The sequence below is a fragment of the Megascapheus bottae genome, chromosome 10 (genome assembly GCF_031878675.1).
Source record: "Megascapheus bottae isolate mThoBot1 chromosome 10, mThoBot2.hap1, whole genome shotgun sequence".
Taxonomy (NCBI): Eukaryota; Metazoa; Chordata; class Mammalia; order Rodentia; family Geomyidae; genus Megascapheus; species Megascapheus bottae.
The window spans coordinates 9,913,657-9,985,745 of record NC_143518.1 but is presented as its reverse complement, the minus strand read 5'-3'; the positions used below and the strand labels follow the sequence as shown (position 1 = coordinate 9,985,745).

At 36.4% G+C, this 72,089-nt stretch overlaps 5 protein-coding genes, 1 non-coding gene and 3 pseudogenes across 6 annotated transcripts in view; 6 read left to right on the top strand and 3 right to left on the bottom strand.

Annotated features, from left to right (window-relative positions):
• Positions 1 to 4,122, top strand: part of Trim58 (tripartite motif containing 58) — a 9,486-nt gene extending 5,364 nt beyond the window's left edge. The window contains exons 3-6 of the mRNA XM_090339739.1: positions 315 to 545; positions 1,151 to 1,173; positions 1,266 to 1,366; positions 3,533 to 4,122. Coding sequence (XP_090195865.1) covers positions 315 to 545; positions 1,151 to 1,173; positions 1,266 to 1,366; positions 3,533 to 4,122 — 945 coding nt within the window. The remainder of the gene's footprint in view (positions 1 to 314; positions 546 to 1,150; positions 1,174 to 1,265; positions 1,367 to 3,532) is intronic.
• Positions 4,123 to 13,636: 9,514 nt separating this feature from the next.
• LOC150057544 (olfactory receptor 2AK2-like) lies at positions 13,637 to 14,563 on the bottom strand. The gene has a single exon (XM_090340201.1). It carries the CDS (start codon positions 14,561 to 14,563, stop codon positions 13,637 to 13,639), a length of 927 nt encoding a protein of 308 aa, XP_090196327.1.
• A 13,568-nt stretch (positions 14,564 to 28,131) lies between these two features.
• On the top strand, positions 28,132 to 29,066 carry LOC150057543 (olfactory receptor 2AK2-like). The gene is given in 2 exon segments (XM_090340181.1): positions 28,132 to 28,269; positions 28,272 to 29,066. Coding segments are annotated over 2 exon segments (933 nt in total).
• A 269-nt stretch (positions 29,067 to 29,335) lies between these two features.
• Positions 29,336 to 29,874, top strand: LOC150057542 (olfactory receptor 2AK2-like; annotated as a pseudogene).
• A 2,918-nt stretch (positions 29,875 to 32,792) lies between these two features.
• LOC150057541 (olfactory receptor 2T8-like) lies at positions 32,793 to 38,883 on the top strand. The gene is made up of 2 exons (XM_090340177.1): positions 32,793 to 33,195; positions 38,612 to 38,883. The coding sequence occupies exons 1-2, from the start codon at positions 32,793 to 32,795 to the stop codon at positions 38,881 to 38,883; spliced, it is 675 nt and encodes a 224-aa protein (XP_090196303.1).
• A 6,793-nt stretch (positions 38,884 to 45,676) lies between these two features.
• LOC150057540 (olfactory receptor 2AJ1-like) lies at positions 45,677 to 46,627 on the top strand. The gene has a single exon (XM_090339738.1). It carries the CDS (start codon positions 45,677 to 45,679, stop codon positions 46,625 to 46,627), a length of 951 nt encoding a protein of 316 aa, XP_090195864.1.
• Positions 46,628 to 46,891: 264 nt separating this feature from the next.
• Positions 46,892 to 46,996, bottom strand: LOC150057539 (U6 spliceosomal RNA). Its single transcript, XR_016536962.1, has one exon. It is a non-coding gene; the product is annotated as a U6 spliceosomal RNA (small nuclear RNA).
• Positions 46,997 to 54,046: 7,050 nt separating this feature from the next.
• On the bottom strand, positions 54,047 to 55,029 carry LOC150057538 (olfactory receptor 2L13-like; annotated as a pseudogene).
• A 13,199-nt stretch (positions 55,030 to 68,228) lies between these two features.
• Positions 68,229 to 70,050, top strand: LOC150057537 (olfactory receptor 2AK2-like; annotated as a pseudogene).
• Positions 70,051 to 72,089: the final 2,039 nt, after the last annotated feature.

Here is a 72,089-nt window from a genome sequence, read left to right as displayed (position 1 = left end):
TGGAACTTCTGTTGGTGTCTATACTATGCTAATCATTGTGTTCTGAACTGTAGGCATTATCAACTCCATTTCCTATATTCTTCTTGAATCTTGTATATAAATGCCTCCAAATCTACAGCATTATTGGGAACAGAATCTCACTTTGTCAGACTCTGAGTTTGGCAACTCTGCATGACACATCCCTTGTCAAAAGCCTATAACTTCTGTGTGTTGTTAGAATGCTGATTAGTCCACAGAGCTGCAGGCCTGAGGGGTCTGGGGCCTGGGTCCTCTTTAGCCCACTCTGTGCTGACATGGCCTACCATGTCATGCAGGAGAAAGTGGAATTGCAGAGACAGCGCTTCAGGTTGGAATTTGAGAAGCACCGTGGCTTTCTGGCCCAGGAGGAGCAGCTGCAGCTGAGGCGGCTGGAGGAGGAGGAGCGGGCAACCCTTCAGAGACTGCGGGACTGTAAGAGCCGGCTGGTCCAGCAGAACAAGGCCCTGAAGGAGCTGGCAGAGGAGCTGGAGCAACAGTGCCAGCAGCCAGCCCTTGGTCTGCTGGAGGTGAGCTGGGATCAGGGGTTCAGGCAGAGGTGCAGTGCCCATATTATGAGTGTATGTGTGCACATTGGTGCCCCTTGCTCTCAGACCTGCTAACTTTTAAAGTCCCAGATACTTTTAGCCTATCTATACAAAGAGTTACCATGTTATAGCTCCCAAGGACATTATATGATGGTCTTGTCTTTCTAGGCCAAACTGAGCAGGTACAATCCTGTGGGATTGTAGAGAAGTTTTTTTTTGTTGTTGTTGTTGTTGTTTTTATTTATTTATTTATTTGTTTGTTTCTTTGTTTGCCAGTCCTGGGGCTTGAACTCAGGACCTGGACACTGTCTTTGGGCTCTCGGGGTTAGCACTCTACCACTTGAGCCACAGCACCACTTTTGCCTTTTTATGAGTATGTGGTACCGAGAAATCAAACTCAGACCTTCATTCATGCTAGGCAAGCACTCTATTGTTAGACCACATTCCTGGCCCTTCTCCTATACAATTTTATCTTAAATATTAACAATTTGTATTAATCTTTATAGAAATTTTTATGGTGCACCTCCCATCTGACTGCTAGTAGTAGTTAAAGATCTCACTCAGTTCTGTCCATGGTTCTCTTTTAGGGCGTGAGAGATGCATTGAGCAGGTATGTTTTTCTTTTATACCGACCTGGGTTTGGTAGGGGTAGAATAAATTGTTGTTAACTGTATGGCATCTGCTGGTTCTGTGCTCTTCTAGAAGTACAGCAGTTATTCGTCTAGAACCAGAAACCATACCTATGGAGCTGAAGACATTATGTCGCATTCCTGGAATGAGGGAAATGCTGAGAAAATTCCAAGGTACGTTGCATCTTGGAACCTAGGGTGCTCAATTACCTAAGGCTTGTCTATTACTACAGTTTATTATATACCAATCAGAGGCAGAAGAACAATATAGCAAAAGTGCACCCAAAGTCTGAGAGGCAAAACTCACTAAGGTAGACTTTAGGAGCATTATTATCCTTCTCAGATTGTATGGGCTCCTGTGTGGTATTTTCTCACTCTGACAGAGCTCCACCTTCTGACCTGGTGCTTGTATTTATGGAAAATGGCAAGTTTGTTAAAAACAAGCATGTAAGCACAAAACACGAAACAAGAAGTAATACACCTTTGTGTGTGTGTAAGAGAGAGAGAGAGAGAGAGAGAGAGAGAGAGAGAGAGAGAGAGAGAGAGAGAGAGAGAGAGAGAGAGTGTGTGTGTGTGTTGTTATCAGGACTTGAACATAAGGCCTTGTAATATCTGGCTCAGCTTGCTTTCTATCATTTAGGTCAGCAATTTAGAGGTAAAATTTGGTGAATTTATCTGACTAGGCTGGGAAATCTCATTTTTCCAGGTCTTCACTTCTTGGGTACCTAAGATTATATATGTGAGCCCTTGTTGCCTAGCTAAACAAACCAGTCCCTTCCCCTCCCCCCAATCCCAACACACACACACACACACACACACACACACACACACACACACACACACCAGCACCATAGTCACTAAAATGTATATGTGTTTCTCTCATTAGGCACAGATGAGATCTCCACTGATGTTTCTGGGTGTCTAGTGCAGGTCAGTTCTAACACCATCCACATAAAGGTGGTAGCATATCTCACAGATCAAGTGCCTACCTCATAAGGATATTGCTTCAAATTCAGATGTCAATGACAGGTTGTGGCCTGTATTTCTGACCAGCTAATTATAAATCAGGTGTTTCCTGATTCCATCCTGAGGTCCAATGTTCTAGACAGGCTTACCAAACTCAAAGAAACATTTACTTGAGCTCATTTATTGGAAAGGCTGTAATAGAGACAATAAATGAACAGCCAAGTTAAATAAATGAATATGGTTAACTGTAAAGATCTGATGATAGGAGATTCCACTCTCTCTGGCTGCCATTCTTCCCAAGAAACTTTATGTTTTAATCTATCTAGAAGTCTTCAATTCATTTGGATTTTTAAGGGAGTTTCACTGGGTAGTAATAATTAAGTCATTGGCCTATCAGCTTAATATTTATCAGCTCCTCCTCAGAGGGATAGAGGACTAAAATTTTCAGGTCTAGAATCTCAGAGTATGTTTTCCAGATAAATAATTCTATCGTGAGGTTGTCTGGGGAGATCAGCCACTAGTCATCTGATTTTATAAAGAACACTTACCTCTAGCGTGACCAGGCTACCCCAAGAGTCATATAAAGGATGAAGCACCAAATATTCATTTAAAAATATCATAGTGATGGCTCAGTGTTTTTAAACAAATTCATACTGAAGTAGGCCATGTGACTTTCCTAACATTTACACAGGCTAAAGAGTCACATGACTATCAAACTATAATATATACCTTTCATGTAACATGGGTATCAGAATATTTGCAAATAATTCTAATGAGTATAAGAAACTCTAATGAGTATCCAGAAACTCTGCATGTAAGTTGAACAGTGTTCCTGATGCTGTAGTACATGTCATTCACTGTACCAGAGTAACCACCACTTACAGTCATATATTATCACACTCTTAAGAGGATGAATAATACAGAATATAAAAATGGGATGAATTTAGAATTCTGCCTATCATAGTGTTATAATGTTGAATAATAGATTTCAGATGAATGGGAGTTTATTACATGTTGTCAACAAAGAATTCACATATGGGGATATTCTACCAAAGGAATCTATATGCTCGTGTATTTGATTTCAGATATTGTCAACAGTTGTGCCTGGATTTGGGGGATAAGCAGAGATGATGGTAGACTACACCAGAAAATAAGGAAAGTGTCAGCCAACTGCCAGGTGAAACGCTTGTATGTCTTTGCCTAGTAGTTATCAGAGAGAGAGACAGAGATAGAGAAACCGGGCAATTAGACTGTTTTTTCACCTGGAATTGTAACTCTGTAATAGTACTGAAGCAGTCCTCAGAACTACAAGAAAACGAAGAGCCCTAGGATTTTTCGTAATGCCTTCTGATTTGAGTTACAATTCTTTCACAGTTGATGTAAAGCTGGACCCCTCCACGGCGCATCCCAGCCTCCTCTTGACCGCAGATCTGCGCAGTGTGCAGGATGCAGAGCTATGGAGAGATGTCCCCAGCAATCCCGAGCGATTTGACACCTGGCCCTGTGTTCTGGGCCTGCAGAGTTTCTCCTCCGGGAGACACTATTGGGAAGTGGTGGTAGGAGAAAGAGCGGAGTGGGGATTAGGAGTCTGCCAAGACACAGTGACCAGAAAGGGGGAAAGCACACCTTCCCCAGAGCATGGCGTCTGGGCCGTATGGCTGCTGAAAGGGAGCGAGTACATGGTGCTGGCCTCCCCATCCGTGCCTCTTATCCAACCAGAGCGGCCTCGCTGCGTGGGCATCTTCCTGGACTACGAAGCCGGGGAAATCTCATTTTACAACGTCTCAGATGGATCTCACATCTACACCTTCAACCAAGTGTTCTCTGGAGTTCTCCGGCCTTATTTTTTCATCTGTGACATGGCTCCTCTCTTCTTGCGGCCTATGACAGCAGGAGAGGCTGGAGATTTGGCAGCCAGGGATCTTCTTGACCTTGATGCTTCTGTCAGAGATGAGAGGCCCTGAAGGTGCATTCTTAAGACACATTGCTTCTCTGACAAAGACCTTGGAGTGGAGCACAGGTTATGAAGACTGAACAAATGGCACATTGGGACAGTACTTTGTGCATTACTGTGGTGGAGGTTATCCAGTGAGGATAAAAGAGAAGATAAACACTTGCATAAGCAGGAATTGAGTATAATAATTTTGGAAATGGAGCAGGCTCATCAAACTGTTTCTAGACGCCTACATATCTGTTTATATGGGTTACATTTTACATTACTCCCTGTATATTGAATGCTTTCTCTTTATCTACTCTTTTCCATGTCGTTTCACCCTTCACGTTCTATATATTAAGATTTAGAAATGACAAATCTCTTTTCTGAAATCGGATATCCCTATGTAATCCAGGGGTACTTAAACTTAATATTCTCCTGCCTTAATCTTAATGCTGGAATTATGGAAATTCTTCAATTGGTTTAAAACAGTCTGATATTGTTCCAGATATGATCTAGGATTCTGAAACTTTTCCTTCTCCTATTTCTTACTTGATATTGTTTCTTCTTTCTCTCTTGTTCTCTCTTTGCTCTTTACCTCTTATTATTAAGCCTTATATTTCTTCCTAAATTAACATACATTATTTTATATTACTTTTTGTCACTTATGTCTCCTATCATCATATTGATTTTTGTCCTATCCTCATTCTGTAACTACTTTTATTTTGTATTCATTTATATTTTTGTCATTCCTGGGGCTTGAACTCAAGGTGTGGGCACTGTCCTTGACCTTTGTCAAGACTTGGGCTCTACCACTTGAGCCACAGCACCACTTCTTGCTTTTTCATTTTTTTTGCCAGTCCTGGGCTTGGGCTCAGGGCCTGAGCACTGTCTTTGGACTTTCTCAAGGCTAGAACTCTACCACTTGAGCCTCAGCACCACTTCCGGCTTTTCCTATATATGTGGTATCAAGGAATCAACCTGGGTCTTCATGCCTGCTAGGCAAGCACTTTAACCACTAGGCCAAACTCCAGGCCCTTGCTTTTTCATTTTTGTGGTACTATAACAAGGAATTGAACCCAGGGCTTCTTGCATACTAGGAAAACACTCTACCATTCGGCTATAATCTTGGACCCTGGAACTATTTTTTGAGAGTTATGAAATGCACTACTGTGAATCCAATATCCCTAATTCCTCAAATTTTCCTCTTCCTGTTATGTAACCCATAGTCTGTTTTCCATGGTCCTCATCCTTTCCCCTTAATTTTATCATCACATTGTATATTTTAGCATTGTTTAGTCCATCATCAAACCATGCCAAGTCTTTCTTCATCCTTTGCATTCTAGTCTTACAAATCTTCATGCATGGCATCTTCTGCTAGGACCTATTGTCTTCTACGTTGTAATTCCCAAAAGGTTTTCACAATTTCCTCTGGATGTCTAGAAAATTTGAAATCCTTACCTATTTCCAGACCTTCCTTATCCTTTTTTCTAAATATGAGCTTTTTATACAAAACACTGGCTTCAACATGGATATAGAAAACTCAGTATGTCTAAACCCAAACCCTCCCAGTCACTTTAGTGCAAAAATAGAAAGGCTTCCTCATTTGTGTAAATGGCAACACTTTTCAATTTGCTGCTTTAGTGCATGATTTCAAGTTCCTCTTTCTAGACTTTGTCATTCTGCATCCACCTCTCACTAACAGTAGGCCTGAGGCTCTGCCATCTGAAGGTGCTCAGAGTGAGGTCAACTCAAACCACTGTGCTACTGTGGTGGCAATCTGATTTCCAAACTCCAGATTGCTGCATTTGAGGGTTTCCTCCCAGTTCCTGGCCCAGTCTGCCCTTCTCACATTCATTCCCAATACCACAGCTGGATTTGGGCATCTGTGCACCAAACAATGCTATCACTGCAGTGGTTTGCAATGAATTCTTCATAGGGCCCTGGAGGAAGGGAACTCCAGTCCTCTCCCTAATTCTGTCCTCATCTCCAGCTTCTCTTTTCAGTAAGCCCAAATGCCCTAGCCTGAAATATGAGTTTATACCAAATAATTTACCTCTCATTACCAGTTTATTCCTGTAGCTGGGATTTGTTCTTGAAATTTATTCTTTACTGATGCCCATGATTCCTTTTTTTTCCTCCTCTAAATTTCCAAACAGCCTGCTTCTTGATGAGAATATTCAGTGCTACTCTCCCAAGGCTCACTCAGGGCTCCCCTTGCTGGTCTCTCTTCAGCCTTATAGAAGCTTGCTTTCCCTTACAGGGTGTGTACAGTGTTCTCTTATTTATTAAGTGTTTATTTAATTATTTGTTAATTTATTTGCCTTTAAGTGATAGGATATCACTATCATGAGGGGAGAGATATGTATCTATTGACAAGTACTCTGAGTATTTCAAATATTGATTTGTATGTGGTGAATGCATATTGTAGAATGAACAAATAATTAAATATCAAAAAAGCAGAATTAATGATGGAATCCAAATGTTTTACCAAATATAGTATATTATAGTTACATTATTGTTTGTAATTAGACAATAAATGTCTAAGAATATGTAATGCCAAGTGCTAAAGGAAAAGAACAACAGCAAAAATGCACAGGAAGCAAATATATAAAGATCACGGATAAAAGTGAAATTATCACTTGTACAGTCAGAGTTTCACTGAGCCTTCTGGAGAAATGATTCCCTGTGTCAACACAAGGACACTTTATAATTCTACATTGTCTCATACAAGTCAACATTAAATTAAGATGGAAAGGAATGCAGAGAGTTTTCTCTGAGCACATATGGAATATACCTTTCTTACAAAGCAGACCCATTCTTGGTTTATGTGTCTATCTTCATCTGAACTTATGGAACATTCAATAATTAAGGTGTCTGAGATCTGATGTCCTTCCCATCACTTCCCTACCACTTTACACTATTTTCTTTTTTTTTTGCCAGTCCTGGCCTTGAGCTCAGGGCCTGAGCACTGTCCTTGGACTTTCTCAAGGCTAGAGCTCTGCCACTTGAGCCTCAGCACCACTTACGGCTTTTTTTTTTATCTATGTGGTACCGAGGAATCGAACCCAGGTTTTTGTGCATGCTAGGCAAGCACTCAACCACTAGGCTTTACACTATTTTCTTATGTATTGGAGTTTTTCTAGCCCAGATAATTGTTACTTCTTTTTTATTTTCTTTCACATATCATTAGTACTGTTCTAGCAACTTCCAACTATTTTTTTCTATTTTTGAGAGGGTGGGGGAGTGTAAGGCGTCTTGAATTTGGGGCCTGGGCACTATCTCTAAGTTCTTTTTTGTCCAGGATAGTGATCTATTACTTTGAGACATAGCACCAAATACAGTTTTCCAGGAGTTAGAAATAAGAATCTTATGGACTTTGCTGCACAGGGAAATTGTGAATTGAGATCCTCAGCTTCCAGTTTCATCAGTAGCTATGATTACAAGCATGAACCATCTACACCCAAATCCAAGTTTTTTTTAACCACTGATAAGAATTAAAATGTTGGGCCAGGAGCATGGCCTAATGGTAGAGTGCTCGACAAGCATGCACAAAGCCACGGGCTCTACTACCTTGAACCACATACACGGAAAAAATGTGGGAATTGGTGCTGCTGCTCAAGTGGCAGAGTGCCAGCCTTGAGCAAAATGTCTCCAAGGTCAGTGCCCAGGACCTGAGTTCAAGCCCCAGGACTGGCAAAAAAAATGTCAAGCCTACAATTTAAATTCTAGTTTTCCTAAGCTGTAGATCTATGGAAATATGACTATATTTCAAAAAACTGGATGAGTTTCTTTCCCCAATCTATTCTATTTTGACAACTTCTTCTCCACCTCATACTTTTTGAAAACTACAGTTTGCTCCTGAGATTGACTTAAAAGTGATCAGAAGAAATAAGTTACATCTTCTTATAATAGTTTTTTTAAAATATGTGTACCAAGAAATTGCGATCCATTTTGTTATAAGATAGGGTCCAGATCTCCTCCAACAAATGTCCTTACTTACTCTAATTTGTCTCTTTTGTGGTGCCAGTAATTTACAAAAGAGCCTTTGGGATGTGGTATTAGCATGCAAATGAATATGTAGCTCATGTGATGCTGTGATCCTCCACTTTCAAAAAGTGGAGACTAAGGATGTCCCAAAATGCTGGCAGTTTAAATTATTTGGTTTCAAAATATATTTAGAGATATGTTAATATTCTTTGCACATGTAGACTTTCATTTTTCTCTTTTTACTCCTTTGACTTCTTCCTTTTATTCCATATTTGCATGATCAGCTTTAGTTAACATACATGCAAACTCATGTAATTGTTAGCTTTTAGTATCTGTGTGTGCACATTAAAAACATCTTGGAAGACTTTTGTAAGATAAACAAGGTAGGTTTAGTTACTATCATGTTAGATGAGGAACTATGGAACTGGGAATATGGCAGGATTTCTCTCTTCATTGGAATGAAGAGAAGTGGCACATTTACATAATCTTCTTTCTTCCTTTCTGTATATGACATTTTATCTCACATGATTCTCAGTTTCCTTTCTACCAGATCTGCTACCAGGACAAGGGAAATCACATGAGGAATGGGTGGTGCAGAGTTGAGTCATCTTTTCTCACATATCATTCTCTCAGCTCTCTAGTCTGTTCTCTTGTGCTTGGGGAAGTTTCCCCACAAAAATCTGTCTTGTTTCCTCCCTTGAATTGAAAGTATGCCATCCTCAGGAGGGTTTTAATATGTGTAAAACAAGCAGAGCTTATTGGAAGGAGAACTTGGGTACTTCATGGGATTCTGATCTTGCAAACTAGTGTTTGAGAGGAATAAGATGGCCTAATGCTGAATGACTGAGGAAGGGGATCATTCACACCAAATATGCCAACTAACATAAGTTACAGCTATGTGCTGTTTTGCATGATATGCATAAGAGAGTCAGTCCTTAATATGTGACCTCGGAACCAAGAGTTCATGGGAGAATGAAGAATAGTAAAGAAAATTATTAAGACTTGAGTCTTAACAAGGGTCACTATAGGCTAATATTGCTAATCGTATACTATAATTTGTAAAGTCCCATCCTATGGAGCAACGCACTCTATTTCTGGCAGGTGTCAGTATTGCTTAGCCTTTTGCCCAGAGTAGTCATTTGGTCCAACATCCTTATGAGCACTAACTTCATTAGTTTCTGTGTTTCCTTTCTTTTTAGCAATTTTCCACCACCCATACTCTTCACTTTGTACCTTGACTATACATTCTCACTGGCTCATTCCAGCAAGTACAATAATATGAGATATAGAACTCAGAAAAGCCCTATCTATTTAAATGTGAAAATGGAACACATAAGGATGAAATACAGGCTATGGCATGCAAAATTAGAAGTCATATCAGGTCACAACCAAAAGCAGGCAGTATACGATAGCAATGTATTAAGGAAAACCTAAACAGAGTGGGAATTGAGTAAACCCAGTCTGAGGCACAGGACTGAGGCTGTTTGAAATTACAGAATCATAGAACACAAAGAAGTCTCACAGCTGGTGTGTAAGCACCAGTATCCGAGATAAGTTTGCTCAGTTGTCTATGTTGGCAAAGGAAAAGTGTTTTTCTTCCCTGTCTAGGTTCTTAGTTGGGATTTGAATGAAATTGATGTAAAAGCAAATCAAATGAGGGAAAAAGTCACTTTAACTTCTTTCATATGCAGGGGAATCTTACAATTGTATGTGAATAAAATCACCAGCTACAGAAAAAGGGACGTGTGGATGGGATATAGGGGAGAAGGGCAACGAGATGGAGAGGTAAGGAATGCCAAATGTATGAAGTCATCTTGTTAGGCAAAGTCACACCCAGCTGTCATAAACAACCTAAAAGCAGAAAAAAAAAAAGCTAGGCATCTTCGCTTCCATTTTGTGTTTGTCATTGTTCTAAGCAGTTTCCTGGCAGTCAGTCATCTTGCAATCACTTTGGATTTCAAGAAAGACAGGACTAATCACTAATACAAAGTAACCTTAAAAATTCAGGACAGATCACCACCCAATAAGTATAATGCTTAATAATGGCCAGGCTACATGATGGAGCCTAAGAAATCATCTCATAGGAATCAGACATAACCTCGCTCAAACTTTGAAACTGAGAACTGACTTAGGAGTCAGCTAGGTCACAGCTGTAACCTACACTCAAACTCTGCAAACCACTGTCTTCTGTATTTAAAAAAAAACATGCACAGGTCTGTACTCCAAAGATGGCTGGAGGTGAATTGTAATGCTGTTTTCCCATGGCATCATGCCATGTAATCATGTTCCTTACCATATTTTTTCCTAATAAACTTGGTTACATTGGTGTTTTTCTAAAATTCTTCTCATACTGGGCACAAGGACTGACGTTGATCAGCTGGACTAAATTTCCATACTTAGCATAATTTACCCTGTAAGGAAGTAGAAGTGGAAAACTTAAAAAAAAATTAAAATTCTGTCCTTAAGAAAGACCCTCTTAAAAGACCTCTGCTGATATTTCCTTCACAGAAAGCAGCTTCCCCAGGGCTGTATGAAAATGGCTTTGGCTTCTCAAGGTGTGATAGCCTGAAGTTAATCAATATGGACAACGAATATACTCAAGAGCATATGTTAGTCTCTTATGATCATATTTTAAGGTGGTATATGATGAACCTCAATATCTAGTTGCCTTTTAAAATATCTCTGTGGCAAGGAGTTTTGACATGTGGTAAAGTGCTTGCCTACCATGCACAAAGGCCCAGGTTCAACTCCTTGGTACCATATATATAGAAAAGGCTGGAAGTGGTGCTGTGGCTCAAGTGGTAGAGTGCTAGACTTGAGAAGGCCCAAGGACAGTGCTCAGGACCTGAGTTCAAACCTCAGGACAGGCAAAAAAAAATCTCTGACACACTATAATGGGAAGGGTTATACATATGTACCTATTTACACAGCTCCTCCTGTATAGTACTTTTAAATGGGCCCCCAATGTACCCCACTCCCTCACTAACCCTTCTCCTCACATCAACATGCAGACAGAATTCATTTATATTGTCAGAAATCTCTGACCCACCTATGCACTGATGGTCTTGGCAGTTCTGAAACTTAACCTGCTTACATCAAATACATTTTATAAAGTGACTTGTTAGCTTATCACTTAATTCTAAAAAGAGGATAAAGGATGCTTTGATGACCAGTCACCTTGTTTTCATCCTGATTTTCAGAATACAGACTACCATGGGAGCTGGGGTGACAACTACCAAAGAGGTATATCTGTCTGATGTGATCCAAGGTTCTCTGCTTACTTCTCTCTTGCATGTTCAATTTCCTCTATGAACATGGTGGCCAAAGGCAGCTCTTGGCTACCAATTCAATAACATTTAGTTATTGAGTCAAATGTGAATGAGCAGGGTGAGTAGCTAGCTAGCTCTACTGTAGAAAGGTTTTTTGAGCTTTTATAGTCACGGAACAGGTATCACGCATAAACAAATACATCAATAGATATATTCTTAGGACCACTGATACAGCTATAACAGAGATAACAGAACAAGGAAAGTTCCTCTACAGTTTTCAGGAGTTTGCCTGTTAGAAACACACACACACACACACACACACACACACACACACACACACACACACACAATACTGCATTTGATTAAAGTTGTATTCATATGAAAATGCAAAATTATACTACCTATTGCAAATAACGAGGGTAAGTTTTCATTTAAAAAGAAAGTTCAGCATTAAAATTTAATGTGGGCATTTTTAGAAAAGGTGAAAGCCTTATTCATGCCATTATTTTACATTTCTTGATGTTAATTGTTGTTTCAAGCATGTGCTGTTTTTTCTTCTTTTCAGTAAAATAATTATAATATTTACTGCCTATATAATCACCATATACTTATAGCTTTACAATAGGTTTGACACATGAGAATGTATTATCAACTATAAAAATATATCCTTTCTATGAAAATGAAAGAAGTTGTAAATGAGGAATTTGAAATTATAATTATTTAATTGCTGTTATAAGTCAATTTATTTGAGAATTTTGCATGTAGCTAAAATAATCTTTTAAGCTAGGTATAATCCTAGTTCCTCAGAAGGCTGAGATCATAGGATCCATCTATGAAGCCAGTGGGGCAGGAAAGTCCGTGAGACTCCAATTAATTAATCTCCAATTAATGCTCAAAAGCCATAATTAGAGATATAGTGTAAGTGGTAGAATGCTAGCCTTGAAAAAAACAGATGAGTTTAAGCCCTGGATTGGAACATACCTACACACACACACACACACACACACACACACACACACACACACACACACACAAATAAACATACACAAACCACATGAACATTTTAAAGTGAGTTGTTCATTATTTATAAGTGCTGGAAGATAATAGAGTTCATTAATCACATAGGAAAATAACCAAAAGAGTGAAAAGACTTTCTGGGAACTGAATCTGCCAAGTGAAATCTCAATAAATTCAGATAGAGGATGCATAGTGAGAGTAGTACTTTAAAAGCCTTATATGGATAGATTATAAATGAAAAAAAGTGATAAATACAACTAATGTGTAAGAGGTACTGTATTATGAATAAAACCTATAAGAAAGAATGCTAAAGCCTAGAGCTGGTGGATAGCTCATACCTGTCATCCTAGTTACTCATGAGGCTGAAATTAAGAGAACCTAGGGCAACTAGAGCAGAAAAATCTGTGAGGCTTCTTATTCAATTAGCCAGAAAAAAAGCTGGTATGGAAGTATAGCTCAGATGGTAGAAATTGGTACTATATAAATACTCATTAAAAATGAGTGCAATTTATTTTTAGCTTAGTTATCTAAATGTAAATGCCAATATTTAAAGAAGCTTATGGGAGGGATACCAATAATTCCTTGAACCTAGTGTGTTATCTTTGAATATTTATCAAGTAAAAATTACTTTATATAAAAGTACTATGAAAAAAGGATAAAGTAGATGGCTCAATAAGATAACTTTTAAGTAGAAAACTAGTCAATTAGGTCAAAATTCTACAGTTATCATGGTATATCATATCAAAATCTAAATTTGTGCTTCACTCTTTACTAAATGATTAAAAGCATAATATCTTTACTAAATGTTAAAACATGATATCTTTACTAAATATTTAAAATCATAATATCATCTCCAAATAAAGGAATAAAAAATAGAGCAGCAGAAGTATTTGTGTCAATCTACTCATTGAAACATGTTACCATAAAAATGAAAAATAATTTTGTGGCAAATTATTACAAATAAATTCCATTTTAAAATAAGTAGCATAATATTCAGCGTACAGTCAATATTGAATAAGATTCAAAATTTTGCTTTCTAATAAAACAAGTTTGGTTTCCATCGATGACTAGGGTATATTTATAATGTAGAGCATTGTGTTTAGTGGATTGGTGACTCTCACACGAAAGAGAATTCTGGTCATTAGCAATTGGTCAAGTGTAGGATGAAGGGCTTTGACCCAAAGCATTTGCTGACTGTGCCTTGTCTGTCTCTACTCAACTTGTTCTTTCTTGTCTTGTTTTCAATTCATGCCAATTTGCTTAGCAAATCTACCTTCCCAGAACTTTCCTGAATGCTCCAGCCACTTCTTTGTTCCGAAGACTGTAGATGAGGGGGTTGAGCATGGGTGTGAGGATGGTGTAGAAGATGGAGTTCACTTCATCCTGCTCAGCACTGTGATAAGCTTTGGGAAGAAAATACTTGCTAATGGCTGTGCCGTAGAAGAGAGACACCACAATCACGTGGGAAGAACAGGTTGTCAAGGCCTTTCTCTTCCCCAGGTTCGATCTTAACCCCACAACAGTGGAGAGGATTTTCCCATAGGAAGCCAGAATGGCTAATATTGGAAAGAGCAGAAAAACGATCCCACTGATGAAAAGACTGTTTTCATAAAGAGAAGTATCCATGCAAACCAGTCTGAGGAGTGCTGAGATCTCACAAAAGAAGTGATGGATTTGCCTGGAAGAGCAGTAAGGTAGATTCATAGTGTATGTGACATGAGCCAGGGCATTGAGCAGAGCACACAGCCACGTTCCCGTCACCATGGAAGCAGAGACAGTCGGGCGCATGAGAATTGAGTAATGGAGTGGATGGCACACAGCCACATAGCGGTCATACGCCATGACTGCCAGGAGAAGGCATTCTACTCCCATGAGTAGCATGAAGAGGAAGAACTGAACCCCACAGCTAATAAAAGAAATGTGATTCCTCCCAGACAAGAAGTCAATGGCTATCTTGGGGACAAAAGCTGAGCTATACAAGATATCGATGAAGGAAAGCTGGCTAAGAAGAAAGTACATAGGCGTGTGGAGGCGACAGTCCAACCCAATGAGGATTATCATCATAACATTTCCTACTATGGCAACAAGGAATCCAAGGAAGATGAATGTGAAGAGGAGGTTGGGCACTTGTGTATGGTGAAACAGCCCCAGGAGAATAAAATCAATGCCAGCAGTCTGATTGCTCCGTGTCTCCATTCCTCAGCTCCATTTGCTGCCTTGGACAGAGAGGTTCAATAGATTTCTCACGTTATCTACTCAATGCCATAACTGAAAAAGATATCCCTCTCCTTCTGCACTGCATCAAATTGTCCTTAGTACAGAGGGATGTGTACCACATAGCCTGAAATACTATTGTCACTGAAATACTATTCATACTTAAGATGATTCACAAATCCAAATATTAGGAACTTTCAGGCATTAGGTTGGATATTTACTCTTGCTGAAAATTGCAATGATTCCAGTTAATAGAATTTGATTGAGGACATAAATTCCCACATATATCTATCCACATATATCAGCATAAAAACAGCAAAGAATTTACCTGTAGTTTTTGGTTTTGATTTATAAATGTAAGAAAGAGAAAACATAAGATAATGACCATCCAATAACAGGCAAGTACCTATTTTAAGTATACTAATCTGAAAGTAATCAATATTTTATAGCATCAGTTTGAGTATATAGCAGGCTGTCATGCTTCTTTACAAAAATGAGTCTGCATCTGTACAGCAGTTATTTATGCAGATTTTCTGAGCAACAAAAAAAAATGGGATCTGGTTGCATCTACATTCAGCTGAATCTCCTGCTTTTTTACCTCCTCATCTTAAAGTACCTGGTCTCTAAAAGCTAACTCTTTTCAACTGTTGTTTATTAGGAAACCAAGAATTTCTGGGATTGGATTTCCCATTTTTAAAATATATAAAGCTTAGATCCTACCAAAAGTCCAACAACAGAATCATAAAGCTCCTAGTATCACACAGACAGCTTGCAAGTCAGATTCAGATTGTGATTGTACTTACTGAGATGCATGATGAAACTGTAAGGCATATGAAGGCTACAGGAAGGAGATCAGGGCTTGGTGACGTCCATTCTGCCTCCCAGCAGTCTGTGTTCTGGGAAATATTAGCACTTCACTTGAAGGTGAAGTGATCTAATCTGAAATGGGAAATGAAGCCATTCTACACAGTGGCTCTCATGACACAGAGAGGTGCAAGATTGAGCTGAGGGGATGGTTTCCTTTAGTTAGTACAACTGTGTAACTGTTTAAGATAGTTCTCAACTATTTTAGAAACACACACGTACCTACATACTCAAGAAACTAAATTTCACAGAACATCTATGATATCAGGTTTGCACCTAGAAAAATGTAGAGAAAATGTCAGAAGCAATCTATACTGTTTCTTCTTGTGTCTAGAAATCATGCATTCTATATAATATTGCCCTATGTGGAAAGATTATCCTTCACAAGCTCAACATTTGAGAATTCATTATTAGATAAATTGTATTTATTTCATAGACATTACCAACTTGATTTCTTCAACAGAAAATTTTAAGCTACCAGATTAGTTAACAAAAGCCATTACACCTTTAAGCACCAGGAGGCATGGTGTTCACAGGCTGTAATATGCTCTGTGATGTGTACATTCAGAGAGACAGTAGACAGGCATTTAAGTATTGTGTGTGTTTGAGTTATGTCTAATTACTTCTCCATGTTTTTGCAAAGGAAGCCAAGATCCCAGAAATTGTCAGTTTGTCATATTCATCTTCTTTGGAGTGTAGCTTCATGGTAAGGATGTGGGCCTGATCACATCTGTTGTTTTTACATTTATAGCTCATATTCAAATACATTTTATACGTGTATTTGCCTATTTACATAGGCAAGTATTTACAGATGTGTATTTGCCTATTTATAGAGGCAAGTATTTACAGATGCATGATTAGTTTGTTTCTTCTTTACTTCAATTTGAAATAAATTTTAGAATTATATCAAATGATCTTCTTGTACATTTTAAGCACTAAGAATAAAAAGTCAAATGTTCATTCATTAATGTTTAGATACACCTTTGATCAATGGTATATTTTCCCACAACATACCCATTTAAACCTATGTACTTAAAATTTTATACAATGTGTGTAAGTAATATTTTCGCCTGTAAAATTTTCAAAAATATTTTTACATTGAATACATAGAATGGGAAAAAGTATTTTGCATGTAACTATTTAATAAGTTTGCATTCACAATATTCTTTTAACTAAAACCTTCCCAGATTCATTTTCACCACTCATTACTGAATAGTCCATAAAGAATACTTGACATCAGACATGTAAATACCTGAAATTTGTATGAAGAGGCAGTTATTGACACAGGGCTACTTAAAATTACAGTGACTTGAGAGTGGAATGAATTACTATGCAACATGACATCGATCTGTGTTGAAGGAGAGCTGCTAATATGGAACTATTGAATCTCGTAAATACTCACCTAGTTAGAAAAATAACTTCAGATCATCACCGTGGGTAGCATCCTTTCAAACATTTGTAAGTGGCTTTAAAATTAATTCTATATCACACTACACTTTAAGTATAAACAATTACCTATTATTTTTCGTTTTAAAATATTATCAGAAATCTGTTTATGTAAAAGAAAAGATCAAGTTAGAGGTATTTTTCCTTTGTTCTAGGACCTTCCCTTCCCAGTTAACTAAGGTTTAAATAGGCCAGTTACCTTCCCATTACAGAGATTTCGGCCAAGACACCTCCTGCCTGAAATGTCCTCAGAGGAAAGTCTCTTGTTTGCTATTCTGTTCCCTTAGGCAGGCTGTAGCATAATGACACTGTTGTCCTTATGATACCCTAATTAAATATACTTCTGTCTTGGAAAAAGACCTAAAATATCAACCATTCATGTAAATAATTTTATTATTAGATGCCCCAATTTGAACACTCAATTGTGTGGTAAAATCTCCATTCAGAATTTAATACCTGCATGCAAGAATGGATTTAGCCAAAACGGTTTATTTTCTGGTTTCCTGGTTTGTATTCTATATGCTGGGAATGGAGTCCAGGGAACCTTTCTACTGATTATTCCCCTATGTAGCTTCATATGCTTGAACAAAACACACTGTGTGTGTGTGTGTGTGTGTGTGTGTGTGTGTGTGTGTGTGTGTGTGTATGTGTGCATGTGTGTGTTAAGAGAGATGGTATTCAGGGCCTCATGATTAATGAGCAGGCTCTACCATTTAAGCCACACCTGCAGATTTCTTTTATATTGCCTATTTCCAAAGGAGGATCTTATTTAATGCCTCTGCACATCTAGACTATGTTCTTCCTTTTTGCACCTCTCTGTGTTACTAGGAATGACAGATGACAGATGTACCAAACCACTTTGCTGCCTCCATAGATGGAAGCATGGGTTCATGATCCTGGCCACTGTTTGCTAAATCTTGCAAAATATTTGCCTGGACTGTCCTTGAGTCACACTGCCCTTAACTATCCCTCCCAAGTAGCTACAATCATAGCTTGAGCCACAGAGCTCATACCTTTGGTTCTTCATGTATAAAATGGATATTGTATTACAATGCCTACTATAAGGTTTAGTTAGTATAAAGTAAACTGAACATTTCCTGGGACAGTGGCCCATGCTTGGGTGATGTTAAACATCTACAGTTAATGTTTTGAATCAAATGAGATGTATAACTTTATTTTACCTGCTGGTGTCATCAAACTCACATGTTAAAGATTTACATGTGGATGAACTTTTTTTATTTTTATTTATTTTAATATTAATATCTTTATTGTAAAGGTGATGAACTGGAGACTTACAGATACATTATTAAAACAACAAGTACATTTTTATTATATTTTATTGTCGAGGTAACTTTTAGAGGGGTTACATTTACATTCAAGTACATTATTTTTTCTGTTCAAATTGATTTATTTATGCTATTTATTTATTTATGCTATTACAATACTGCTTTGACTACTGTTGTTTTACAGTAAATTTAGAATGGGGGCCAGTTGTTTATCTATTGCCTGAGGCTTGAAGTCAAGACCTGGAGCTGTCCCTGAGCTTTTTACTCAAGAATAGATCTCTATCACTTTGAGTCACAACTTCACTTCCAGTTTTCTGGTCCTTAATCAAACATAAGATTCTCAGTTTTGATTTGGTAGAACAGATATATATATATATGCATATATATATATATATTTGAATTCAGAGACAAACTCTTACTCAGTTGGCTTTCCGTAAGTATATTTCTCAGTTCCCTGTATTTTCATATGAATTTGAAGATAAAATCTGTTAATTCCAACTAAAAGAAATTAGATGTATAATAATTTGATTTGCCTTGAATCTGTAGGTTGTTTCAAGTGAATGATTATTGCTATCTTAATAATATTAGGTTGCTGATGCATGGACATGGGATATCTTTCCTATTATCAAGATCTTTTCAATTTTCTTCCAACATTTATTTCACTGTTAAAGTAATACACAGGTTATTCTTGTTTTTGCCTTTTGCCACATAATGTTTTTTTCATTTTTCCCATATATTTTTATTGTAATTAATAGAAAGGTTACATTATATTCACCAGATAGAGGGTGCATTACTTCACATACATTGATACCCTGTCTCATGTCTTGGTCCTCATTTCCCTTCCCTCACCCCCGCCCCTCATCTTGTTTTCCTCCCTTCCCTATCCAACTTCAAATAACCAAATGAGCATATATACAATATATCAGATAACAAAGTGAGATACTATAACAATATGAGATAACCAAGGGACAGCAAAAGAGATGAGAGATAACATAGTACATTAAAGACAACAATCACTCATTATATGGCTTTTTTTTCTATATCCTGGAGGTCCTTTCATTTAGCGCCATTCTATATGTCCTTAAGTATCTAGGTTTTGTTCTACTGTAAATCTCTGCTAGGAGAGCCCAAGGTTTCTACTGGAGTATATTGATTTGTGCTTCTTGGTTTGCTCTTCTTTATTTTCCTTCCTACTGTTCATGTGGCAACCAGAGCAAGAGGTTTTTGATCAGGGCCATTGGTACTTATTCTTGGTGGTCATTGCACATCTCGGGACTAGACAAAGCAGCTCACCAATACTTCATCAGCAGCTACAAGTGTATGGTGCCTTCAAATGCCTCTTTTTGAGGCGAGGAAGCCTCATGGGAATGGTATGGAGATTTTTCATGATTTATTACTTACACGCAGTACATATTAGTCATCTGACTTTTCAGCAACTTCCTATGCATACTGTCACTTATCACTGTGCCTTCTCCACCCTCAGTTCTGTGCCTAGTTTCTCTATTTGATGACCCAGATGGCAAGCAGTAGCTTCTGTGCTTTCTTGTGACTTATCAGTTTCTCAACATATAGAATCCTCTATCTTGTTTTTTCTCAGTCACTTTGCCCTTTCCTTCATCTATGCTGCTTCTGACAGTTTCTCTCTCAATTGCTTGTTTTTTTAAGCAAGATGATTACATTTCCTTTACAACTATAATTCAGGTTTTCCCAGAAAATTATTTCTCGGTTCTTTGGCCTTAGCCCCCATGCTGTACCTCTGCATCCATCTGTAATCCTGAACCTTATAATCCACACATACAGAAAGATCTTCTCTCCCTCTGTTCCATGTTATGAACTTTTCTATTGAAAAAAATAAGATATGATTTGGTTCACTAATTATACTCAAATGCTTCTCTGCCAACAACACAAATAGTTGATCTACTTGTTCCAACATGTAGGCACTGGAGATGCTGGGTGGTCTTCTCTTATTTAAATTTACAAATGTTCATTCTGATGACAATGAAATTATTTTTTTCCTTCTGCTACAGAGATTCAAGCAAAATTAGAATTCTATTTGCACTATCCACAGAAAAAATACCACTTTCTTGTTCCTTTATTCCTTTTAGGTAGACAAAATCAATTTGACATTCTCCTTTTAAATACAGATCTTATATTAAACAAATTTATTATATAAATGAATAAATAAAATAACACGGATCACATAATCACTCTTTCTACATGTGTCCCTCTTGAAGAATCTAGCTATCAATGAAGAAATGATGCTCAGAATTGAGTAATCATCACTTTCGGAGCCGGAAAAAGTCTGTTTCCTTTTTGGCTTCATGATTTTTAGTAACTTCAAATTTGTTACTGAAATTTTATTAACTTGTCCATTTATAAAATGGAGTGATAATAAAATGTGAAACATAAGACCTTCTGTTATAAAATGAAAAAGTTTCATGGAACAATATCAGGTACATAAAATAATTAAAAAGTATACAAAGTCATGGAGCCTAAATTTGCCAAACTGTTATAATTAGGGATATGAGTTGATTTATAATGCATTTTACCTGTTACACAAACTGGAGAAATTGGTTTGGATTAAACTTTCAGACATCATTGCATATTTTAATTCAACAATAAAATTATATATATATATATATATATATATATATATATATATTAACCAGGGTAGAGTGCGAATGCAGTCCCAGGGGAGAGTGCAAATTGTTTGTTTGTTTTCAAGCGGTATTTTTTGTCTATTCCTTTTTTTATTTTTGGTACTGGGGACCAAACCCAGGGTGTTGTACTTTCTAGGCAAGAGCTTTGCCACTGAGCTACATCCCAGCCCTATATGTGTACAGTTGTAATGTAATGTGGTATTTTGGTAAATTCAGATATTGGAGGACTACTGTGGGATGGGCAACTTAACTAACAAATATATTATTCTCTATGATTAGGAATTTTTCCCTGATGACTTTAAAACCAGTTCAGCAATTTTTCAAGTACAAAATCATTGTTATTTGTTATAATCATAAGGCAGTACACAAAAGTTCTGAAACAAATTCCTGTCCACCTGAATTTAACAAAAGAGAGAGTAGGGAAACTATTCCCAAAAATTTATAGTTGTATTATATTTTATTCTTATAGCTTTCTTGTGTCTTAAAGTTATGCAAAACACAATAATATTATTATAAAGCCCGAAATTTTCATTTATAAAAGTCAACACAAAATGATGAATTAAGACATGAACCAATAATCTACTAAGAAATAACAAAGAATTGACACATGAAGGATATTGGAGTGGGCTAGGATTGCATGGGTAACACCTTAAGACAGAAAAAGAAATAAAAATATACTAAGAGAAGCCAGGCACAGTAGCTCAGGCCTGTAGTCCTAGCTACTCAAGAGGCTGAGATCTGAGGATTGCAGTTCAAAGCCAGTTCAGGCCCTAAAGAACTTGAGACTTTTTTTATTTATTCTAATTTAATTTAATTTTTTTTATTTTATTTTTTTGTAGATCATGGGGCTTGAACTCGGCCTGGCCACACTGTCCCTGAGCTCTTCAGCTCAAGGCTACAGCCCTACCCTTGAGCCAAGCCCCACTTCTAGTTTTCTTGATGTTACTTGGAGATAAGAGTCTCAAGTCCTTTAGTGCCCCAGTTGGCTTTGAATCTCGATCCTCAGATCTCAGCCTCCTGAGTAGCTAGGATTGCAGGTATGAGCTACCACGTCCAGCTAAGAACGTGAGACTCTTATCTCCAATTAACCACTAGAAAACCAAAAGTGGCTGTATGGCTCAATGGCTAGGGAGGTATCTTGAGCTAAAGAGCTCTGTGATAACACCCAGACCCAGGAATAGGGTGGTGGCCATAAGCTGAAGAGCTCAGGGACAATGCCCAGACCCAGATTTCAAGCCCCATGACCCACAAAAAATGTACTTCTAGGGGCCAAGAGTGTGACTTAGTGATAGCTTGCTTGCCTAGCACACCCAGCATTTTTATTTTATTTTATTTTTATTACTGAGGTTTTATAGAGGGGTTGCAGTTACATTTACCAGATAGTAGGTGCATTACTTCTCACCCATTGATACCCCTTCTTATGTTTTTGTCCCCATTTCCCCCCCTCTACCCCCTCCCAATCATTGTGTTTCCCCCCTTCCCTTTCCTATTTCAAATAAACAAATAAATGCATATACAATATACTAGATAACCAAGTCAGTTACAGTAACAATATGAGATTAAACAAAGGGCAACAAAGGTGAAGAGAAATAGCATAGTACATTAAGTACAACAATCACTCAAGATAAAGCTCTTGTTTCCATATCCTAGAGATCCCTTCATATGTGACTTTATATATCTAGGTTTTGAGCTATAGTAATCCTCTGCTAGGAGAGTCCTAGATGTGTAGTAATTATTACAAATGAGGGAAACCATTGAGCCTATGTTCCTTTGGGTCTAGCTACTTCACTTAATATGATTTTTTCCAAGTCTTTCCATTTCTTTATGAATGGGGTGAAGCCATTCTTTCGCATGGCAGCATAGAATTCCTTCTATGCGAAGTAAGCCAGACTCAAAGGAATATAGGCCCAATAGTCTCCCTCATTTGTCATAATCAGTAGAAACCTTGGGCTCTCCTAGCAGAGATTTACAATAGAAAAAAAACCTAGAGACATTAGGCCAAATAGTATGACACTAAATGTAAGGACCTCCAGGATAAGGAAACAAAAGCCATATAATGAATGACTGTTGTTCTTAATGTACTATGTTATCTCTCATCTCTTTTGCCATCCCTTGGTTATCTCATATTGTTACAATATTTCACCTTGTTATCTGATATATTTTATTTTTTTAATTTTTATTGTCAGGGTAACATACAGAGAGGTTACAGTTACATTCGCCCGATAGTAGATGCATTACTTCTCATATACTGATACCCCTTCTCATGTAGAAACAGCTTTTCAAAGAGCATTAAATTTTCATAGACATTCTAAAGCCAAAAGTTTTATTCACTGGTTGTTTAATATGCTCATTTATGAATTGACTTCCTGCTTAATTGGTTATTTGAAATTGGATAGGGAAGGTAGGAAATCAAGATAAGTGGGGGAAGGGTGGGAGGGAACTGGGAACCATGTCATGAAAAAGAGTATCAATATTTGTGAAGTTATGCACCTTTTATCTGGTGAATATAATGTGACCCTTCTATTAATCACAATAAAAAAGTACAATAAAAAAATAATAAATAAATAAATAAATAGAATCAATACAGAAAAAAAAATATATAACAAAACCTAAAACTCAATAGCAAACAGTAGAATAGATCAATTATCCTAAACAGGCATTTTTCAAAATAAATCCTACAAATGGCCAACAGACATATATGAAAAATATTCAGGATTACTAATTGTCACCAAAAAACAATGAGAAATCAGTTTACAGTCCTAAGAATGACCAACATCAAAAACTGCCAGAAAGCATCAGAAAAATATTTACTGTTGCGTACATTGGTGAGATGTAAATTTTGGTTGGCCATGGTTAAAAACAGTATGTAAGCTCTTTCTGTAAGTAAGAATGGAAGTATCACAGGATTCAGCCATCTACTGCTGGGAATATGTCTAAAGGAAACTGAGAGAAACGATTCCAAGCTAAAGAACAGTAAATGTTATTGAAGGAAAATTGAGTTGAAATGCACAGGATCTTGAGGAGGCCCAGGCGCTCTAGGGAAGTACAGGGCAGAGGAAGCTTATGCTTGCTTCTTTCTGCGTTCTCCTGTCACCTCGCTGCTGAAGGCATTGCCCAGTGTTCATTTCATACTGAAGCACAGTGTTCCTACGTCATCTCAGGGAGAAATGGAGGGAAAATGGATATACGCAATGCCTCTACTATTTTCTTGGCTTAGGTAAATTGAATTGCAACACACAATTCTATGGAATAACATACTTAGGTTATTTCCAAAATCTACACTTATCAGTTTGCTTCTGTATAGCATGTATTCCTGGCTGTATATTGTATATGTACAATGGGAAAAGAAACATTTTAAAACCTTATTGGTTGCAAATTATGAGTGTTTCTTATCTGAACAAATTTATAATTCTTTTTAGAGGATAAACATCATCTCTAATAAAATATCATCTTATTTGAATGCAGTATATTTTTAATTGTAGACTAGAGATTAAGTTTTCCCAGAAGAATTGCAAATGGCTGTAAAGTCCAATCTTCATTAGGCAATCAGTCCATTTAAATCATGACAGTAATCTTCCAAGGGATGAGAGAACTTATAATTTATATAAATTCTACTTTCTATTGAATATTTTTAATGCTAAACAACTGAGGGCTTGTTGTCTGAGGCAAAAATGCAGTCCCACAAATTCAAACTTGTAATTGGAAATGTGTTTCAAATGAGAAATGCAGAATCTTCCTCTCTAATATGATTATGGTTTGGTTGCTTTTTGAGGATAGGTTATTTCACGTTTACATCAAGAAAGCAATGTAATTTTATTCAAAAGTTAAAGTAAAGATTGTTGTGACTAATTATTGCCTCCAACAAGAGCCTTATCAGGACTATTTCTGTATTTACGTTTGCATGTCCAATAGCCATATTTTTAGTGTTTCATTTTTAGAAGAAAAGTCTAAAAAGAGACAATCCCTTTTCAAAAGGGATTATTTGCTACAGTTTCAGTTACTTTTAAATTTGTTGTTTTATAAAATGATAAACTATTTTCCTGGTAACTTTGAGGAAAAGATGCATATTCAAGTTTATTTCTTATTCTTTTCAAAGCCATTACTTGGCCAAACCAGAGGTTCTTTCACAAGAAACTCATCATCAAATAGGTATTCAGACAACTAATGACTAAAGAAAATCAGAATTCTCTTGTCAATGTCAGCATAAATTCATTGAAATGGAGGATATAAAATATCAATACCTAAAGGTATGTCCTTTATTGCATAGTTTTGTGTAAAGTTAATGGAAATATATATTCTTATAGCATTAATAAGACTGGATTTTAAATGTGGGGATTTGAATGGAGGGCCTTGAGCTTGTTTAGTTTGTTTGGTTATCTGGTAATCTAACACTTCAGCCACGCTTTCAGGCTGATATTTGGAGATGGAATCTTGCAGGCTTTATTGCTTAGTCTAGGTTTAAATTGTGTGACCCTCCTGATTTCAGTCTCCTAAATAACTAGGAATATAGGTGTAAACTATCTGTGACTCTAAAATACCTCTAAATGAGTCCATGCTAAGAATTTTAACAAATAAAAGCTCATCATTCAAGGTAAACATGAGCTGAATGGTATAAATACACATGCAGATAATGTTAATGTCATCAGAAGCTTGATTGTGATGAAAAGAGTTAAAAAACCTAATTACTGATTTATAAAATTATGGCATTCTGTATGTGAGTTTTAATAGTAAGCCTTTCAAATCTATGGCAATCAGAAAAACAAGTTATAGTACTTCATTTCTTTGTAAAAGGTCCTGGGATTAGTTTGTAGCACAGTTAAAATAGTATTATTTTATACTATGAAACTCATGCTGATAATGGGCTTGAATTGTATCATTATATAATTGAGGGATGGGAATTTCCAAATTTTATATTAATAATGTACTGAATGATGCATGCACAATCACAAATTATGCCTTATTCAGTACATTTTTGAATACCACCCAGGAACAGTGTGAAAATTCGAAACATATATAATATGTTTGATGATTAACTCAGGGTAGTGAACTTGTTTTTCATTGATTTCAATAAAGCTTTTATTAAGACTTCATCTAATAAAGTAGATACTAGTGACATTGCGCTGGGGGGGGTCTAGGAGGAATTCAGTGGTAGTAAAGAGGCTCAAATCTTCATTTTATTTTATTTTTCATTATCTAGGTAATGCATAGAGGGACTACAATTACATTCACCAGATACTGGGTACATTACTTCTCACACACTTATATCCTTTCTCATGTTTTTGTTGCCATTTCCCTTCCCCAACTCCCTCCCAATCATCTTGTTTACCCCCCTTCGCTTTCCTATTTCAAATAAACAAATAAATGCATATACAATATACCAGGTAACAAAGTCAGATACAGTAACAATGTGAGTTTAACCAAAGGGCAACAAAGGAGATGAGATATAGCATAGTACTTTAAGAACAACAGTCACTCAAGATAAAGCTCTTGTTTCCATATCCTAGAGAGCCTTTCATCTGTGTATCTAGGTTTTGCGCTATTGTAATCCTCTGCTCGGAGAGTCCTAGATGTGTATAAATTATTAAAATGAAGGAAACATTGAAAGGCTCAAATCTTCAAGCTGCTTCTTAGCATATCTGAAGACATTTTTCTTGCTTCCTCCAGTAGAGAGAAGATATAAATGCACATACATATGAAATTCACACGTATATGAATAATATATTGCATTTGGTATGACCTAAAATTACTCAGCATCGTGAGAAGCACTGTATACCATTTATTTTGATATTACTTACTAGGCAATCTGCCTTTCAAATACAATGAGTAAAATTCAAATTATTTACCTTTTGATGAAATGAGAAGATTGGCAAGTATATCTTTTTAAATTTCACAGTATTCTAAAGTACATTGAGTATGAAAGAATCTGTTTGAAGTTGGGTTAGATTATTAGTTATACACAAATCTTAATTTTAATTAAGTTAATATAATGCCAATGTAAATGTATTTCTACAACAACATACCTATGTTTGTGACAAGTAGAAAAATGATAATGAAATAAAAATATAATAATAAAAGCTTAAAAAAAGAATAGTGCTTATCTCGAACTCTTTATTTTAGTTTTCCCTGTATATCTAACTTCCCCCAAAAAACTGACATTAAGCTTACTTCATTTGTAAACGGAATAGGTTTTCCAATAACAGCATAATTGAAAAATAAAGAAATTTACTGACTTCAGATAATCAAAGTTATATAATAATTTTTTTATATTATTTTCTTGCAAAATGGGACTATTTTGGCATTATTAACAGCAATCACATATTGTAAGTAGATAGCGTAAGCAATAGTAAGAAACGAAGGCCCTTATAATCCTATCCCTGGACCATTTTTGAATTCCTGAAAAATTATTGGTTGATATTTTTCTTTGCTAAATACTTTTGAAGAGTAGATTCTTATTCCAGCATTTCCATCTGTGGTAATAGACAAATTAAACCTTTCAAAAATTTGGTCATTCTGATAATTGAATCCCAGCATTCATGTGCTTTACAAGTAAGCAATCTACCACTTGATTCATGCCTCACAAACACAGGTTTTGTTGGGGGGGAATATTAAATGATGAACAATTTCTTAGTGATTTAAATTATTTCCACAGGGGACTCTTGGAATTTATTTGATTAAGAATTTAAAAGAAAAATTACTACATTTGAATGATAATCCACATGAAATACAAAAATTCCAAAAAGATGAAGAAGAATAATGGTTTTCTTATTTTTACATGAAAGATTTTCTCTGCTTTGTGTAAATAAGACATAGCAAGTCTAAAGTTACATGAAGTACAGGATATGCAATTTTTTTTTTTTTTTTTGGTGATTGGATCCGGGTTTGAAATCTGGGCTTGGAGACTGTCCCTAAGTTCCTCATTTCAAGGCCAGCACTTTACCGCTTGAGCCACAGTGCCACACTCCATTTTTCTGGTGGTTAATTGGAGATCTCAATCTTCTGAGTAGTTAGGGTTACAGGGGTGAGCCCCCAACACCTCACTATATGTACCTTTATAAAGCAATTTATTATGAAACTTTGTTAAAGCCATAACATGCTCTCCTTTCTTTTGCCAGCACAAGTATACAGATCCGTACAGATTTCCCTCTAAAAAATTTTAAATTATATTTGTTATTCTTTATTTTCTACTTATTATCAACAATTTTCACTTTCTTGTAAACTAATCTCTTCTTTCTGTTCTTCCTTCAATGCTTGTAACTGAACTCATGGTCCTTTCGGTTTCATCTCTTTCAAAGGCATGAAAACAGGAAATTGCAGCCTGGGGACAGAGTTTATACTTGTTGGTCTTTTCCAATATGAACGCATGAACAGTTTTCTCTTTGTTCTCATCGCCATTCTCTTCTCGGTGGCTCTGGTGGGGAATATCACACTGATCCCCACCTCATTCGAGTGGACTCCAATCTACACCCCATGTACTTTCTCCTCAGCCAGCTCTCCACCACTGGCATGATGTACATCTCCACCACTGTGCCCAAGATGGCAGCTAACTTCCTCTCCGGTTCCAAGACAATTTCATTTGAGAGCTGTGATATCCAAACCTTCATGTTCCTCAGCCTTGGAGCCTCTGAGGCCCTTCTATTCGGTTTCATGTCCTATGATCAGTACATAGCCATTTGCCATCCTTTGATGTATCTTGTGCTCATGAGCGGGAAGATCTGTTGGTTCATGATGGCCTTTGCATGGAGCAGCAGTTCTACCAATGCTTTAGTGCACACACTCTGTGTGTTCCAGTTTCTGTTCTGCAAATCCAGAGTTATTAACCACTTTTTCTGTGAAGTTCCTTCTATTCTGCCACTGGTGTGTGAACACACATCCAAGTATGAATATACAACTCTCTTGAGTGGCCTAATAATTCTGCTGTTCCCCTTCATAGCCATTCTAGCTTCCTATGCCTCAGTGCTGGTTGTTGTGTTCCAGATGCACTCAGGTAAAGGCCGGACAAAAGCTCTTTCCACTTGTTCCTCCCACGTCATTGTGGCCAGCATGTTCTATGTAACCACTCTGTCCGCCTACATCCAGCCACACCGCTTGCATTCTCCTTCCCGGGACAAGGTGGTGGCAGTGTTCTATTCCATTGTCACCCCTCTTTTGAATCCATTTATCTATAGCTTGAGAAATAGGGAGGTTCTGGGGGCTCTGAAGAGGCAGTTGGAATTATGCACACTGGGATAGAATTATGGCCTTAGGAATCTCTCATTTACTGGTAATTCATGTAAGGGCTTTCCCTGAAGACTCCCTGGAAAATGTGAATACAAACATTTAGTATAGAAATCTGAGGAACAATGTGATTATTAAGCGTCTTCTGAAGAAACACTAGGTGTCTTTGTCAAGTAAATGTTATACTTTTCCATACCTGCAATGAAATCTCTAAGAATTAAAATTTACCTAAACATTTAGGATGAGTGAACTTCACCCCTTTCAGAGAAAAATGAGGCCCTTTTCTGCGTTTCATGATCTATGATCGGTACATAGCTATCTGCCATCCTTTGAGGTACCCTGTGCTCATGAACTGGAACATCTATTGGTTCATGGTGGCCTGTGAGCAGCAGTTCTACCAATGCTTTTGTGCACATACTCTATGTGTTCCAGCTTCTGTTCTGAAAATCCAGAGTTATTAACCACTTTTTCTGTGAAGTTCCTTCTATTATGCCACTGGTGTATGAGGACACAACCAAGTATGAGTATACAAATCTCTTGAGTGGCCTAATAATTCTGCTCTTCCTCTTCATGGCCATTCTTAGCTTCCTATGCCTGAGTGCTGGTTGTTGAGTTCCAGATGAGCTCAGGTAAGGACCAGACAAAAGCTCTTGGCACTTGTTCTTCCCACCTCATTGTGGCCAGCATGTTCTATGTAACTACTCTGTCCACCCCCACCCAGCCACACAGCTTGCATGGTCCTTCCCGGGACAAGGTGATGGCAGTCTTTTATTCCATTGTCATCATTCTTCTGAATCCATTCATTTATTTTTCTGAAATATAATGAGTCCCTCAGAAGTCAGTTGGAATCATGGATAAGGGTACAGAGATATGGCCAAAACAATCCCTTTCTGATTGAGAAAACACTTAAAAGCTTTTCCTTGTAAGGATTTTTTTTCTCTTTCATACCCTAGGATGTGGCTCTCTTTGAGCTGACATTCTGCTTCCCTTATGCTGATGCTGTGAAATAATGTTTGTTTAGCTGATTGGCACTAAGGTTAAATCCTTACGAGATGAGTCACATCAGGTCTTGGTGGAAGCAACTGTTCTCCTTCAGTGCAGCATGTTTATGCTTGTAACCCTAAGCAGTTTTGATTTCTTATGGGTAGATGTTCTTTTCCAATTGTTTCATTTTTGTCTTATCATCTTATGACCCAGTAACATGAAATGTATGAATACTTCAATAAGGAAATTACAATGTTCTATGTATTGTTCAAGTATGCTATTATGGTAGTATTACTTAATTAAAATAGCATATTATATATTGTATAGTGTAATTGAAGTTGATTTTTTGTTATATGTTGTAAACATCACTGTATTGAAAAAAATAGCCAAGACAAAAATATGTCCACAACAATAACTTGAGTATCCTAAGAAAGCTCCTTTTCAAACTTTATCATAGAAATGAGGACAGTAGAAATATAGACTTTCTTCAAGAATACTCAGTAATGAGAAAACTAATGGATTCCTATTTATTTATCTGCAGAGCCCTAAAATCAATGATTTTCCTAATCTTTAACAATATGCCCCAAAGCAAATAATCTCACAATATAAATGTTATATTTATTAGTGACCACAATTGCAGCACACTTTAATATTATGTCAATGCTATTTAGTCAGAAAATGTGCATGAGGTGACATTCTATTCAACAGCCATTAAATAAAGGCATGGATGTACGGTCAAATGCAATGAGATGCCTTTGGATGAGGATGGGTGTGCTTCACTTTAAAAAGAAGCCAAAGTGCAGGTGAGCTCTCCTCATGGTCCAGCCCCTGGGAAGCTTGGCACACAGAGTGTACAGCAGCTGATTCTAGAGTAGGTTGGTGCTAAGACAGACTAAGTAGCTTATGGTTGTGCTTTCTCTTACCACTTTCCACATAACAACAAAAACACAACAACAAAAAACTCAGCCAGGCACTGTTGGCTCATATTCTAATCTATAAGGCTCTGTTTCAAACTAATGAGAAAAAGGCACAGCTAGAAATATTGAGATCAATGGCAAAGTAAGTGTAAAGCTTTGAGTAGAAGCTAAGGTACTGCCCCATACAAGCAATACGAGCAAATACGAGCAATATGAGCAATACGAGCAAATAGTCCATGGCAGAACAACTGACACAGAATTTCTGCTGTCATTTATACTTTTTATTTAGAGATGGCTTGCCCTTGTTGTTTTTATGTCTTTGTTCTGCACTGCATCATTCTGATTTCTAGTGTCAGTCTGTAAGGCTACCTTTTATATTTATGCCTCCCTCCTAATCCAGGTTTCACATGTGATTTAGAAAGGTGATTCATTTCATTTAAAACTCAATTATATAGGTGCAGATGCTTTTAGTAAACGTTCAGTGTTTTCTTTTTTATTTTTTTAAGCAGTTGCAATTGCTTATACGTGTGTGGTTCTAATTTTGGGGGGATTGGTCTATCGTGTTTGATTAAGACAAGGGATAGGTGCTGTATTAATACCTTATTCTTCCTTCATAATATTACAATCTACAGCCTGCCTAATAGAGGGGTGATAGATACTGAGGAGACTATTGGGATAGTGCATATTTATTGGCTCAGAAAATGTGGTACAAAAAAAATTCCTACTCACTGAGGCTTGAAATGCTTTTTGAGTAACTTGAGTTTTGTGTCTCTATCCTCACCGCACCAACCCTGATCAGCTTAATTCCCTCTTTTTTCACTTCCTTTTTCAGGCTTATCAGCCTATCTCAACTTTGTTTCTTTGTCAGTTGTTGGGGATGTCCAAAAACTATCCCTGGGGTTAATGAAACATCAGTTTTTTTGTTTGTAAGTAATAGGGATGTATTTACAATTTACTGTGACAATCTGGCATGATAAATGATTGATTTTTGTCTCATCTGTTTAAGAATGTAAGATTAATGCAATGTCTACAAAATTAATAAGGAATTTATGTTCATTTATGAAATGAATCAGTTTTAATAGGAATGTTCAATTAAATTAACATTGGTTTTGATTATATACTAGGCATCATTGCTAATTGTCAAGAATAATGGGCTCTAATTATGTCTCTTCAACTTAGGAAGAGGAGTCAGGATAATCTGAGACCACAGTAGTTGATAAGGAGCAGCAGAATCTTTAGTAATGGACTCTGGTATAATACCTCAGCTCTTTATATGTGTCAAATACAGCAATTCAGCTGTACTTTCCCTGATGATAAAGAATGGCTGTAGTAGTCATGGGTTTTGATTTATTTGTTTTAATTTCAAATTCCACTTATTGATAGCACTGAAAGAATAGGAAATTACTAGAAATAAACATGTGAGAAAAGTACAAATATCATAGTTATGAGACATAGGAAAATGACATGTATTAACATACATGAAATTTAAAGCTCATTCAACTGTGAAACTCTTGGAACCTTCACTTATGTAATGCTACTTAATGAGTAAATCTAAATGTAGCAAATATGTAAAAATATTTTCGAGCAAGTGTGTGTGTGTGTGTGTGTGTGTGTGTGTGTGTGTGTTGGCATTAAAATATATCACAATCAACTTAAATATCTATCTACAACAGACTCCTATGGCCAGCATGCTCTTTGAAAGAAGAAAATAGAATTATTATCCTGCTTAGACATGACTTTTTATGTTACTTAGACAAGGACTTTTATAGCAACTTCAAATCGTTTCATAAGCAGGCATCATCTCTTGATCATTCCCACTTCTTCAAGGTTTACCAGAGCCATGGAGGATTCAAATGACACCACAGAGATAAACTTCATTCTTCTGGGACTCTTTGACTACACGCAGGCCCATCTGTTTCTGTTTTCTGTGGTATTCATAATCTTCATTGCTTCTCTTTCGGGCAATGCCCTGATGATTCTCCTCATCTACTTGGAGCCCAGACTCCACACACCCATGTACTTCCTGCTCGGCCAGCTCTCCTTCATGGATGTCATGCTGGTCTCCACAATTGTCCCCAAAATGGCAGCCAACTACCTGATGAACACTAAGTCCATCTCCCCTGCTGGCTGTGGATCTCAGGTTTTCCTTTTCCTTACTCTGGGAGGGGGTGAGTGCTTCCTTTTAGCAGCTATGTCCTATGACCGCTATGTGGCCATATGCCACCCACTGCACTACCACGTTGGTATGTCCTGATTACACAAAGAACGTGAAAGTACTACGAATTTCCACAACCAAAAATTCATTGCTAGGAGCTGATTAATCACATCTATTAGCCAAGCTATTTGGGAGGCTAAGAGAGGAAGGAACAAAGTAGCCCAAGGCATACTGAGACACACTCTCTCTCTCTGTCTCTGTCTCTCTCTCTCTCTCTCTGTCTCTGTCTCTTTCTTACTGATTCTTTTGGAGTTTGAATCTCATCGACTTTTCTGCTCCAGTTGGCTTATCACCTGCCTCTTTTGTACTTGTTCTTTCTTTTATCAATCTAGAAAATCTGTGTTTTCTACCAAAGTGCATTTGATACTTTTTGGTATTTATTTATTTATTTATTTATTTTTGGTGGCATTCCTGAGACTTGAACTCAGGGCCTGGGGAACTTTCCTGAATTCATGCTCAAGGCTAATGATTTATCCGTTGAGCCACAGTTCTTCATTTGATATTTTTGGGTAGTTAATTGGAGATAAGACTTTTTTTTTGGCCAGGGCTAGCTTGACACTGCTATCCTCAGATCTCAGGTGCCTCCCTGACAAGCCAGGTTTACAGGTGTATGCAACTATCACCGAGCTGTTCTCAGTCATTTATTGGCTAATTCAGGGTTCTCATGAGAACACTGTGAAAGTGTCCATGATCCTAAAATCTTTCCACCTTGATAAAGGTACCAGAACTCCAAGAGAAACATTTGGTGGATTTTGGTTATTGTTAGCTGTCTTCTGTCCACCCCAACAAATGAGTTACTAGCTGAAAACTAGAACTGAAAATGAGCATAATGTCAAAGGATGCTCTTCTTGAAATGTGATGGATTCTAGCTTCTACAGTGAAATGGACTTTTTCCTGGACTTTCTTCAGCCTGCAGGGCTGAAGTACATGTTCTTCAACTGCATCATGGAGTGTCTAAGTCCTCTGTAGCATTTCCCGGGAGAAAAACACTACTGAGACTGAATTCACATTCCTGTGTGTGGGCAAACTACTCTAACCAATGCTCCCATGGTGACAGAATGGCAGTACCGCTTAACCTCCTGCCAAACACCACAAAGGACCATGTCAGACTCCTAACTAGGTGATGGATTTACTGAACAAGGAACCGTGACATTTATACATCACAAAGTTTCCAATCTGATCAGGCTGTCCATTAATTCACCTTGTGGCATTTATAATTTCGGCTACATTTTATAGCCTTTACATTCAGCTGCTTCACTGTGTAATGACACTGGACAAAGTTCATCTCACACAGATCCACAGTCACAGTTGAGATTCCCCATTAGATACCTGGGACTTAAGAGGCAAGTTGGTCTACCTAACTACCAACATGGAATTCTTACTCTGGATCCATCATTCTGAAAAGATCTAATCTTGATAGCCTACTGTTCTATAGTCCTTTCTACTGAAGGATGCACATGTAGCACCAGATTTTCATTATTTCACTCATTTATTTTAAAATGGCAAGTTCTTTCCAAAGATACTTATTTACCTTTAACTCATTCCCATAATTTTGTCCACTAATATAATGAGACATGCTATTCTGAAGGCATATCTATATTCTACAAATATTTAAAATATCCCCAAATATTATGGCTCTTTGATATCCAAAGTGTTGCATACAAGCAAGCAGCTCTGCCATGTTGACATTAGAATGATTTCAGCCTTGCCTGGCAGTATGCCAGACACAGTACTAGTTCATTGCAGTTACTGATATAAAGGGGGAGGACTTGGCTAAAATCAATTTTCCTTCCCCAAATTGGGGCATGGTGGAGTTTGTCTCAGAGATCATGTGGACCAGTGGCTTCATTTTTCATTTTTACTCCTTTTAGGTAAGGCACCATCATTGTACTAATCCATTTCTCTCCCACTGATGCCCCCACCCCACCCCTGGGTTAGAAGGCAGTAACTGTTATACCATTGGAATTAGGAATTCAGCTCCTTTTGTTTTCTTTTTTTTTTTTAAGATTGAGTTACATTCTTTTTACCCTGGGCCTATCTCACATCATCATTTTCCGGGAGATCTCTTAATAACTAAATATTTACCTGTGAAGTTTAAATTCCAGGTAATGCTGTTAACTTGTTTTGGCAAATCATCTGAATTCTACATCTTAGTAGTTAAACAGAGTATTCTAGCCAATATTATTAAAAATTGAATTCATATATGAGCCTACAAATTTTGCCAAATGAATGATTTATTGGTCACTATGATATATTATGCAGGACAATATTGTCTTCCATTTTAGTGTGCTAAGTAAGTTCATTAAAAATAAAAAGTGTGGAAAGAAAAGTTACATCCTGTGATTACTCAATGAGATATTGTGGGAAGGAATCCATTAGTGCCCTTGATTTAAAATGCAAAATATGTGATCTAAAACCAAAGTTCAAAAACTTTTAAGTAACTCAAACTAATAGTTTATAGAGGCAGAAGAAGCTTGTTAGCTCTAAATTTCAGAACACATAAAGGAAATTTTTCTTTTTAGGCTCCTTTTCCTAAATACACATTACCTCTTTATTAAAATTTAGTATTTTCATGCAAAATGGACTACGTCTTCATTCAAATTGTCAACTTTGTTTTGTCTTCATTGTCCCATTTTCAGGAATTTATCCCATGTAACTGTGATATTTATACTTTAATTGGTGATAAATAACTCATCTTTGTACTACGAATAAAAGTAAGCATTGCTGTATCATGATTAAATATAATTTCTATGCCTCTTATATGACATACTTAAGTGAAGTTCCATAAACGTATTTATTCAATTAATAGAATCTATTATTTGACCAATAGATTGTAGACATATAGCTTATAGACCCAAACCTGATTTTATTTTTAAGAGCAAACTTATGTCAACTGTCTTCACTGAAAAATTAGGAAAAGGAAATAAAAAGGGCCACAGAAATATGCATGAATAAACAAAATGTACTATATACTTTAGAATTTTTTTAAATTTTATTAGAAAAATATTCTAATAAGCCATTAATACAGGACTTTGTATCAGTGAGGCAGCAGTCACAAGTACACACACATTCTGTGATTCCATTATATCAATTTCCCAAAATTATCAGACAGGTTGAAAAACAAAAAAATAATCGTGCAATAAAATCATTAGAGGATAGGAGAGACTGGTGAGATATGCTTCAGGAGTATCAAGTTCAGTTTGGATAAATATCAACTCAATCATTCTAGAGACCGAGAGATAAATATTGATGTTTATTAACTAATCTATCAGATAGATAGAAAGATATATAGATAGAAGAATAGGGAGAGGGAGAGGGAGAGAGAGAGAGAGAGAGAGAGAGAGAGAGAGAGAGAGAGAGAGAGAGAGAGGGAGAGGGAGAGGGAGAGGGAGAGGGAGAGGGAGAGGGAGAGGGAGAGGGAGAGGGAGAGGGAGAGGGAGAGAGAGAGAGAAATTTTAAGTTATGGAGATGTAACTCGGTAGTAAATCACACAGCATCAGTATAGCCTATGACAGGAATTGGGATCCACTTCCAACACGCAAAATAAAAAGTTATCATGGCAGCAAAAACTAACTTAAGAATCCCAGTTTGCTTTCTGCAACTATAAACACTAGGAGGTTGAAAACAGGAAACATCAAGTCTTCTGATGAGAAATGAGTGAAAGGTTTCATGTCTGGACAATGAGACATGCCAGAGAGCCAGCATGAAGGTTTCCTGTGACCCTTGAAGGTGGGAGGGTTTCGAGCTGTGAGGCAGTATAGGACACAGGTTTGGGAAAGCTAGGTAACATTTGCAAGAGGGAAGCAATATTAGAATATTTAATATTTAAACAACCAGCTAAAACTATAACAACACAGTTAAGATCTGGGGGAGTCCACTGTATCGTTTTTCTCAGGCAGAATTACAATTTAGTCAGGGGAGGGACTGTCAGGAAATGTGTAGCATGAAACAGATTCTTGAGAGGAAATGCATGTCCTCATCTCTGGATGCTGGAATTTGATAGATGAGGTGAGGCCTGCCACTTGCGGGTGAGAGATAAATATCGTTTAATTTTAAGTTCACTTGGGATTGAAAAAGAAATCATATTTTCCCTTCTGTTGTATATAGAAGAGAACCTTTCCATTACACTACAAGTTGTGCTTTTTTTGTGAGTGTGAGGAGAAACTAGTATAGCTAAAAGCTTTCAACATTCAAAAAGTTAATGTGATTTTATAATTTCATAACATTAGAAAAAAATTTCAGAGAATCCATATTTCTCTGATTAAATTTCGGTAGGCTTTATATCACTACAACACAAATTCAGTTATGCTGTCTATCTGTTATATATATATATATATATTTCAGTTATGATACCTGAGATATATTAATATATATAGCCTCCTTTCTGCCTCTGAAAATGAAAATTCTTTATTTGGAAAGTTCTTCCTGGCTTATTCCATTTTGGGGAAGAATTATTTGTAATTGGGAGTTTAGTTAAAATCTGATACCAACACAATGTCTACATTTATGATTAATTATTTTGTTATTAAAAGACTTGTCTCCACTTTTAAATTTGTTATTATATATTATTGTCTGGGTAATGTATAGAGGAGCTACAGTTACATTTATCAGTTTATCTGTACATTATTTCTTGGACACTGGTACCATCTCATGTTTTTTCCAGCTTTACCTCCCCTCACCCTCTCCCAATGTTCTTGTTTTCCCTCTTTCCCTTCCCTATTTCCAATAAACAAATAAACAAATATACAAAGGTCAGATACAGTAACAAAGATACAGTAGCAGTAACCACATGAGATTACCCAAAAGGGGAAAAGAAGGAAAAGAAATAAATGCACATAGTACATTAAGAACAGCAATCACAAAGATGTACCTCTTGTTTCTATATCCTAGGGTTTATTTTTTTTAGTTTCATCCTATATAACAATACTCCTATGTACATAGACCTATTGTGATTGTCTACTAGGATAATCCCCGATGTGTACAAATTACTACAAATGAAGAAACCAAGAAGTGTATGTTTCTTTGGGTCTGGCTAACCTCACTTAATATGATTTTTTTCCATCATATACCATTTATTATGCATAATGTAATTCAGGTGCAAATATGGTAGTCATTTCTGGTTAGTCTATGTGGGCATAAGTTAATGGAAAACAATGACACTTATTTTAATTGGAAATTCTTCCCAACTTGGATTGCTTATATTGATAAATACTATACTTGGATAATATTTATTATCAAATGTATATGGCATATATATATGTATGTGTACATATGTATATGCATACGTGTGTACATAGAATACATGTTTGTATATATATATCAATCAATTAATAAAAGGCTTAAACTTAATTTTACTTCTGATAGGTCTCCTGATTTTCTACAGATTGGTCAATCACTCGATCCATCACTGACTTTGGAACATTTCTCCTGTTTTCCATTTCCAGGGCTCCTGGCGTCAGAAATTATGGACAATGGGAATACCACATCTGACTTCATTTTGCTGGGCCTGCTTAACCACACCAGCTCCCACCAAGTTCTCTTTGGGATAATTCTCGTTATTTTCCTCACCTCCGTGGCCGGCAATGCCCTCATGATTGTCCTCATTCATCAGGACCCCCGGCTCCACACGCCCATGCACTTCCTCCTCAGCCAGCTCTCCCTCATGGACCTCATACTGGTTTCCTATTTTATGGAGCTGCCGTTTTCTTGTACATGAGACCCCAGTCTTACAGGACAGCTGGTCATGACAAGGTTGTGTCGGTGTTCTACACTATCATCACGCCCATGGCGAACCCCCTCATCTACAGTCTGAGGAACAGTGAGGTCAAAAGTGCGAGAAAGTACATGGCGCGCTGTTACTGAGAACTCCACGAGAGGATGTCTGACAGGAAATGTACCCTAGCTATGTAACTGTAACCACTCTGAACATCACCGTTATGATAAAATTAAATTAAATAAAAACAAAACTCCCTGAAATTCACATCTTTCCTCAGGGTATGCATTTTATATATAGTTATATTATATAATGCATTTTACATGTAATACTATATATCATATTGATTATAATTTGTCATTAAAAGTTATATTTTATAGTAAGTATTAATATAATACATATTCTAAACAATTATATAGTATCATTAAATTTATACATTATTACTTGTTAACACATTTTGATATAATTTGAGAATGGTAGGTATGTGTTATGTATAATTACATATATAGATATTATATGTATGTGTATATTATATGTAGTATTTTAGTTAAATTTTACAGAATATTCCTTCCCTTATCTATGGGAGAAATTTTTCACTATGGCTAATGGGTGCTACAAATTCTTATTACCAGATACTTCAACTGTAAATACTATCTGCCCTGTGGCCAGGACCTCTCCCAGTTCAGGTGACTCAACTAAAGTAGCACAAACTGCTTTTAACTTGCTTCCTCCTGAAGGTTTTGGAAGTCTTTGTGGAAGTTTACCCTCCTGTTCCTTATTAAGTGAGGAATTTTCATGTTTTTACTTCAAATCCCTTTTTGACATATCTCAACTACCATGATAGCACCATTATTTTTCACCTTGTGGCCATTAGCATGGACATCAAGTTTGATTGAACACAATCACCACGGGGATACGTCAATAGAGCCGATATCTTCCATGTCTATCTAGTAGGTGAGAAATGTGTAGGGTGTATGGGGCGGAGACGCTGGAGAAAGGTTGGCTCACATATGGTTTGAAGAACCAGAATTGTTTGCACTTTCCTTGTAGCCTTCCAAAGACATGGAGTTTACATTAATACCATGTATATTTCTGTAGTTTTCACCTTTAAATTTTTTGTGTGTGTGTGAGCCCTAGGACATGTACTCAGGGCCTGAGCACTGTCCTTGGGCTTTCTCAAGGTTAGAGCACTACCAGTTGAGCCACAGCACCATTTTCAGTATTTTTTATGTATGTGGTTTCAAGGAAATGAACCCTGGTCTTTGTGTATACTACGCAAGCACTCTACCACTAGGCAAATTCCTGGCCCTCTGCCCTTAATATTTTTTTGTTCAGTAAGGTTCAGGTAGCTGTATCTGTGGATTAAGAAAGACAAAAATATAGATAAAGAATGTAGCTTATGTGCAGGACTTCACCATTCTTGGTTCATTTTATTTTCTGGAATTCTTTTTCTCTTTTACTTTAAACTTTATTACAGAGATAGCCTTGCAAGTCAAATAGTGTTTTCATAAGTGCTGTAAATTTATCAAGGTTAGATTTCCACTAACAGTGCAGTTGCATTCCATTTTGGCCATATCTGTGCCAACATCTAGTATTATTAGACTTTTGGTAATGGCCATTCTAACTGGGGTGAGGTTGAATCTCAATATTACTTTAATTTTCTTTTTCCATGACTCTCTCTAGCATTATGCTCATGAGTTGGAAATGCAGTCTTCAGGTACATTAATTCACATACATTGATACTCTGTCTCATGTCTTGGTCCCCATTTTCCTCCCCCCTGCCCCACCCCTCATTTGTTTTCCCCCCTTCCCTATCCTATTTCAAATAACCAAATGCAAATATATCCAATATATCAGATAACAAAGTAAGATACTGTAACAATATGAGATAATCAAGAGACAGCAAAAGAGATGAGAGATAACATAGTACATTAAGGACAACAGTCACTCATTATATGGCTTTTGTTTCTATATCCTAGATGTCCTTTCATTTAGCGTCATACTATGTGGCCTTATGTATCTAGGTTTTGCTCTATTGCAAATCTCTGCTAGGAGAGACCCAGGTTTCTACTGATTATGACAAATGAGGGAAACCATTGAGCCTATGTTTCTTTGAGTCTGGCTTACTTCACTTAATATGTATTTTTTCTAAGTCTTTCCATTTCCTAACAAATGGGGCAATGTCATTCTTTCTGAGAGCAGCATAGAATTCCATTGTGTACAAATACCACATCTTGTTGATCCACTCATCAACTGAGGGACATCTAGGTTGGTTCCATATCTTTGCTATGGCAAATAGTGCTGCAATGAACATTGTTGTGCTAGTGGATTTAGTCTGTCCTTGTTTCTAGACAATTGGGTAAATGCCATGTAGTGGAATTCCTGGATCATAGGGGAGCTCTATGTTTAGTCTTTTGAGGAACTGCCATACTGCTTTCCATAGTGGTTGAACGAGTTTGCACTCCTACCAGCAGTGTAGTAGTGATCCTTCCTGGCCACATCCCCTCCAATATCTGTTGTTACTAGTTTTCTTGATCCTGGCCATTCTAACTGGGGTGAGGTGGAATCTTAAGAGTTGTTTTGATTTGCATTTCTTTTATGACCAGAGATGTTGAACATTTCTTCATATGTCTATAGGCCATTTTTGTTTCTTCTTCAGAGAAGACTCTCTTCAAGTCTTTGGCCCATCTTTCAATGGGATGGTTTTTTCTTTGGAGATTGGTTTTGGGGTGACTTGACTTTCAAAAAAGGTCTTCTAAATTTCAGATTTCTCAATAGTTAGGATTACCATGAGAACCAAATCCTCACCATGTTCCACACTGTTAAATGAGCAAAACATTCAATAAAGTATATCATATGTTAAAACACTATAAAATATTTCTTCAAAATGTAGCATTTGTTTGTCTGTTGAAACACATTAACTATCCCAGAAATAAAACCAGAAACCTTTGGATTTTCTTTTCTATGTCTAGATTTTGATATATGTGCATTGCCTAAAGGAAATCATGTTGAACAAAGCTAAATTACATTTGAAATAAATATATGCTTGATTTATCTATCTACAAAGTGCATCATTTCCACTGGGAATAGTCTGTGCTTGTTTATATAATCATTTTTCCTATGATAATGCCTACTGGTAAAAAGTATTTATTTACTTGTTACATTTACTCACATTCATGTACTCAAAAGTAAAATATTTCATATCAGCAGTGCAGTGAGAGCCATATTCTCAGTGTAAGAAAACTTATAAAGTCCTCAACTGAAATCTGTGTAAACTGAAAAACAATGGAAGCCTTTACCTTTAACTCCCAGCTGCAATAAGGCATTATGCTGTGTAAGTCTTCTAGGTACAACGAGTAGTTATATTAAATGGTTTTAATAAAGTCATTCTTACTACCAACAATAGATTTTATCTTTGAATCCACTCTTTAGTTTCATATACAATTTTTCATTCTGCAAAATTCATATAGTTTTGAAGTTTTCATAGGCAGACACATCAGACCAGGAATAAGAAATTTATGTATGACTACATAAATCTGCCTACCAAGTAGCTGTGGGGTATAAAACTTCCAGGCAAGGCTTTTTGGTTTTCATTTTTCCTTTATATTAATAAAATATAAAACAATTTTATATTGATTAGAATATTGACAGCTATGATACTTTTTTATACTTTAAGTATTTCATAAATAAATACACAACACAAAAATAACTATATAAATTTTCTTGCAATTTCAAATATTAATTGTATACATACATAATTAAAATAATTAGTTTTGGAATGAAGTTCACATAATTGTCCCTTTTATGCATTCCTCTGGGAAAAAGATATATGTACACAACTTGTTGCAAACTTGATTTCATTGTAAGTATAAACTACCATCCCACCTAACAATTAAGCCTAGATAAACTGGATGAATGTTTGTTCTTAGCAGCTTCTCCAGAACTAAGCATTGTTGTCACCTCAATTACATACTGAGAGAAGGACGTATTTAGAGAATTCAGTTTTTTAAGAAATGTTGAAAGAACTGACAGAAAAATGTAAAGAAGTAGGAACAAATGTATATAATGCATACATATCCTCATGCATATTAGAATATAATATATGTATATATACTTATTCTGGAATATATAGGTGTTATATATGTACATATATATCACAGGAGATAAAATATTCTTGATGATAGCAGCATAGAAAAATGCTCATGTATCTGGACTATATAATACATTGTTTTCGAAATAGAATACAATAGTTTACCTTATCAAAAATTTATCAAAAGCATGTACAGACATTTTAATTTGTCTTACTGTGAGACCCATTAAAATATCTATATCCATCTCATAAATTATGGTTGAATCTCAATTATACCCAATTTTGTTTGTTTTTAACAAACAGAAATAACACTTTTAATTGTTCATAGGTTGGAATCTCAATTATGTACAATGTATTTTACTTTGAACAAACAGAAATAACGTGTTCAATTGTTCATAAGTGCTAAGGCTGATTTTATCAGACTGACACTCTGTTGTAGCTCATAATCCATGGGAAATGGGCTGCCAATTGTAGTTTTCTGTTGGAATCCCTAGGGTTTGGTCACAGTGAGACCATTACAGACACATGGCAGGAACCTATGTCACACTCTGTGCTGAGAAGGGAAATAAAAGGAAGACAGTTCATTGTTTTAGTTCCTTAACTCCTGTGTTACAATTGTTCATGAGTTAGCCTATTTGCCACACTCCCACATTCCAAGGGCTGCAAGGTGCTGAGCATGATCAAGTTTTAGGTATGTTTCTGGGTGTATACCAATTCTGTTTACTTAAGAACCCTGTGCAGGATAGATACTTCAAACTCACCATAAACACCTATGCAACACAGCAGTCTTAGGGTGATCACTTTTGTAGGTAAAACATGAGAAAGATGTGTGTTGTATGGGCTATTACAGGTGATGGTAATAATCACTGTTTTAGGAGATTTAATTGAGAAAAAAATTTTTAAATATATACTGAAGATTATTTCACTGTGAGACTCTACACTTCTGAAATGCAAAGAAAGCAATGATTGAACAACCCATCACCACTCATGGAATGAATTTTTGGACTGTGCTGCATCAAGCTGCATATGTGAAATAAATTTATTAGGACACTGTAAAGCTAGTGCAATATGAATGTGTGAGGTCAGTTGTCAGATTTTACATGACATACTTTGATTTGCCCCCTCACAAATAACTGTGTGTACCTGTTGTTGGTGAAGTTAAATATTTCTCATTACACAGTAAGAGAAACTTTCTCAGAGAGTAACATGTAACAATTTTATCAACCTGTAAATAGAAAAAATAATTATGACACCTTAGATTTTGTTACATTTTACTTTGCATAGTTGCACATCACCAGAACTTTCTGTTTATATTCTGTATAAAGCTCTCAACCCTTTCTGACATATAATAATTTAAGACTATTTTTAAAAATATAGAATAATGGCCGGGGGTTTGGCCTAGTGGTAGAGTGCTTGCCTAGCATGCACGAAGACCCGGGTTCGATTCCTTGGTACCACATACATAGCAAAAAGCTAGAAGTGGTGCTGTGGCTCAAGTGGTAGAGCCCTAGCCTTGAGAAAATCCAGGGACAATGCTCAGGCCCTGAGCCCAAGCCCTGGACTGGCAAAAAATATAGAAATAAGAGCAATTGCTCTATTTTGTAGTTAAGATATAAATATTAATATAGAAAAAGGACAATAATAACGATCATTGTCTCTGAGCATAATGGACAGAATTTGTTCCCTGTGTATATGTTCATTGTATGACTGCTATGTTTTTGCAGTGTCCTTCAATATTCAAAGGAACATTATAAGATACCGTGTTGAAAAACTACAAAGTATTTTCTTTTCACAATATTTGAAAGATTGCTTTGTGTCTATGTTGTTAATTATTTGAATGATAGATCCTTCATACTAGGATAGGAGGTTGTGATATATGTATTGTATCCATATAATACAATGTATCCACAGAAATGTAAAGTAGTAAAAAGTAAAAACTTCTCTCAAGAAGGGTTGGTGATCCTTTATGAGCAAAATTTCAATCTTAAAGCTAACATAAAAGGTGTTTCAAATAAAAATGTAGATTAAGCCAGTTGAATCTGTGTTTTTTACTTTTCTTGCATTGGAAAGATTTTAGAAATAATGTGTGTCATTCTCTTTAGGTTTATCTCCACAATTGTCAAGTTTCTCAGCTCAGTCTTTAAATTCAGGTAACACACTAGTACACACTGGTGACAGTGGAAGCCTTGGTCTACACAAGTGAGCAACCCTAACACCAAGCATCAAGGTGGATTTTTCTATTAGAAACAGCAACAATCAATATTGTTAGTATTTGATCTACTAGAAAATCAACCATGAGCAAACCAAAAGTAACTTGAGTGTGGATGCCCAAGAAATTGAAAGACTGAGGCAGAAATTGAGACCACACAAGCTTGTGCAGATAAATATTTCTTGAGAAGAGGCCATTTGAGAGAAGTCAGGATTGGGACAGAGTATGGAATGAACTAAAGCAATAAAACAGTGGGGAACTGCACTGGCCAATCAGTACAGGAAATGATATGGCCACTTGATTTGAGCACATAATTCTCCAGATTTGTAAAGGACATTCCCTCCATGAAGTCACAAAGAAGTCTTAGATGTTGATGGAATGCTATGCATTGTTTTCACTCTATTTTACTATGCTGATATGCACTGACTTCTTCTCTCTTCTATTAGTTACATATTTGCTTCTTTTTTAATTGCTTTTAGATAACAGAGGATGTTATAATGATGGAAAATAAGAATCACACCTTCAACTTTGGTCATGTCTTCATTCTTGTGGGACTTTTCTCATCTTCCCAAGCAAGTCTAGTTTTAGTCTCATGTGTATTTGCCATCTCCATCATGAGTGTGACAGAAAATACACTGATGATCCTCCTTATCCGAGGAGACTCACGACTCCATACCCCTATGTACTTCCTGCTCAGCCATCTCTCCTTCATGGACATCTTGCACATCTCCAACATTATTCCCAAGATAATGGCTAACTATCTGTCTGGCAGCAGAACTATTTCCTTTATGGGATGCACCTTCCAGCTATTTCTGTCTGTCATCCTGCTGGGTAGTGAGTGTCTCCTCCTGGCTGCCATGTCTTATGACAGATATGCAGCCATCTGCCACCCACTGCGGTACCCAGTGCTCATGAAGGATGCTGTCAGCAGGTTCATGGCTGCAGGGTGCTGGCTAGTTGGGACCCTTCACTCCATAGTTCAAACCATTATTGTAATGCACCTTCCATTCTGTGATTCCCATGTTATTGATCACTATTTCTGTGAATTCCCAGCCTTGCTGAAATTGTCCTGTGCAGACACGTCTCGCTATGAAAGGGGAGTTGATGTCAGTGCCATGATTTTCCTCGTGATCCCTTTCTCCATGATCTCTGCGTCTTACATACAAATTTTACACACTGTGTTCCAAATGAAATCTTCAGAAGCACAGAAAAAGTCCCTTTCCACATGTTCTTTCCACATGGTTGTGGTCATAATGTACTATGGACCATTTATTTTCACCTATGTGATACCTAGGCCATACCACACACCAGGCCTGGATAAATTCCTGGCTGTCTTCTACACCATCCTCACACCCACACTCAACCCCATCATCTACAGCTTCAGGAATAAAGATGTTCTGGCTGCTGTGAAAAATGTGCTCCCAAGTAAGTTTCTGAACAAAAAGTAAAGAGAATAAGGCATATATATTGTATATATTGTGCTTCCTCTTTTTCTATATGAACCTATGGACCACTCATTGACTCCCTTCAACAAAACATATATGTCTTTTTCTTTGGAAAGACGGATTTGAAACAATCAATTAAATAGGTATCTCCACAAATTCTTCTTTCCTTTTACTTCAAATCACCCCCTGCACTGTACAAAGTTTAAGATGACCAATGACTTCTATCCTCTCCTTCCAAGATTAGGAAAAGGTTATGTGTATATGCATAAAAATATGGAATTCATACTGAATTTGTGCACCATTCTTTTGCAAAAGCCAGGCTTATCTCTGTGTAATTCCAATATTTGCATATGTGCTGCTGAGGATGAGCCAGAACTGTGTTTTGGCTGGGAGCATGGTCTAATGGAAGAGTGTTTTCCTAACATGCAGGAAGACCCAGATTTGATTCTGCAGTGCCACATACTTAGAAAAAGCCAGAAGTGGTGCTGTGGCTCAAGTGGTACTGTGCTAGCCTTGAGAAAGCCCAAGGACATTGTTTAAGTCCTGAGCTGAAGCCCCAAAACTGGAAATAAATGTGTCTTGAATTAGATTTCATTGATGTTAGTGTTTATCCTCTTCAGATTTAATAAAGTGAATATTATCAACAACAGCTAGTGCTTATTTAGTGTGAAAAGTTAAAAAGAAATTTTGCCTTTATTTAGGCTCAATGGTTTCCCTCATTTGTCATAATCAGTGGAAACCTTGGGCTCTACTAGCAGAGATCTGCAATAGAGCAAAACCTTGATACATAAGGCCATATAGTATGAAGCTAATTGAAAGGACCTCCAGTATATTGAAACAAAAGCCATATAACGAATGACTGTTGTCCTTAATGTACTATGTTATCCCTCTTCTCCTTTGCTGTCCCTTGGGTATCTAATATTGTTACAGTATCTCACTTTGTTATCTGATATATTGAAATTATTTGTATTTGGTTATCTGAAACTTGATAGGGAAGGGGGGAAAACCAATACGGGGAGTGGGTGGTGGGTGGGGGGAGGGTAATGGGTACCAAGACATGTGAAAGGGTATCAATGTATGGGAATTAATGCACCTTCTGTCTGGCAAATATCATGTAACCCTTTTATTAATTACAATAAAAATATATAAAAAATAAAATAAAAAAATTAAAAAAAAGAAATTTTGCCTGAGATATTTTCCTTGATCAAGCCTTGACTTGGGTATCATGTCTGTAACCTGACACTTTACAGCAGCCCCTTGCATCCATGTCTAAGAGATTCTGCATTATTTTGTAATCTTACTCACCTAATAAGTGCCTAAAAACTGTATTAGCTGAAATATGGTAGATTCAAGGGAGACCACAAGCAGAGTAATTCCTTAGGAAACCACAATGAAAGTTCAGGAAAACCGACCAAGTGAGGGGAACAAGATAATTGTGATTGTTTTTTGAGAATTTATTTTGGGGGTTAACTTTTGAGTTGTAATTATATTTTAGATAGGAAATCCTTGCCTGATGCATAGGTAATAAAAATCTTCTCCCATTTTCTGGGGTTTACATTTATCTTGCCAGCTATGTCTTTTGCTATAAAGAAATCAGAAATAATGATATTGCCCCATTTCTAAGGAAATGGAAGGCCTTGGGAAAATACATTAAGAATAGTGAGTCTCTGTTACAATTGTTCATGAGTTAGCCTGTCTGCCACATTCCCACATTCCAATGGTTGCAAGATGCTGAGCATGATAAACTTTTAGGGATCTTTCTGGATGTATACAAATTCTGTTTACTTAAGAACCCTGTGTAGAATAGATACCTTAAACCCACCATAAACACTTATGTAGTATACCAGATCATAATTTATGGTGATCAGTTATGTAGGTAGAATATGAGAAAGATGTCTGGTTTATGGGGCATTTCATGTGATGGTAATAATCACTGTTTCAGGAGATTTAATTGAGAAAATTTTTTTTTAATATACTGAAGATTATTTCCCTGTGAGACCCTACAATTAGGAAATGCAAAGAAAGCAATGATTGAACAACCTATCACCACTAATATCTTGCCAGCTATTTTTTTTGCTATAGAGAAATCAGAAATAATGATACTGCCGGATTTCTAAGGAAATGGAAGGCCTTTGGGAAATATATTAAGAATAGTAAGCCAAGTCTAAAGAAATATAGGTTGCATAGATTCCCCCATTTATAATAAGTGGAAAGTCTCTGTAAATCTACAAGTAAATCAAATGGATAGTAAAAGACAAGTCATTACACTTGGACATGATTAATTAAACAGAACAGTGAATATTCCCACAGTGAGACCAAAGGAGGATATAAATAAGAGAGGATCACAAGGGCTAATGTGTATGTACATATGATCATATAAAAGAATGAATTTCCAAATGAACCCCAAAGAATAGAACAAAGCGGATTTTTGCTTTTTGTTTCCCCGTTTGTTTTTGTTTTTGTTTTTACAGCAAACTGATAATTTTTTTGAATGTTGTAGGGCTTGAACTCAGTACCTGAGCATTATCCTTGCACTTTTTTCATGGTTAGAGCTCTACCACTTGAGCCAGAGCACCACTTCCTGCTTTTTTCTATGTATGTGGTACCAACAAATCAAGCCTTGGTCTTCCTGCATGCTAGGCAAGCACTCTACTTCTCGGCCAAACTCCTGGCCTCAAAATGATATTTTTAATGTAGATGAGGAGGTTGAAGTATTCTCTTATTCTAATCCACATGAATATATTATTCTGTTGTTTTATACTTCATATTTTTATGGAATTTCTGACTTAAACTCAAGGCCAAAGTACATTAAAATATTTTTCTTTATGTTTCCAATCATAAACAACTGGTCTAAAATTTTGAGAAGGAATATCACCACTTGTGGTTTCTTTACAAATGGGTTCCCATTAAGAATGAATTCCTTAGATGGGTGGGTGTGACTCTAGACTGTATTCCTAGCTATTGAGGATCAAAATTCAAATCCAGGCTGGCCAGGAAAGTCCCTGAGACATTATCTCAAATTAACCAACCTAAAATCATAAGTGACAGAGTCCTAACTGCTAGTAAAAAATAGGTGAGGGACAATAATACTCAGGCCCTGAGTTCAAACTCCACAACCAATCAACCAATCATAAATAATTAAATAAATGAAAACAACTCTTAAGTTAGTTATGTGGCAAAAGACACCCTTACCCTCACATCAGTCCCCTTCAATATCCCCAAGTAAAATAGCAAGTAAATGATAGGTGTGAAAACAAAAATATAAAAGAAATAAAAGTTGCAATTTATAAGACGGAAGAATGTTTAGCATATGGAAGGAAGAGCAGAAGCAGGAATCTATGCTTAAATTATGAAGCAAAGTTATTGGAGAAAGACAATATTGATGGTTTCATAATGCCTAACATCTACTTCAAGTAAATGAACAGTATAGACAAAGTAGATAGGAATATCATTTTATTCAATGGATGTTTTATCATAAAGAAAGAAATCTAAACTGTGCTTCAACTACATGCTTAGAATCCCTTCCATGAGAATCACAACAGAAGTCAATTATTAGAGATTAAAAAAATGAATCTAAGAAAATTTAAAACAGTATCTACAATAAAATATTCAAAAAACATCCCCGTTACATGATTTCAACTGCAAGGAGGGTTTGAAATGTACTCAATATCAGACTGATATAACTATAAGTCTCTGTATATCACATCTCTGTACAATCAAAATGAAAATAAATATAAAATAAAAAGGAAAACTATAATATGATCTTAACTTTCTATAGTTCTAAAATTAAAACATATAATTTTCATTTTCCTAGTTATTATTTTCATTTGTTTTATTATCTTCAAATCATTTTACAGTTTTGAAATTAACATATCCATTTATATGTACTATTAATACATTTTGTTTAGTGTTACCCCTCTAGCACTCTTCTATCTTAAATAGTTCTCAGAGGGCCAACTATTTCTCAGACATTTTTAAAAAATTTTTCTGAATATAAGTTAAAGCCAGATGAAATGTTCTCAATGAAGTTAACTAATTTAGAAGATGTAGAAATTGTTATCATAGCATACTTTAATTTACTCATAGTCACCAATAATGTGCTGTGGAAATTAAATGGGCAAAGATGAAGAAATAAGGCTGGGTAGGTCACAAGAATTACTGCCTGTCCTTAACACTTGGCGTTCACTGTTTACAATCATGGAGTATCAATAAACATTACCAAACATTCTTAATAGTTCTGAAAAATTATGTTCTGGAGTATTGAGGACATATGTAGGTAGTTAATTTGTGTAAAATAGATGTGCAACAGATTGTCGTGGCTGGTTTTCTCCAAGCTCAAAATGAGTTCACCTGCAGATCAGCAATCCATTGAAAGGACTAAGGTATTAATCTCAGTGGACTTGTAGAAGGGGGATAAATTAGTAGAAAATTGTAATATGAAAGGCTTAATGATATAAGATTTTTCAGATAAATTATAGCAGCCTGTTTTTCTGCCTTTTCTCTGTAAAACCTCAAACAATAAATGTGAAATGTGTTTCCTATTTTAATTTGATGCAAAAATGGCAGAAAAATGTTTTTGCTAAGCAATCTATATTTAAACATTTGAGAAATGAAAGTAAAGGACTTCTCTAATTTCAGTAGGATGACTAATGTAAAGACAGACAGCAATTTTTGTAGGAAAAGAAGCATGTATTAGCTCAAAGCAGAGTGAGATTTAATTTAGGTTTTAGTGATCAGCAATAAGATTCTGTTACATCTCTAGCAAATGATATGAGCTTGTCTGGTGTTTAAAACTTTTAATGAATTCAGTGGACTGTCAGCTGGGGTTAGTTCCACTGTAAATTTTTTCCTCTTTCAAGTTACATAATCCAGAACTGAAAACAAGATACGTTTCTAATATTAGTGCTTGATTTCATTGGCACTAGAATTAACTAATGACTCTATTACTGTCTTGAAGAACACATTTCTTCTTAGTATGAAATACTCTGTACCAAAATGAATTGGAAAATCTGAATAACCTTTGTTTAGTATACTTGCTTAATTTTTAAAGTATTCTGTTTTCAAGAGCTGTGATAATTGGATACCGAGTTACTCCGGGTTTAAGTTTTCTTCAGACATATGTTTTGGTGAAACAAGAAAAAACACTCCACTTCTTAGACTTAGCATTCCATGTTATTAGCTGTTCTGTCTCATTGGTGGAATGATGTCAGCTAGGTACAGAATCACAAGGTGTTTTCCAAAGCTGTTTGTCTAATGTATTTGCCAAAGGTGTGCATGAAAAAATGCACATGGACAAAACTATTCACATTTCAACAGAACATTCACTTATTTATTTATATTAGCATTTATCAAATAAAAAATTTGTAAAAAAGTACCTATATCTCTTCAATTTGCATTCTTAAAAATTCAAGGGAAACAATTCTTCTAGACATACTGTTAGATACCCTTTCGCATGTCTTGGTACCGAATACCCTCCCCCCCACCCCACCCCCCGTGTTGGTTTTCCCCCCTTCCCTGTCAAATTTCAAATAACCAAATACAAATAAATTCAATATATCAGATAACAAAGTGAGATACTGTAACAATATGAGATACCCAAGGGACAGAAAAGGAGATGAGAGATAACATAGTACATTAAGGACAACAGTCATTCGTTATATGGCTTTTGTTTCAATATCCTGGAGGTCCTTTCAATTAGCTTCATACTATATGGCCTTATGTATCAAGGTTTTGCTCTATTGCAGATCTCTGCTAGTAGAGCCCAAGGTTTCTATTGATTATGACAAATGAGGGAAACCATTGAGCCTAAGTTACTTTGAGTCTGGCTTACTTCACTTAATATGATTTTTTCAAAGTCTTTCCATTTCCTAACAAATGGGTCGATGTCATTTTTTCTGACAGCAGCATAGAATTCCATTGTGTACAAATACCACAACTTGTTGATCCACTCATCAACTGAGGGACATCTGGGTTGGTTCCATATCTTTGCTATGGTGAATAATGCTGCAATGAACATTATTGTGCTAGTGGATTTAGTATGCCCTAGATTCTGGATGGTTGGGTAAATGACAAGTAGTGGAATTGCTGGGTCATAGGGGAGTTCTATGTTTAGCCTTTTGAGGCACTGCCATACTGCTTTCCATAATGGTTGAATGAGTTTGCACTCCCACCAACAGTGTAGTAGTGATCCCTCCTGGCCACATCCCCTCCCGCATCTGTTATTATTTGTTTTCCTGATCCTGGCCATTTAATTGGAGTGAGGTGGAATCTTAGAGTTGTTTTGATTTGCATTTCTTTTATGACCAGAGATGTTGAGCATTTCTTCATGTGTCTATAGGCTATTTTTGTTTCTTCTTCAGAGAAGACTCTCTTTAAGTCTTTGGCCCATTTTTTAATGGGATGGTTGTTACTTTGGAGGTTAGTTTTGGAGTTGTTGATATATTTTAGATATGAGGCCTTTGTCCGTTGTTTGGTTGGTGAATATCTTCTCCCACTCTGTAGGCTTCCTAATTAATTTACTAGCTATGTCCTTTGCCATGCAAAAGCTCTGCAGTTTAATGCAGTCCCACTTATCCAGCCTTTCTCTGATTTGTTGTGGTTCTTGGTCCTTATTGAGAAAGTTTCGACCTGTGCCAAGGAGGCCTAGTGTATCTCCTATTCCTTCTTGTAATGTTTTCGGTGTGTCAGCTTTTACCTCCAGGTCTTTGATCCATTTGGAGTTAATTCTAGTGCTCGTTGACGAAGAAGGATCCAGCTTCAGTTTTCTGCAGGTGCTTAACCAGTTCTGCCAGCACAACTTGTTGAAGAGGCTGTGTTTCTTCCATTCTATTTTTTTGGCTCCCTTGTCAAAGATTAGGTGGCCATAGCTCTGTGGTTTAATATCTGGGCCCTCAATTCTATTCTATTGGTCTTCAGGCCTGTTCTTGTGCCAGTACCAAGCAGTTTTGATAATTATAGCCCTGTAATAGAGTCTAAAGTTTGGAATTGAAATTCCTCCAGCACTGTTTTTTCTGCTAAGAAGTGTTTTTGCTATATGGGGTCTTTTATTATTCCATATGAAATTTTGAATTGCCTCTTCTATTTCTTTAAAGAATGCCATTGGGATATTGATGGGTATTGTGTTGAATTTGTAGATAGCCCTTGGCAAGATTGTCATTTTCACAGTGTTGATTCTTCCAGTCCAGGAGCATGGGAGTGTTTTTCCATTCCTTAGTTCTGCTTTAATTTCCTTTTTCAGGGTTTTAAAGTTTTCATCAAAAAGGTCTCTTACATTCTTAGTTAAGCTAATTCCTAGGTACTTTATTTTCTTTGATGCTATTGTGAAAGGAGTTGCTTTTACTATGAAGACAGGATCACCCAAACTCACATTATTTTACTTTATGACAAGGGCTTGCTAAATAACTCTAGCTAGGCATGGTCTCCTCATCTTCTGACATCCATTTCTCTAGTCCTGGATTTATAAAGATTTAATGCCCTGGGAAGGTTTCCTAGCACACTTGACATGTCCCCCAAAACTTCCTTATTCCTTAGGCTATAGATTATGGGGGTGAGTATTGGAGTGAGGATGGTATAAAATACAAGTAGAATCTTATCTCCTTCACAATAACGAAGATTCTTGGGAAGAAGGTATGTGTAGAGAAAAAGGCACATAGAAAATGTCTCCACAGTTAAATGTGTTGAACATGTAGTGAAGGCCTTTCCTCTTCCCTCTTTTGACCTCATGAAGAAAACAGCAAAAATAACCTGTCCATAGGAACCAGAGATACCAAGGAAAGGAAAAAGGAGAAACAGGATTGCGCTCACATAAAACATGAACTCGTAGATAGAAGTATCCACACAAGCAAGTGACAAAATAGCTGTGATATTGCACAGGAAATGACTTTAGAAGTGCAGTAAGGAATGTGAAGGACATAGATTATGTGTACCAAGGAATTAAAAAAAAAAAAAAAACAACAGCCAAGAGCCTGTGATCATCTTCACACACATCCCTTTACTCATGCGGGTGGGGTAGTGGAGGGGGTGGCAGATGGTCATATAACAGTCATATGCCATGGAGGATAGGAACAAGCCTTCAGAACTTGCCAACCTGGAAACAACAAAAAAAACATTTGTGTTCCACATCCCAGGAAGGAGATGCCTTTCTGTCCTGAGAGGAAGTTAAATGCCATCTTGGGGACAGTGATGCAGATATACATCAGGTTTGTGAGGGAGACCTGGCTGAGGAGTTAGTTTATGGGGCCGTGGAGACGGGGATCTACATAAATAGGAGAGATCAATGTTAAATTCCAAATTAAGGTAAGAGACAACATGAAGTTGAAAAGAAGCAGGAGAAGTAGACTAGTTTCATTAGGAGGCAACAAGCCCAACAGAATAAAGCCATTGGAAGTTTGATTCCATTTATCCATGAAAATGTTCTCCTTTGAAAGAAGAATTAAGGAAAAAAAGGATTAACACAGGTTAGGAACCCAAAAGTAACTTGCATTGAAATGGTTGGTTAGAATAAACTTCTTGTCCTCTCAAATTGTAGCTTGTTGTTGATTTGGTTTTATTCTCTGAATTCAGTGTTCCTTTTCTCCTTTTTTCGTGGCTCCATTTCAGTAAGAAGGAGATGTGTTCTCCTTATTTATGACATGGGTAGCAATCAAATGTACTTTAGATGAGGAATTCAGGCATTGCAACTCAGACATCATTCCTGGCCAGGCACACTCATTAGCATTAACAGCAATTGATATAATCTATGGAAAGACATGTCACTTTTTCCAATGTTTCAGAGAAAAGCATAGATCACAGGCATCCTGTGCTAGTTATTATATTTTTTTGCCAGTCCGAGGCTCGAGCTAAGGGTCTGAGAACTTTCTTTGGGCTTTCTCAATGCTGGAGCTCTACCACTTCAGCTACAGCACCACTTTCCAATTTTTCTATATATGTTGTACCAAGGAATCAAACCTGGATCTTTGTGAATGCTAGGCAACCACTCTACCATTAGGCAAAATTCCCGGGCCCCTATTTATAACCTTTAAGAAATAAACTCTTCACTGCTTGCCTAGCATGCACGAAGACCCGGGTTCAATTCCTCGGTACCCCACATACATAGCAAAAAGCTGGAAGTGGTGCTGAGGCTCAAGTGGTAGAGCTCGAGCCTTGAAGAAGTCCAAGGACAGTGCTCAAGCCCTGATCCCAAGCCCAGGACTGGCAAGGAAAAAAAAGAAATAAACTCTTTACAAAAACATAAATACTTAATACAAGTATGAACAAGTATGAATCAATGCTACGATTTTTAGAATATATTAATTCTTTCAGATATTTCCCTTATTTTTGCTCTATAAAAGTGCTAGTATATCCATATGGCCTTTGGTTATGTAAATATAAAAGTATCTACATCTTGAAGTATAAGTTATATGCACAGCACAGATATTAGAACAAAAGGTAAACACATCATCTGATATTCAAGGCCTCTAATATGAGGAAAAAGAGTTGAGAGAGGATTAAAGGACATGGACACAGTTGGATCAGAGCTTTCCAGTGAGCACTATGTGGAAATTCTGAATACATTTCAAATAAATAAAGAATGAGGGGAATATCCCTGCCTAGAAAGCCTCTTCAGTTCATGGAGACATGGCAATGTGAAGTGTTTGAAGGCTCAGGTGCTGGGAACATTTTCATAGGACCTAATAAGGATGTGTAATTGTTCCATGGTAGATGAGGCACCAGGAAGCAAGATTAGCTCTCAGAACTCATAGAGATGGTCTGTGTGTAAAGGAACTGTGAATGGGAGCATTTGGAGGACCCTAGTTAGTACAAATAAGAGCTAGGTGCCACACTGGTTTTTCAAAGCAAAGGTAGAAATTTTATATAAAACAATGAGGTCTGGGCACATTAGTAGAGTTGTTTACCTGTTTTACAACATTAAAATGCCTGATTACTTCTCTATTCCTGGGCACAGTTTCTAATATATGGTGAGCTCTCAACCTATATTCCTATAGAAATGAACCAAACATCAACCTCAGCATTAAATGATAATTATTGTGTATCCTGATCAAAGCGACAATTTGATTGTGAGTATTAACCTTTGGCATGAGTGAACTGGAACTAAAAAAATAGGAGCATCTGCATTAATTTCATTCCTTTGTTTAAAGCATGTTTAAATTAAGAGGAAAGAACACATAGAATTTTTCCATTTTGATTCCTAAATTGAGGAATCTTATGTTGGCCAGGTGTGAAAGAGACCTTCAGTATCTCACACATCTGAGGCTTGAGAATTTTAATAACAAAGACACTGAATTAAAAGCTGAGAGTTTATTTTCATTCCTAGTCTAGCTTCTTCTAAAAATGTAATGGATCTGACTCAGCTTAGCAGTTATACATGAAGCACCACCTTGTAGTTACCTATTGTTTGAGAATATAATTCTAGAATTAATCAGTGACACTCAGGTATAGGGAATAGGAGCTAAGAATCCAGAGATAAATTTTGTGTTAGTGCATAGCTTGACTAAAAGCATATAGGCACTATTTTTTCCTTTCCTTTTCTTTTTTGGAATGGGGGCAGTCAGTTTCTGGGTTGTATATGAGCTTTTTAACTTAAGGTTAGAGTTCTTCCATTTGAGCCACAGGTTAATTCCAACATTTTTCTCATTAATTGGAGATATAAGTCTCATAGACCTTTCTGCTCTACTATTTTTGAACTTGTATCCACAGATGTCAGCCTTCTCAGTAGCTAGGAATATTAGGCATGGGCCAGTGGCATGTATATTTCTTCCTTTGTTCTATTTTTGTCATATCAAACTTCCTCAATGAGATGAAAAATGTAGTCAAAATCAATATTCCTCTCTCTGGTTTTGCCCATATAATTATTATGCCTGAAAAATGAACAAGACTATACAAAAAAAGACAAACTTTATACTGAAAAAAAAACATAAAATTACACATTTTATCACAGAAGTACTTGAAAAGAAACAAGTAAAGAACTGTATAGAAGGAATCATTTCCTTTACATCATCGCTGTTTAAAAGGATTCAGAAAGGGAATAGACAACTGTGCTCATATTTCTGAGCCACACTGATAAGTAGAGTCAGTAGAGCAATACCAGTGTTTGAAGTGAGCCTAGTGTTTTAACAAACACACTTGTTTCAAAAAAGTGAACAACTGCTGGAGATTTTCCTGGTTAAATCCCCTGCTGTTAGTCATGTTGCTTGTATAACTCCCCAGAATCTACTTACCAAAAGAAGCTTTTAACATCTTCCTTGTTTACTTAACTCTGTGACTTGAATAGAAATTGTTTTATTTTATTTTTTAGCTTGCAAAGACAAACACGTGTACAAATCTGAATAGAATGCCCCTCACATTAGGGAAAACTCATCAGACCTTCACCAATCACAAGTGCCAAAACCTTTAACTTCAATATGGGATCAAGGACAATCTCTTATTTTTCTCAAAGGATTACTGCTTAAATTTGTGGAAGGTATGAAAGAAACCCCTTATTTAGAAAGATCTACTATATTTAGGCTTTACAAGTGTATGGTCCAGAATTTATATTGCTTAAATAGCAAGCGATTCATATTTAGATAAAGTACTAGAGGTAAGTATACTAAGAAAAATTAGTTTGTTGGATTTAATTTAGCTGATACTCTTTGTCTTAAAACATCTGGAAAATAGAACTCACTGAGCTCTTCATAGGTAGCATTCAGTAAATCCTCCAGAAATTTGAGTCTCTTTAGTCACTCCATTGCTTAACCATGGACAGGCATCAAGCTATTCAGTACCTTGATAAAGATCACAGCCTTAGCTGGTGGCTCAAGCCTAAAATACTAGCTACTCAGCTGAGAGCTGGGGATCGTGGTTCAAAGCCAGCCCTGGCAATAGTCTGTGAGACACTTATCTACAATTAACCATTAGAAAATAGGAAGTGGTATTGTGGGTCCAGGTGTAGAGTGGTAGCCTTGAGCAGAAGGGCTTAGGGACAATATCCAGGACAAGATGTAGTGTGATAGCCTTAATTTGAAGAACTCAGGTACAATACCCACATCCAGAGGTCAAGCCTCGTGACTGATCCAAAAAAAAAAAATCACATCCTTTAAGAGTGGCACATTGTAAAGTTGTAATAGGCTGTCTCTTTTGGTTGTCAAAATCATTTTTTATCTTTTTAAATTCCCTGTCAAACTGTACCTTCTGTCTTGGGTGGAATGATTATAACAGTAAAATTACAACTAATGAAAATAAGCCTTTGGTAAAGAAAACTCAAACCAGTGTATCATTGTAATCCTTAAATTCCCCTTGCCTAACCTTCCAAAATTGTAAAGAAGTAGCTTTATAAACTCATTCCTTCCTGAAGATTCATCACATTTTTCACAAGGCTTCAACACAAACTTCAGCTCACAACTTCCGCCAGGGAAGTGGCAAGATGATGTTACTGTGAAACCCAAACAGCACTGAAAAAAAAATTCTCACCAGAAACTACCAAAATTCCCATAAAGACGGTCTTAAGAACAAGGTGGAAGGAATTGGCTGCTTGCTACCATTATTACTCATTCTCCTTATGCTGAAACGAAAAGATACTTTATTAATCTTCTGAAATACTTGAGTATTAATTTTTGTTAAAATGTCTTCCTCACCATTTTTTGAAGAACAAACCCAAAACATATTTGACCAGAGGAACAAAAAAAACTTGTTGAATGGTGCTGGCAAAATCAAGTAGGATATGCTGATGTTTCTGTTTCTCCTCTAATTGATCCCCATGGACAATACAGAGAGAGGAATCAGTTCCTCATTCAATTCAATTAATGTTTCTGAGTTGGCTATCAATTCAGCTCTGAAAAAAGTGCACTTTTTGTTATTAAAGAATTTATTAACATTGGTTTTTATATTATTTTCAAATGACATGTTCAACAAACAAGAATTCAAGAAGGGAATCTATATACCTTCACTGGCACTTAGTTTTAAGAACATAATTAAAACTACACTGAGGGTTTGTATATCATAGATACATATTAATGTATGTAATAAAACATTATGTCTATAGAGTCATAAGTTTTTATGTCTATGTACTTGTGTTTATATTTCCTGTACCATGTCCATAGCATTGGGTGTGAAAATAGTGAGTCCTTGCTCTTGTACTGTTTGGATCTAATAGCCACATATTAAGCATACCATGCACCTTTTGTTCCTTTGATCTTGACTTGCCTCACCCAATATGATTTGCTTCAGATTCATCCAATTCCCTGCAAATGATATGGTTTAATCTTGTCTGTTGGCTATGTAGAACTCCATTGTGTGTGTGTGTGTGTGTGTGTGTGTGTGTGTGTGTGTGACATTTTCTGTATCCATTCATCTGCAGTAGAACATCTGGATTGTTTCCATCCAGTGGCTATTATGAATAGTGCAGAGATAAATATAGCTGATGTTCAGGGTAGATGCCCAGAAGTTATATGGCGGGATCGTAGGGAAGGTGAATTTTCAGTTCTTTAAGAAATCTCCACAATGCTTTCCAGAGTGGCTTTCCAGCAGTGCAGCAAGGTTCCTTTTTCTCCACAACCTCACCAACACCTGACAATTTCTGCGTTCAAAATCTTGGCCATTCTTCTTGGGGTAAGGTGGTATCTTAGAGTTGTTTTTATTTGCATTTCCTTTATAACCATGGAGCAAAGTGGCAGGATACAAAAATTAACCTTCAGAAATCAGTAGCCTTCTTGTACACCAATAATACACAAACAGAAGGCCAAATCAAGGAAATGATCCCATTTGCAATAGCCCCCAAAAGAATAAAATTCTTAGGAATTAACTTAACCAAAGATGTAAAGGAATTATTTAATGAAAACTATAAAAGTCTAACCAAAGGAATTAAAGAGGACACTAGGAAATGGAAAGACATCCCATGCTCATGGATAGGGAGAACCAACATAGTGAAAATGGCTATACTACCAAAATTGATATACAAATTGAATGCAATCCCCACCAGAATCCCAAAGACATTCTTTACTGAAATAGAAGATACAATTCATAGTTTCATATGGAACAAGAATAGATCTAAAATACCCAAAACAATTCTAGGCAAAAAGAGCAATGCTGGGGATATTACAATACCAGGCCTCAAACTCTACTATAGAGCCATAACAAAAACAGCATGGCATTGGCACAAAAACAGATCAGAAGATCAATTGAACAGAATAGAATATCCAGAAACAGAACCACATACATGTAGTCAATCTGTATTTGACAAAGGAGCCAAAGATATACAATGGAACAAACACAGCCTATTCAATTACTGGTGCTGGAAAAACTGGGTAGCCACATGCAGAAAACTAAAAATTGACCCTAGCCTATGCCATGCACAAGCATTAACTCAAAGTGGATCAAAGACCTCAATGTCAGACCAGAAACCGTGAAACTGCTACATGATAGAGTAGGAAAGACACTGGAACTCAAAGGCACAGGGAAAAGATTCCTGAGCAGACTCCCAGGGTCACACTGATTGGAGAGAGACTTGATAAATGGACACCTAAAAATAAAAGTTTCTACACAGACAAAAGCATAGCCACTAAAGTAAAGAGACGGCCACTAAAGTAAAGAGATGGCCAACCAATTGGGAAAAGATATTTACCAAAAATATATCTGACAAATGCTTAATATCCAGCATCTACAGGGAACTCAAGAAACTAATCCCCCAAACCCAACAAACCATTCACAAAATGGGCAAGGGAACTAAAGAGAGACTTAACAAAAGAAGAGATTAAAATGGCAGAAAAGCATATGAAAAAATGTTCATCACTCATGGTCATAAAGAAGTGCACATTTTTATTTGAATAGTTCTAAGGCAAAAAAGGGGACATTCATCACAATTTTTAAATTGTTTTCTATGTCCTGGAGTGTTTTATCAGGGAAGGAAATGAGAGGATGTTGCTTATTGAAATAGTACTAAATAAATATTAGTGATTCAGTAGTCTCTTATGGAAGTAAGATATGACTACAGTCCTGGAAATCAAATAAAGCAGAAACTTTGATCAATGACTTCTATTGCTGTCAAGTTAGTGTTAGACAATTATACAGATTCTTTATTTTTCACTTTTTAGTTTATGGAAATTTATGATATCTACTCTTGTGAAAAGTGAGAATCATCACATTTAGAAAATTTTCTCAATCTCTTACCACACCTATCTCATCTGCATGGTGCACTGAAATACACATAGAAACAGATCCAAATTAGGATAATGGGCTTTATTTATAGTGTCATATAATATATGATCTCTCACTAGAATACTAAATTTATGAAAATGAAAATGGTGTCTCCCACTAGTGTATCTGTCTTGATACAGCAGTGAGGAAACCTTGTAAAAGATACTGCATGGTACAAGCTTGGGAAGCATTATGTAACATATTATTCTAGAGTGCAGTATATGAATTAAATTCATGACAATATGTGGAAATGTTCTTTCTAGCTTTGTTCAGGGTATTCTTAAAAGGGGTTGCAGTCACTGTTTCAAACAATGAGCATTTAATAGGTTTTGTTCTATGCTGTATTATTGATTTGGGTCAGTAACATGATGAATGCTGAAGTTCAAAAGAGAAATATACTCAAATCAAACGGACCAACCCCAGATTTGGATCAAATTGATTGGTCTATGTCCAATTATTTTGTTCCTCTTAGGTTCATGATAAAAGATGATGAAACAGGCAATTTTATTTGTAACTTTAGTTACTTAAAATTATACAAGCCAAGTGGGTTGCTAGACTTAGAAATTGTAAGATTAAATATTCCTTTGGGCAATGAACATAGCAAGTGAATTATCCATGCAAATCATATGAGGGAAACACATCATCTCTAACCAAAATGAAATGTAGATTACTCACCAAAAAAAGAAAAATTATCTATACAAAATTATGGAAGTTGATAAAGAAAATTTGTGGACTATATAATGATAAAATAATGTCAGTATTGCTAATGTAATACTTCTATTTAAATACGGGAGTAGAATTTTTATAAATTTTATTTAGGTTCCTTTTTTCTCTATTCATATTATAAATATTGGTGGTACAAATTAATTTTATGTATTATGAGATAGTGTATCCAAATGTAATATTTCTTTAATAGGTGGAAATAGCTTGTAATTAAAAATTTCCATAGTCAATATTTTATTTCTAACTATCTGGATGTTTGTCATGTATCTTCCAATTATGTCTCTGGTTTGATTACCTTGTGGCTTAACATGTTTAATTAATACATGGCTTAACTTCATTTCTTTTAAATATGTAGAGGTTTGTTTTGAGACCCATAATAGGGTCTTGCATTCATACATGTTCTTTTTAAACTTAGGAACATTTACCCATCTGTGTTGAAAACAGTAGTCTATAGATGTTTTTTGGATCCAAGTGAAGAGTGTTGTTTATTTTGTTGGTCGTTGGGCTTTAACTCTGTGCCTGGGCATTGTCCCTGAGCTCTTCAACTCAAAACCAGTGCTCTACCCCTTGAGCCACAGGGCCACTTCTCATTTTCTTGTGGTTAACTGAAGGTAAGTGTTACATGGACTTTCATGCTCTGGCTGGCTTTGAATCACAATAATCACATCTCAACCTCTTGAGTAGCTAGGATTACAAGTGTGAGCCAGTGGTGCCCAACTAACTGTTATCTATTTCTATTACATCTAACAGGTTTTCTGAGTATTGAATTTTGCATCACACATATACTGGTACCAATTTCTCTAAACTTGTTGGTAGATTTTTCTTTTTCTTTTTTCTGATCAGTGATTTTTTGCTTCATGCATTTTGAGGCTGGCATTTTATACTGGAGCACACCTCCTCTCTCTTTTGTATTCCCCGGAGTAAGAGGTTTATTTTCAGCAGAGGGGCAAAGCTAGTTCTCTCACTATGCCTCTCTCCTTTGAAGGAGACAAAGAAGACAAAGAATCAAAGGACCAGTGGAATGTAATATGTAGTAGAAATTTTAAATGAGTGTTGATATTTAAGGTGGGTATTGATATATTCTAATTATTATCCACAACCGTGGTTACTATTTGTTTCCCCTGCTGAATTCCACTTTTATTGTTCACCTTATTTTTTCCAATTAATTTTATCTCACATGATATCTCCTTAAAAATAACTGAATCAGGCAGGAATTTGGCCTAGTTTTAGAGTGCTTGCCTAGCATGCACAGAGACTAGGGTTTGAGTCTTTGTTACCACATACATAGAAAAAGCCAGAAGTGGTGCTGTGGCTCAAGTTCTAGAGTTCTAGCCTTGAGAAAGCTGAAGGACAGTGTTTAGGCCCTGAGTTCAGTCTCCAGCACTGACAAAATAATAATGAATGAATAGACAAATAAATAGTAAAACCTTGATTTAGCAATATTTTGAGCATTGTTGACCCACACAATACTAAATTTCTGGGAAGAAACAGCAACATAGGCATCCACACTTACAGTAGCCTGAGTGCAGATTTAGCTAGTACTTGAGCCACTGCTCAAGTTCCTGTTTCTAGCTAACAAGCAGTATCGGATGCAAAAGTGTGCTAAGATCAACTTTTATCTAGGTCATCTGAAAAAAATTAACCTTAGTAAATTCCATAGAGGGAAAGTTTTCTAGAACCTCTACAAGATGTAGGAAAAACCAAACCAATCAAACAAATAAAAAAACCTCAACAAGTTAATAGAAAAAATGAAATTAACTAAAAGCAGATTGCAATCTTTTATAATCCAATTTTTTTTCTATAAGGTTCAAAGGGCAACTAAAATGTAAAGATATAACTTATGCATAGAAAGAGACCCAAATAATATGAACTATAAAAATTATTTATTGTTTTATAAAACAATATTGTTTTATAAAACAGCCAATGTTCATCATATCAAAAATTTTTAATAAGAAGCATTAATATACTACTGTGATTCTCATTAGTTCTTTGTAATATATTTAACTTTATTGGAGAAAAAGCAGTAGTAAAATGAAGATTTAACAAGTTGGACTATTGCCAAGTATGCTGATTAATAGATAGGTCAGAGCTATAGCAATGAAGAATGAAACAAAGGGAAAAATACACGCTGTGCTTACATTAGTTTAATGAGCCATAAAAGGATTTAAAAAAAACCTAAAGATCTCAATCTCCATGAAACAGTCAAATTAAATGAGTTTGATTTACTTTGGCATTCTTAACAGCAATCATATAGTGTAAGTAGATAGCATAACAAATAGTAAGAAATGTAGGCCCTTGTAATCCTATCCCTGGACCATTTTCAGTTCCTGAAAAAATATTGGTTGATATTTATCTCTTAAATACTTTTTTCATATATTTTTATTATAATTAATAGAAGGGTTACATTACATTTACCAGATAAAAGTGTATTACTTAACATACATTGTTACATTTTCTCATGTCTTGGTCTGTTAAATACTTTTGAAGAGCAGATTCTTATTCCAGCATTCCCAGCTTTGGTAATAGGCAAATTAAACCTTTTAAAAATTTGGTCATTCTCATACTTAAATCCAAGAATTCTTGTGCTTTATAGGTAATCAATCTATCACTTGATTCATGTCTCACAAACACAGTTTTTTTCGGGGGGAGTATATTAAATGATGAACAATTTCTAAATGATTTAACTTATTTCCACAGGGGACTCTTGGAATTTATTTGACTAAGAATTTAAAAGAATAATTAGTACTTTTTAATGAGAATCCACCTGGAATACAAAGAAAATTCTAAAAAAATGAAGAATAATGGTTTTCTCATTTTTACCTTAAAGATTTTCTCTGCTTTGTGTAAATTAGAGATAGCAAATCTACACTTCCATGAAGTATAGGATATGCACTATTTTTTCATATATTTTTATTGTAATTAATAGAAGGGTTTCATTATATTCACCAGATAGAATGTGCATTACTTCACAAACATTGATACCCTTTCTCATATCTTGGTCCCATTTCCCTCCCCACACCACCAACCCTCATCTTGTTTTCCTTCCTTCCCTATCTGACTTCAAGTAACCAAATACAAATATATGCAATATATCAGATAACAAGGTGAAATACTGTAACAATATGAGATAACCAAGGGACAACAAAAGAGATAAGAAATAACATAGTACATTAAGGACAACAATCATTCATTATACGGCTTTTGTTTCTATACTCTGGAGGTCCTTTCATTTAGAATCATTCTCTAAGGCCTTATGAATCTTGATTTAGCTCTATTGTAAATCTCTACTAGAATAGCCCGTGGTTACTACTGATTATGACAAATGAGGGAAACCATTTCCTACTTTCCTTTGAGTCTGGTTTACTTCATTTAGTATGTTTTTTTCTAAGTCTTTCCATTTCCTTACAAATCGGGTGATGTCGTTTTTTTTCAGACAGAAGCATAAAATTCCATTGTGTATAAGTACCACATCTGTTGATCCACTCATCAACAGAGGGGCATCTGGGTTGTTTCCATACCTTTGCTATGTTAAATAGTGTTGCAATAAACATCGTTGTGCTAGTGGATTTAGTATGTCCTTGTATTTGGACAATAATAAATGTGATCCGTGAATGAGAGGAAGCCATAAGAGAGGCCATAATAAAAGATTTACAAAGAAAAATGCACGAAATCAGAAAATCCACAAACAAAAAGCTGACTGAACCCCAACAATTGTCCAATGAAAGTCAAGCTGCTGAGTGAACCACTCAAATGGAAATCAAGGAGTTAAAGAAGTCCATACATGATCTAAAGCAAGAGATGTAAGGCATCAAAAATGAGCAATAGGGAGAAAGGGAGGTGAAGAATAAAGTAAGTATAGATAGCCGGTTAGACAATGAAGAAGAAAGAATTTCTGGGGTTGAAGATAACCTAGTTGTTATAGAGAAATAACAGAAAAGGAGTCAAACCAAATATAGGAGATATGATAGAACTCATCAGGATGTCCAAGATGCAATTAGGAGCTTAACTTAAGGCTAATTTGTATTGAGGAGGGCCTGGAAAAAGAGGTCAATGGTATTGGAAATATACTTCAGAGAATCATCTCAGAGAATTTCCCAAATATCCAGAAGGGCAGGCCCATCCAGATACAAAACGTTTTAGAAACCTAAACAGACCTGACCAGAGAAGGAAATCCCACCGCCTCATTATAATCCATACAGGGTCATCAGAGACCAAAGGAAGGATGCTAAAAGCAGCCAGGGAGTAGAGAACCATCATCTATCATGAAAAACCAATGACAGTAACCACAGATTTCTCAGCAAAGACCATGCAAACAAGAAGAGATTGGAAGGATATATGTCATGCCCTTAGACAAATAACTACCAACCAAGAATACTGTACCCAGCTAAACTTTCATTCACAAGTGAGGGAACAGTGAAAACCTTCGATTCCCAGGAAAAGTTGCCATATTATGTAGCAACCAAAGCAGCATTACAGAAATTTCTCAAAGATGTACTACGCATTGAAAACCAAAACAAACGTGATACTGACAAAGAAATGGCACCTAAAAATCATACCAGCTAAGTACCACAAGAACTGTCAAGCCACAGGCCCTAATGAAAGCTTGTAAACATGACAGGACCTAGTAAATAGTTTTCTATCCTAACTCTGAATATCAATGGACTCAACTCTCCAATTAAATGGCATAGACTATCTAGTTGGATCAAAAAGCATGATCCATCATTCTGCTGTCTTCAAGAGACACATCTTGCCCCAAAATATACATTTTTTGAAAGTGAGCAGTTGGAATACAGTTTGTCAAGCTAACAGCCCCCATAAACAGGCTGGAGTTGCCATTCTCATATCAGATAAAATAGATTTCAAACTAAAATTAGTGAGAAAAGACAAAGAAGGTTATTACATACTAATAAAGGGATCTCTCCTCCAGGAGGACATAACCATCCTAAATATCTACACACCTAATCCAGGAGCACTGAACTTCATCAAGGAAACATTACTTTCACTAAAACACACATAGATCGAAACACAGTGGTTGTTGGTGACTTTAACACACCACGAGAGTGGACATATCAACCAGGCAAAAACTCAACAGAGAAACCTCAGAATTGAACAACTGTATAGACCAGTTAGGTCTAACAGACACCTGCAGATTATTTCACAACATCACAGTATATGTTTTTTTCAGCAGCACATATAATATTTCCCAAAATAGACCATATTTTAGGTCATAAAACAAACCTGTGCAGATTCAGAAACACTTTTGTTTTGATGATTGAACAGGGGGTTTGTACTCTTGGCCAGGGAACAGTCCCTGAGTCCTTCATCTCAAGGCTATCACCCTACCACCTGAGCCACAGTACCACAATCCGTTTTTCTGGTGGCTAATTGGAGTTAGGACTCTCATGGCCTTTGGTGCCAAGACAAGCTTTGAACCTCAAATCTTACATCTCAGTCTTCTGAGTAGGTAGGGCTACAGGGGTGAGCCCACAGTGCTCACTTTGTTGAAGCCATAACATGCTCTCCTTTCTTTTTGCCAGCAAATGTATACAGATCTGTACAAATTTCCCTCTATAAAATCCTAAATTGTATTTGTTATTGTTTATTTTCTACTTATTATCAACAATTTTCACTTTCTTGTAACCTAATCTCTTTCTGTTCTTCCTTCAATACTTGTAACTGAACTCACGGTCCTTTCGGTTTCATCTCTTTCAAAGGCATGAAAACAGGAAATTGCAGCCTGGGGACAGAGTTTACACTTGTTGGTCTTTTCCAATATGAACGCATGAACAGTTTTCTCTTTGTTCTCATCGCCATTCTCTTCTCGGTGGCTCTGGTGGGGACTATCACACTGATCCACCTCATTCAAGTGGACTCCAATCTACACCCCCCATGTACTTTCTCCTCAGCCAGCTCTCCACCACTGGCATGATGTACATCTCCACCACTGTGCCAAAGATGGCAGCTAACATCCTCTCCGGTACCAAGACAATTTCATTTGAGAGCTGTGATATCCAAACCTTCATGTTCCTCAGCCTTGGAGCCTCTGAGGCCCTTCTTCTGGGTTTCTGTCCTATAATTGGTACATAGCCATTTGCCACCCTTTGAGGTACCCTGTGCTCATGAGCAGGACGCTCTGTTGGTTCATGATGGCCTTTGCATGGAGCAGCAGTTCTACCAATGCTTTACTGCACACACTCTATGTGTTCCAGTTTCTGTTCTGCAAATCCAGAGTTATTAACCACATTTTATGTAAAGTCCCTTCTATTCTGCCACTGGTGTGTGAGGACACATCCAAGTATGAGTATACAATTCTCTTGAGTGGGCTAATAATTCTGCTATTCCCCTTCATAGCCATTCTAACTTCCTATGCCTGAGTGCTGGTTGTTGTGTTCCAGATGCGCTCAGGTAAAGGCCAGACAAAAGCTCTTTACACTTGTTCCTCCCACGTCATTGTGGCCAGCATGTTCTATGTAACTGCTCTGTCCACCTCCACCCAGCCACACAGCTTACATGCTTCTTCCCAGGATAAGGTGGTGGAAGTGTTCTGTTCCACTGTCACCCCTCTTTTAAATCCATTTATCTATAGCTTGAGAAATAGGGAGGTTCTGGGGGCTCTGAAGAGGCAATTAGAATTATGTACACTGGGACAGATTTATGACCTTAGGAATCTCTCATTTACTGGTAATTCACTTAAGAGCTTTCCCTGAAGACTCCCTGGGAAAATGTGAATACAGATATTTAGTATAAAAGTCTGAGGAACACATGTGTTTACAAAGCTTCATCTGAAAAAACATTAGGTGGCTTTGTAAAGATAATGTTATCCTTTTCCATACCTGCAATGAATTCTAAACATTTAGGATGAGTGAACTTCAACCCTTTCAGAGAAAAATGAGGCCCTTCTTCTGTGTTTAATGCCCTATGATCAGTACATAGCCATCTGCCACCCTTTTCGGGAGGGAGCCTGTGTTAATGAGCTGGAAGATGGTGGCCTTTGCATGTAGCAGCAGTTCTGCCAACACTTTAGTGCACACACCCTATGTGTTCCAGTTTCTGTTCTGCAAATCCAGAGTTATTAACCACTTTTTCTGTGAAGTTCCTTCTATTCTGCCACTGGTGTGTGAGGACACATCTAAGTATGAGTATACAATGCACTTGAGTGGGCTAATAATTCTATTTTTCCCCTTCATGGCCATTCTAGCTTCCTATGCCTGAGTGCTGGTTGTTGAGTTCCAGATATGCTCAGGTAAAGGCCAGACAAAAGCATGTTCCACTAGTTCCTCCCACCTCATTGTGGCCAGATGTTCTATGTAACTACTCTGTCCACCTACACCCAGCCACACAGCTTGCATTCCCCTTCCCAGGACAAAGTGGTGGCAGTGTTCTATTCGATTGTCATCATTTTTTTCAATCCATTCATTTATTTTCTGAGAAATAATGGGTCACTCAGAAGTCAGTTGGAATCATGGATAAGGATATGGAGATATGGCCATGGGAATCCCTTTCTGACTGAGGAAAAACTTAAAACCTTTTCCTTCTAAGGATTTCTTTTTCTTTTCATATACTAGGATGTGACTCTCTTTGAGCTGACATTCTGCTTCCCTCATGCTGATGCTGTGAAATAATGCTTGTTTAGCTGATTGTCACTAAGGTTAAATCCTCACAAGATGAGTCACATCAGATGTTGGTGGGAGCAGCTGTTCTCCTTCAATGCAGCATGTTTATGTTTGTAATCCTGAGTAGTTTTGATCTCTTATGGGTGGATGTTATTTTCCAATTGTTTCATTTTTGTCTTGACAACTTATGCCCCAGTAACATGAAAGGTATGAATACTTCAATAAGGAAATTAAAATGTTCTACATATTGTTCAAGAATGCCTGTGTGTTAGCATTACTTAATTTCCATAGCATATTGTATGTTGTATAGTGTAATTGAGATTTTTCTTGCTATGTATTGAAAACCTCACTGTGGTAAAAAAAAATAGCCAAGACAAAAATATGTCCACAACATTAACTTGAGTATCCTAAGCAATCTCCTTTTCTAATTTTATGATAGAAATGAGAATAAGGACAGTAGAAATGACGATTTTCAAGACTACTCAATAATGAGAAAACTAATGGATTTCTACTTATTTATCAGCAGAGCCCTAAAATCAATGATTTTCCTAATCTTTAACAATATAGGCCAATGCAAATAATCCCACAATACAAATGTTAAATTTATTAGTGGCCACAATAGCAGCACACTTATAAGCTATATCAATGCTATTTACTCAGAAAAAGTGCCTGAGGTGACATTCTATTCAATAGCTATTAAATAAAGGCATGGATGTAAGGTCGAATGCTTGGTAGAGGACAAGGCTTGCCTTCTACTAAATCTTTGGGAGTATATGTCTTCTGTGTTCTACATGCAATTGAAAGTTTTAGACATAGTCCAGATACCATCTTTGATGCCCTGAGTGGTCAGGTGGAAATGAACATAAGGACTACATGTCTCAAAGTTGTGAAGTACAGATACCGGGGCAAAGCAGGTGTATTACAGAAAAGGAGAGAAAAAAACAAGTAAAAAATGGCAAGTGAGGAAAAGAATAATTACTGCCTTATGCATCTGACTCTGTGCAGCTATTTAATTTTGCACACATCTAGTCCTCTCTTGTAGACATGGAAGAGTAAATTATTACCAGCTGAAAACTTACTGCTTAAGTAAATATACTGCAGCATATTACAGAACACTGATAAATTCCTAAATAAAAAGTAATTTTCAGTATTAAACTATTTATAGTTATATTAAACACATTAATATAAAACTCAACCTTTTACATAATTAAAAATCTCAATACTTTATTTTAAAATATTATTTGAGTTTCTTAATGCCATTAATCCATTGTTGCTATGAATTGAATATGAGATATATATGTATGTACCATGTAATGAAGACTTGCAGAAGACTACCCTGTCTATAATCTTAGTGTCTATGATTGACACTCTTTCTTAGTAAAAGAATTGTTTTTTCAATTCTATAATTCTTTGAAAGAAATAGTATGTGTTTGTTAATTTTAGTTTTCCCCTCACAAGCAATAAAATATTGAGTGTGGAGAAGTGCAAAAAGTGTAAAAAGAATTGGGGTTTAGGCTCACCAACGCATATGCTATTTGACAAATATTGAAAGAATAGAACTGCTGAGGAAACAGGCACAAATCACCTACCACTCAAGTGACAGTGCTGAGTATAAATATACCTAAATTCAAATTACAATATTTTAACAATGAAAATTCTGAAGCATTCTGCTCCCATGTAATTTTCTCAGACTGTCTGTTATACCTATAGGCTAACATAACTGAATCCCTTTTCAGGAACACAGTAATTAACATGTTTAGTGATATTAAAAGACAACTTATTTTGATGTTAACAATATATAAGCCAACCGGGTCAATCACTTCTGGTATCAAATATTTCAGCAGTTGGAAATTAACTGGGTGGATGTAATAAATGGGGCAAACTTCTGGCCATTCTACTTCTAATGTGTCTCCTCCTAAATGTGTCTCCGCTGAGATTTCCAGAGCCAGGTGGGTGAGATGCCT

Coding starts and splice junctions, on each gene's coding strand:
- LOC150057544 (XM_090340201.1), bottom strand. CDS start 14,563: ATGGAGACACGGAGCAATCAGACTGCTGGCATTGATTTTATTCTCCTG.
- LOC150057541 (XM_090340177.1), top strand. CDS start 32,793: ATGGAGGATTCAAATGACACCACAGAGATAAACTTCATTCTTCTGGGA. Junction 33,196..38,611: donor CCCACTGCACTACCACGTTG/GTATGTCCTGAT, acceptor TTCCATTTCCAG/GGCTCCTGGCGTCAGAAATT.
- LOC150057540 (XM_090339738.1), top strand. CDS start 45,677: ATGATGGAAAATAAGAATCACACCTTCAACTTTGGTCATGTCTTCATT.